The sequence below is a fragment of the Macaca fascicularis genome, chromosome 1 (assembly GCF_037993035.2).
Source record: "Macaca fascicularis isolate 582-1 chromosome 1, T2T-MFA8v1.1".
Lineage (NCBI taxonomy): Eukaryota > Metazoa > Chordata > Mammalia > Primates > Cercopithecidae > Macaca > Macaca fascicularis.
Window position 1 is genome coordinate 20,889,035 of NC_088375.1, and position 60,948 is coordinate 20,949,982.

At 38.7% G+C, this 60,948-nt stretch overlaps 1 protein-coding gene and 1 long non-coding RNA gene across 2 annotated transcripts; one reads left to right on the forward strand and one right to left on the reverse strand.

Moving 5' to 3' along the window:
• The first annotated feature begins 28,049 nt into the window (after positions 1-28,049).
• RGS4 (regulator of G protein signaling 4) lies at positions 28,050-35,989 on the forward strand. The gene is made up of 6 exons (XM_005539826.5): positions 28,050-28,171; positions 28,430-28,706; positions 31,558-31,662; positions 31,967-32,028; positions 32,622-32,788; positions 33,471-35,989. The coding sequence occupies exons 1-6, from the start codon at positions 28,114-28,116 to the stop codon at positions 33,708-33,710; spliced, it is 909 nt and encodes a 302-aa protein (XP_005539883.3). The 5' UTR covers positions 28,050-28,113; the 3' UTR covers positions 33,711-35,989.
• LOC141407561 (uncharacterized) lies at positions 34,747-39,870 on the reverse strand. The gene is made up of 2 exons (XR_012417092.1): positions 36,698-39,870; positions 34,747-36,647 (listed from the first exon to the last, which is right to left on the reverse strand). It is a non-coding gene; the product is annotated as an uncharacterized lncRNA (long non-coding RNA).
• Between the last annotated feature and the right edge of the window lie 21,078 nt (positions 39,871-60,948).

Here is a 60,948-nt window from a genome sequence, read left to right on the forward strand (position 1 = left end):
CAAATGGTCCAAATCCTGGCTCCAGGGCCTACATAGGTTTCTTCAAAGTGTCTCTCTTTCTGAGAGTGGATGTTGCTGTAGATATGCATACCCCTAGGCCCGAAAGGTGGCCAATAGGTAGCTGTTTGCAGCAGGTGGATATCTGCTTGGACTTGTGATCTGGGTATTCACCTGCATACCCTCAAGACCCCTTGTAGTCCATGGAGAAGAAAAGGAGGACAGGCTTCAGGCTGGGGGGTAATGGCTGGCTCACCCCGTATTCTCATATTCCAAGGTAGTTTTCTGAGGAGTCGAAGCATTTTAAATTTAATTCTGAATTGTCAAGATAGGATAATAGAACATATTCTATTTAATAGTGTGTTGGCTGGAGTTTTTGAAAGTTTTCGGGCTTAGGCCCCCTTTATACTCTTAAACATTATTGAAGACCTCCAAAGTGCTTGTTTATATGTGGGTAATATCTATTTATATTTATCACATTAAAAAGCAAAATTAAAAATTTTAAATATTTACAATGTATTTATGTAAAAAGCAATTCAGAACTTATAGTTGATATAAATAACATATTCTTAAGAAAGATACTGTATTTTTCAATACAAAAAGTTAGAAAGAAGAGTGGTATTGTTTTACATTTTTGCAACTTTATCACCTGCTTTAAAGAAGGACAGTGGATTTTCCTGTCCACTTCAGCAATCAGTCTGTTGTGGTAGGTAGTCTCAATTGACATATTTGAAGAAAATATGGCTTCACGCAGATACATAGTTAGAAAAAGAAGCAATATTTTTATAGCCTTTTTACATAATTGTGTATATTCTTTTTTGCTTCCATACCAAAACTGACAAAGAGTAATTTCTTAAAGATATTTCCCAGTGTAAATTCTGAAACCATGTCAAATAAATTTTAATACTTGTTACATTATGCATTAATTAGTCTTTTGGTAAATATTGGTTCACCGAGTTACACAGATCTCTCAAACATTGATATATTTCCTTATACGATATTTCTTCAGCCACTTTATTGAGGTATGATTGACATGTAAAAAGTGGTACATATTTAAAGTGTACAACTTGATAAGTATGCTCCCATGAAACTATCACCACAATCTACGACATAAACCTATCCATCACCTCTAAAGTTTCTCCCACCTTTTTATTTATTATTACTATTTGTATGTATGTGATAAGAACACAACATAAGATCCACCCTCAGCATCTTTTAAGTATAAAATATAATATTGTTAACTATAGGGAGTATATGGTACAGTAGATCTCTAGGACTTATTCAATTTGTACATCAGGAACTTTGTACCTTTTGACTAATACCTCCCTATTTTCCCCTTCCTCTGTCTCCTGGCCACCACCATTTCACTTTCTGCTTCTGTGAGTTTGATTATTTTAGATTCTTCGTGTAAGTGGCATCATGTAATATTTGTTCTTCTGTATCTGGCTTATTTCACTTAACATAATATCCTTCAGGTTCATCCAAGTTGCCACAGGTAGCAGAATTTTCTTCTTTTTTTTTTAAGGTTAAATATTGCATGTATACACTGTATTTTTTTTATCCATTATTCTGTCAATGAACAATCAGTTGATTCCATATCTTGGCTGTTGTGAATAATGCTGCAGTGAACACGGCAATGAGGATACATCTTTAAGCTTCTGATTTCAATTCCTTTTGATATATACCCAGAAGTGGGATTGCTGGATCATATAGTAGTTCTATGTTTAATCTTTTTAAGAAACCTCCATATTGCTTTCCATAATGGCTGTACTAATTTACATTCCCATCAACAGTTTACAAGGATTCCTTTTCTCCACATCCTCATAAACATTTGTTATCTTTTGTTTTTTGGTAATAGTCGTTCTACAAAGTGTGAGGGGGTACCTCATTGTGGTTTCCAATTGCATTTCCCTGATGACTAGTGCTGTTTGACACCTTTTCATGTACCTGTTAACCATTTGTATGTCCTCTGTGGAGAATGTCTATTCAGTTTGTTTTGTCCATTTTTAAAATTGGGTTATTATTAATATTATTTTGCTATTGAGTTGCATGAGTTTCTTGTATATTTTGGTATTAACCCTTTATCAGATATGTGCTTTGCAAATATTTTCTCTCATTCCATAACTTGCCTTTTTATATTGTTGATTTTTTTCCTTTGCTATGTAGGAGCTTTTTAGTTTGATGTAACTTGTCTATTTTTGCTTTTGTTGCTTGTGCTTTCAGTGTCATATCCAATAAATCATTGCCAAGACCAATGTCAGGAAGGTTTTCCCTGTGCTTTCTCTTAGGAATTTTATAGTTTCAGGTTTTATGTTTAAGTCTTTAATCCATTTTGAACTGATTTTTGTTTGTATTGTAAGGTTATAAAATAAGAGGTTAATTTAATTTTATTTTTCCATGTGGATACAATTTTCCCAACACCATTTATTGAAGAGACTACTCTTTTTCCATTATGTGTTCTTGGCACTCTTGTCACAATTCGTGACTGTATATGTGTAGGTTAGTTTATTTCTGGGCTTTTTATTCTGTTCCACTGGTATATTTGCCTGTTTTTATGTCTGTATCATACTGTTTTGATTACTGTTGCTTTGTAATCTATATTGAAATAAGGAAGTATGATGCCTTGAGCTTTGTTCTTCTTGCTCAAAATGGCTTTGGCTATATAGGGTCTTTGGTAGTTCCTTTGGTAGTTCCTAAAATCCTATGAATTTTGGGATTGTTTTTTCTATTTCTGTAAAAACTAGCATTGAGATTTTGATAGGGATTGCATTAAATCTGTAGATCTCTTTAGGTAGTATGGATATTTTAATAATATTAATTTATCCAATCCATGAACACAGGATATCTTTGCATGTATTTGTGTCTGCCTTAATGTCTTTCATCAGTGTTTTTTAGTTTTTAGTGTATAAGTCTTTCATGTGTGTATTAATTTTATTTGTAAGTATTTATTCTTGATGATGCTATTATAAATGAAGTTGTTTTCTTAATATCCTTTTTGGATTAATTCATTGTTAGGCTGTACAATATTTTAAAAATCCACTAGTTGTTAAGTACCAACCCTGAAAGAAAAGAAAACACTAATATAACCACTCATCTCATCAGAAAAGTCATTCACTATAGGGAAGCTGACAAGCTCATGGTAACGATACAAGTTTTCTATAATTTTATTTTTACTAAGGGTCCAATTTTATCTTAGGAAACAAATACTGCCAGTTATTTTCTTTGAAGTGACAGGTTCATTTAGTTCATATTTGAGATAATTTCCAACAAATACGCAAGTCTAAATTGCTATAGTTTGTCTATTGGTCATTTTTTCAGGTGAAAATATTTCTTAAATATGGGGGATGAGGAGTAAGTCACCCCACCACTCAAGCAATTGCACAAGTGCTTTTCCTGCAGGTAACATTTATTTTAGGCTGCAGCAAAGTGCTTTATGAGAAGTTTCCATTTCATCTTACAGTATGTTTAAAAGATCTTACAGAACATTTTAAAGACAAGCACTCAAAGATTAAGATTTAATAAAATTAATTTTACTATTTACTGTTTTTACCAAGGAAAATTTTTAGAGAAACCTGCTTTTTATTTCTTTTCTGTGAGTAAAGAATATGACTACAAGAACAATTTGGTGCCTCGATTCATGCAAAGATATCAGCACCTTTATACAATATTTCTTTGCAAGCAGCAGTTTAAATGTCAACAGAGTTAAAAAGGACTCAGGGGCCCCTAGGAGTCTGTGGACCAGAGGCTGATTTAGACACATAATATTTGTGCTGCCGTTTGTATTTTTGCCCTAAGCCATGAAAAGAAATGTTAGGGTTTGAGCCTGTTGCCAAAGGTGGCTTACAGAAAGTCAAAATCAACACATACAATATAATTAAATGTACATATTTTTACTAACGTATGTACTGTATGCATTAATAAATTATATGTGTACACATATATTGTATGAACATATACAATATAATTAAATAATAAGGATGTACTTTGCCATAGTGTTGGTTATAAGCAGAACCGAATTTAAAGAATAGCAAGATCAGCATGGACTGGAGTATTTGAGAGAAAGTTCAAGAATAAATGAAACTTTATCTGGATCTTCGTAAAGATAAATAGGATTTAGAAAAGTGAAAGAGCAAAGGAAATGAGAGGAGGGAAATAACTTTTATAGTACATATATTAAGATTTCCCATCCTGTTTTCTCTCCCAAATTCCAACACCCCATGAGTATTTCCACTCAATATTCAGACAACTCAATCTCAATTTGTCCAGAAGTAAAATCAGCATCCAGGACAGTTCCTAGAATGCTTCCCCTGTGTGCCTATCTAAGATCCCTCCCTTTCACTCAAAGCTTTTTGATTGGATCTTACTTCCCCTTCCCTCTATTTTCTCTCCTTACCCTCCTCACTAATAAGATGCTATTTCCAAATAAGGATCAGATGTATGTCATTTTCTTGTTTTCTGGCTTCGACTCTTATTCTCTTACTGCAGTTCTACCAGAGATATCATTCTAAAGCATAAAACCTGAAGGTGAACGAGGAACAAGTCTGTCCTTCCTTCCTTCCTTCCTTCCTTCCTTCCTTCCTTCCTTCCTTCCTTCCTTCCTTCTTTCCTTCCTTCCTTCCTTCCCTTTTTTCTTTTCTTTCTTTCTTTTTTTTCTTCTGATGGAGACTCACTCTGTTGCCCAGGCTGGAGAGAAATGGCGTGATCTTGACTCGCTGCAACCTCTGCAGCCCAGGTTCAAGCAATTCTCCTGACTCAGCCTCCCAGGTAGCTGGGATTACAGGTGCACACCACCACGCCCAGTTAATTTTTTATTTTTAGTAGAGACAGGGTTTTGCCATGTTGGCTAGGCTGGTCTCAAAGTCCTGATCTCAGGTGATCAGCCCATCTCAGTTTCCAAAAGTGTTAGGATTACAGGCGTGAGCCACCGTGCCCAGCCCATGTTTCTTAGCTTGCTGTGTCTGATAGACAAACCATGTAGACTAACCTGCTGCTCTACTCTTGCCTCATGATCTAAACAGTTCACCATTCTCTGAATACACATGCAGTTCAATGCCTTTTGCCTTTCCGTGGAATGCTTCCTGTCTGAAATTTTTTTTTTATTTAGGTTACATATTTGGAAACATCTGACTGTGTTTTAGAACTCAATGCGAGAGTCACATCCTTAGAGGCAAATTACTGACCATTATCTGAGCCCTCAACTGTCCCACTCCTGTGGCACCTTATTAATTTTCTTGACTTCTTGCCCCAACTAGACTGTGGTCTTCTTGATTTGAATATGATATCTGATTGGTCTTTGTAATCCCAGTACTAGGGTAAGTACTCAGCAACATTTTTAAAAATAAATAAATAGTATCAAGTTCTTTTCTGATTTTCATGGGGCTAAAGGGGCATCAGAATATCTAAAGGGCATGGAGGAGAGGATGGAAAACAAAGTTGGGAGACTTCCTAATGTTGCCAAGTTTCCCATGTGTGTGCCCTTTATTTTAAGTGGGAAGATAGAGGTTTCAGTCCCGGAGCCATATAAACATTGAGAAGCACTGCCTTGAGCCTTTTGACACATAACAGTAAACTGAATGGATTAAGAATGTATTATAACTTCATTTTTTAGAGCATAGTTCACTTTGCTTAGAGAACACTTGGTATTGAGGCATTCTTATACGGATGGGGTCAAATTTGAGGACTGGGCAGGGATAATAGATATTGAGATATATGGGGGGATATGCCTGATGATCCGGGTTGATTTTTTTAAAGCAAGATGTCAACTTCCCCTTAAGAAAGTTAATAAATTGTACAAAGAAGAATTAGTGATTAATTACATGGAATAAATGAGGTGAGATTATATTTAGGGCAATAATGAAAGATAAATACCACGTTGCTAACTATAATCAAGTTCTGGGTTAGAGCCGAAGTTGAACATTAGAGAAATCAGTTTTGCATAATGCTGTTAAGTGATAGTCCTAATTTTTAGATAGATAAACAGGCTTAGAAGAGGAAGGAGACTTGTTAAAGGTCATGGCAGTTCATGACAGTTCCAACACAGTCCAAATTCTTAGACTGGAGTCCATTCCAATGTGCTTTACTATTCCCTTAGTCACTGCACTGTGCTTTCTGACAAGCTAGAGTCCCACGAGGCATGAAACAAACTACAGGATGTTCCTGAGGGCAATGTTTGTGTTTGGATGACAGCTTTGGAAACCAAACAGAAAACCAACAGAACAAAACTACAATGACATTCTAAAGGCAGTACCTAGTGACAATTGTGGCTGCATTGTTTCAGATAATGCTGATCATAACTTCTGCTTTTAATCTCCCCTGTGGGACCACTTCTTTAGGAATAAAAACACTTTGTAGCACATCTTACATGGCTAAAAAAGCCGGGATGATAGTCCTGCAAATATAGGACCACAATTTATTCTATCAGATTCAACTTTGTAAAGTATCACTGTAGTTGGTCTGTCTCTAACATGATTTCCTTTGATTTCTCCGAACTTGCACAGGTTCTGTTTGTCTCATTTCACAGACTGTAACACAAGTATAAAATTGGACGTAGAGTGTCCTTTGATCAGTGGTCCCAGCAAAAAGCTGTTAATCCCAGGTCAGAGAGGCTTGACCTCTATAAGCAGGAAATTATGATGACCTAGTCAGTTGTTGTGGGTGGTATTCTGCCTTCAAAAAAGATACGTTTAAGTCCTAAATCCCAGCATCTTGAATGTGACCTTATTTGGAAATAGCATCTTTGCAGGTGTAATCAAGTTAGATGAGGTCATATCAGGTTAGGGTGGTCCCTTAGTTAATATGACTGGTGTCCTCATAAGAAGAGAGAAATGTGGACACAGACGCAGAAGGAGAATGCCATGTGACAATGGAGGCAGAGATTGGAGCAATGCATCTACAAGCCAAGGAATGTCAAGGATTGCGGGCAAAGATCAGAATCTAGAAAAATAAGGAAGGATCTTCCTTTACAGGCTTCGGAGACAGCCTGGTCCAGTTGACACTTTGATTTCAGATTTCTAGCATTTCTAACTTTGAGAGAGTCAATTTCTGTTATTGTAAGTCACCCCGTATTTTGTTATGGCAGCCTTAAGAAATGAATACATCAGTATATTCTTATGAGCAGTTATTGGGTGGTGATATATAGCTGATCCTTAGGCTGGGATAATCATGCCTTTACTAAAAGGAAACTGAGAGCCAGTAGAGCAAGCTCCCCGACACCTAGAAGACAACATTGAAGCTCCACACAAGGTCCTCTAAGATGAAATTCCTATCTACCTGCTCTGCTTCGTGTCTTACCACTCCCCCATGCTCTAGGCCCTTGGAGCATACTTCTTCCCATACGAGCTATGCCCTTTCACACCCCCAATATATAACACTCATTCTGCACTCTTCTTGGAACACCTGACCCTTCACTTGTGCACCTGAAGAGTGTCTGCCTACGTTTCATGTCTCAGGTTGAGCATCACAACTTTTATGAAGGCAACTTCCTTTGATTCCCTAGACAAATATTGTGTTTCCTATGTGTCCACTGGAAAGTTATTACATCATTTTATGATACTTCTTATTTTTCTGTCCACTATGTAGTGTTTCTTGTGTGTTGACACCCACAAAGGGCTCTAATGAAACAAAAATGTTCAGATCCCTCCCAGGCATAGCCTTGTGTTCTACCTGACTGAAGACCAGGAAGACTTCAGTGAACTGAATTCCATAAGTAGAGGGTACATGCAATACTATCCAGCGTCTGAGAATCCACAGGATTTGTCTAAATCTGCAGGTTTGTTCTCAACCTAAACCATGTTGATATTTTGGACAGGAGAATTCTGCGTTGTGGGGGCTGTGGTGTGCATTGCAAGATGACTAGCAGCATTCCTGGCCTTAACCCACTAGATGCCAGTAGCACTCCCCTGTTGTGACAACCAAAAATGGCTCCAGACATTGCCAAATGTCTCCAGGAAAGCAGCAGTGAGACTCACCGGTTGAAATGAATAGATACAATTGTTAAAGAGCTATAGAGTATACCAAAGCAAGGCAGGGGGAATGAGCTATTGGCCCTTTCATATCTTAAACATACAAGCCCTCCTTAAGTAAGGCGGCATGGTGTAACAGAAAGAATGGGCTTAGCCAGCCCAGAGTTTATACTCCAGCTCTGTGATTTAATAGCCATGTGATTCTGAGACTTTAACTTCTGTGAGTCTCAGTTTCTCATATTTGTTATCACGAGGATGGACTAACTGATAAAATACCTGAAGTGCCCGACTAAAGACCTGGCACAGGTCTTTAGCGAGTGTTCGATAAATACCAGTGGTTTTAAAATTGTGTTGGGAGGGAATGGAGGATAAAGCCCAGGGAATTAGATAGTCTCTTTGGCAGCATTCTCCTGGGATGAATAAGCAATTCAAGGAGAGAGTTCTAGATTTCCGGGGCCCAGAGGATGGGAAGGTTAGCAGTGGCGCCTGATTGGGTGGGTTGGAATGCCAGGCATTAGAAATAGAAGCAAAAAACCTTTCAGAAGCCTTGGGAAATGACAATCTGAGTCAGAGGGAATTGGAACAAGCAATATCGAGATGCATTTGAATTTAATTTAAAAAGAAAAAACAAGGCACAAGCAAATATTGTTCCCATACATGTACTCATAACCCCCGAGAAGCGTAGTTTGAGTTTGTGCGTGTATCTTACAGTCCCACATCTTCTTTTGTCATATCTGCACTTGAGTGGGAGTTTGCCATATGGTGCCACTTGCTAAAGGGTATTGGGGGGCAGGAACTAATTAAAAATGCTACCCCCATGATACCCACATATCACATACACATGCATACACACAGAGACACAGACACAAACACGCACACGCTCATTGCTCTAGGGAGATTTGCTATATTAGGCAGAACCTGAGAGTACAAGGCACAACAATAAAATGGTAATCATTGGAAAATGACTGCATGAAACAACGCAGACTCACTGCTCTACTTACCTAATTACTCTGCCCTTGAGATATTTTTGTTTAAAATCACTAAGATAAGAGTGGCATTGTCATAGCAACCTTACGTTGGATGTTGTTCAGTAGTCTCCGAGCAGATTAAATCACTCACAATTCTCATCAACAATGCTCTAGTGGCATAATTTCTAATAGCCTAGTGCATTTTCCCACTTGATCTTTCTGTAAAGTAGAGCGGAAACTGGATGGTCATTGTCAAAATGTCCCTGTCATTTCTGTTTGTCTCTAACAGGGCTTCCAAGAGGCCTCATTTCGGGTAGCAGCTATAATTTACTGGGAGGAGCACTGGAGCTGGAGTCAGATGATCTGGACCTCAGTTTTACTAGCTCAGCGATTTTCAGTAATCCCCAACTTAACCTCCTTGAATCTCAGATTCCTCAGCTGAAAAACAGTCTCAAGATGGTTTTACATCCTCTCACCGCACTCCTAGCCCACAGCTTGCTGTGAAAGCTTCATGAGAATATGTGTGCAGAAGCACGTGAGCACTGTGCTAGGGCCTGGGTCAGGGCAGAGGAGGTAGCTTTCCTGACATTTATGCCAGTTTTCTGAACCTATAAGACATGGCCCATGTATATTTTTTCTTTTTTTGGGATCTCTAAAGATACCTCACTCCATTTTGTTTATAAGTTTCTGTCGAAGCCATTCATTCTTTCTCTGACTATTAAAAGCAGATGAAAGACTTCATACAGAATAAGAAAAATCCCCAGTTTGCTTTTTTGGATGAAAAATCAAAGACTAATGCACTTCCTCTTCAAATATCTCCAACAGCAAACTCATCTCCATTTCCTCCAAAGGAGGAAAAATAGACACATTTCCTTAATCAAAGTGCGGAACCATCTTGGAAATGGAATAAACACTGAAAATGGCAAGGGGCTATTGTTACTGGTCTCTTGAGACAAGCAGTCTCTCTCTTCGGAAGTTGGAAGGACCTGGAACATACTAGATGCTCAATAAATGCCTATTCTTTGGAGAAATAGCAGTGATTAGGGTCAGAGAAAGAAAAATAGGTGTCTAGATTAGCCGAGGGGAATGGAGTGCTTGAATAAAAGTAGAGTTTGGAAAAAAAAAAAAAAAAAAGAGAGAGGCAACAAATTTCTCCCATTGGTAACACTTTCTCCTTTCATCGCACCTTTTACCCAGAATGACACAACAGAAAGAAAAGGAATAAATAAAATAATACTGGAATTAATAACTTCTCTACCTCTGGGTTTGAGTAAGATACTAACTTTGCTTCTGGAATCATGAAAGGATTTAAAATTGGAACTCATGATAGCATCGATGTCTAGATGAGACATTTGAGGTTATCTGTATCACATTCTGCTCACATTCTCAATGTTCCTTCTTTCCCTCCCTTTCTTTTCATGTCACTATTTATATAAATGTCTATTTTTGAGATTAGGAGCCCTATCTTCTTTGCCTTCAAAACAGCCATGAAACTTAGCACTGAACTTTTTAGATAGAATTAGACCAGGAAATATAGTTAATAATAATCATGGTCACATTTTTCAATTACCTGACATTTAAAATGAAAAACATCCTAGCTTCAAGACTTATTACCAAATATCTTTCTAAAATGCATTAGTCCATTTCTGCCTTAAGATGGAAAATGTGGAAAGCATAATTGAATCTCTGGTGACTCAGTGGCTTGAAGGAACATTAGCATGAATGTGAATTCTCATTTATCAGTGCAGTAGGGTCCTCAGAGGTAGGGTGAAGGGCCCAGAGATAGAGCTTGGGCCAACTATATGCTGATTTTAGATCCCTCTCTGGGTTTTAAAAAATAAGTCTCTGATGGAAATATTTTCCCCCATGACCTGCCTTTTTCTTCCAAAAGTTGAATACTGCTTCAACAGTACAACAACAAAAATAAGGTATATAGAATTCAGTAAATACAGGTTTTACCTGCCCCCTTTCTTATTCCAGCTCATGAAGTGCAGTCATTTCTGTTTCTCTCTTGTATCCAAATAGTGCAGTCCCTACACCACATACTGTAACACCTACTGAAACCTGGTAGGACAAACCTACACAGAGTATCCTTACACGTACTGTCAGTCTTTACTTATTCTTCTCAGCTTCCAATTAAACTTCCTAACACAGACCTCAGTGATGCCCCCTCTATTTTCTTAGGACAGAAAAGGTATTTCTTAACAGGTGAGTCCCCCCATCTGCCCCTACCCCAAACTTAGTCCTTTGAAAAGAATTCTGCCCCAGCCGTTGTACTTCTCAGGCTTTTGTGAAGCAAAACCAGATGACAAGTGCTTCAACTGGTCAAAGAAAAAGAAGGAGCATGGGAAAGAAAATATCAAGGTTTTTGAGACAGCTAGGTTTCTGGAGAGGATGTAAGTGGAATAGATGAAGAGTTCAAAGTTGCTGAGGATGTAAGATAAGTGGATAGCAGAGAAAGGAGGACTCTAATAAATGCAGCTGTTGGTTATAAACTGGATAATGTTCAAGATCGGAATTTTCAATAATTTTTTCCTTGATTTTCTGTGGATATTTAAAAGTGGCACCAAGAGGGGCCCTGGGATTAAAGTTTTATGTATATATAGTTATCATTATATACATATAGTTATTTAGGTAGGTATCTATCTATATGTGTGAATATATATATGGTTAGAGATCTATCTTTATGTGTGTGTGTGTATATATATATGTGTGTGTGTGTGTGTGTGTGTATATATATGTATATATGCTCTATTTCTTGAAATCCTAGTCATACTTCAAGGACTACTTAAAATGACACATCGATGAAGTCCTTTCTGTTGTTTTCTAAATGGGTATTATCTCAATCTCTCTCTTTCTCTTGCTCCATTGAACTCCCTTAGCATTTTGTACCTATCTTATGACACTCACCTGATACTGTTCTGTATTGTGTTATTTTATTTATTTATTTATTTATTTGAGATGGACTCTCATTCTGTCACCCAGGCTGGAGTGTGGTAGTGCGATCTCGGCTGACTGCAACCTTCACCACCCAGGTTCAAGCACTTCTCCTGCCTCAGTCTCCCGAGTAGCTGGGATTACAGGCATGCATCATTATGCCTGGCTAATTTTTGTATTGTTTTAGTAGAAATCGGGTTTCATCAGGTTGGCCAGGATGCTCTCGGACTCCTGACTTCAGGTGATCCATCTGCCTTGGCCTCCCAAAGTGCTGGGATTACAGGCGTGAGCCACCGCGCCCAGCCTGTATTGTGTTATGTTTAACTTTACTTGCTACTTCTTCCTGTCATAAGACTGTAAAGTGCTTTGGAGGACAGATTGCAACTGCTCATCTGTGTAGTCTGCACTATAAAACTATTGAATTGAATTTAGTTAAAATGGGCAAAGGTAAATTCTGATACAGTGTGGGTGTGTTGCAGGCTCTCTCAAACTAGCTTCTCATCTCGTATTCCCTCAGTAAATAGTACTTCTATCCATTCAACTGCCCAAGTTTGCAATGTAGGATAATTTTTTGATGCCTCATTTTCTCTCAGTTCCCAAACACAATAGATTAAAAATACAGATTGATTTTACCTCCAAACTATTTCTTTGATCTAACCAGTTTTCCCCATTCCCATTGTCATTATTCTAGTCCATGATCCACACATATTTTCCTTCAAAGGATCAGACAGGGAATATTTTAGGGGTTCAGAACCACCTATGGGCTCTGTTACATATTCTTCTTCATTTTTGCTGTTATTGTTTTCCCAATTGTCTTAGTCAATTTGGGCTGCTACAACAAAGTACCAGAGAGTGGGTGGCTTATAAACAACCACAATTTATTTTTTACAGTTCTGGAAGCTGATAGTTCAAGATCAGGGTGCCAGCATGGGCAGTTCTGATGAGGACCTTCTTCTGGGTTGCAGGTTTCCAACTTCTCTTTGTGTCCTTATATGGTGGAAAGAGGGTGAAAATCCCTTCTGGAGTTTCTTCTGTAAGGGCACTAATCCCATTAATGAGGGTCCCATCATCATGACCCATTACCTCCAAAAGACCCCTCCTCCTAATAGCATCACACTGGGGGCTAGGGCTTCAACATATGAATTTAGAAGAGGCAGGTCACAATTATTCAGTACATTGCAACAGCCCTTTAAAAATGAAAAATTTTTCTTTGTCCTTGGGCCATACAGAAACAGGCTGTAGGCTATGGTTTGCTGACCCCTGCTTTAGTCTGAGCCACCCTAGTCCCACACTAGACCAATGCATTACTTTCTATCTGCTCTCCCCTCTTCTATGCTACCCTGCAATTCATGTTCCAGAATGATGTTTTAAACATGCAAATCTGATCCTTTTGTCTCTCTGTTTAAAGTCTTACAATGGCTCTTTACTCTTAAGGAAAGCTGAAACTCCTTAGCACAGTCAACCAGGCTCTTCATAGTTGGCTTCTTTCTTCATCTATCACTACATTCATTATTAATTGCTCCTTTCTTTGACTCTGACATTCTCACTCTTGCCTCCTAACTTTTTAATATGATATTTCTTCTACCTGGAACATCCTGCCTCTTCCATCCTTTTGCCTATTAATGTTTACTATTCTTTCAAACTTCAACACAACTGTTAACGGTAATTGATTAGATTCATTTATTATGTATTCCCGTGGAGCCCTTGTCATTACATTGGATTCCAGAGAAGCAGACCCTGAGATGAGGATTCATGTGCAAGTGCCCGCAGGAGAAACCATAAAGAAGTGCGTGTGAAGAGTAAGGGTAGGGAAGCCCAATGTGTTCGTCTGGATCCTCTGAGGAGCAGATGCCAAGATGGAATTAAGCATCTGAGGATTTTATCAGAGAAATGCTTATAAGAGTAAATTGGCAGGGGGTCATCAGAATGGGCTGGAAAAAGCCATAAGGCTGTGATACAGGTCTGAGTCCATGTGAAGGAAGAAGGCAATGAAGGGTGGTGGGAGCATCCTAGACTCCTCTTCAGTGTAAGAAAAATTGACTGAGGCTCTCAAGTAATTCTTGAGCCAAAGTTACCTGTCATAGGAATCCTGGGCCTCCTGGGAATGGACCTGTCTTAGTGTCCCTGCCACACTCAGTCGTTGGCTGGGAACAGCCTGGGGGAAGTGCAGCCCTGGGACAAACTCAATGATGGAGTTCAGAAGCAGCAGCTGGGGCCATCAGTCAATTATGCTCTTTATAGCTGGAGGTCGGTGAGGTGCATTCTTAATGGCCACAACATCCAGCAAGGGTTCAGTCATCAAAGGCTCATGCTCAGCCTGATCAAGAGAACTCTGTAGTGTAATTGTTGCCCCTAACTTTGTTTTCCCAGAAGGCAAGAAGGCTGGGATTTTAGACTCTCCTACCAATCACTGGATAAGGGCACTTAAACTCCTAGGCAACTCCCACTTTCTATGCCTGCAGGCAATCCGCTCCAGTGTTCTGAAGGCAGCTGTCCAGAAAACGATCAGGTGCAGGCAATTAGAAGCAAAGGCCTTCAGAAGCTGGGAGAGAAGTTCACAGAAACAATTCCAGGGTTTCAGAAGAATCTTGTCAGAGCACCAATAGTGTCCAGTACAACTCTGGTCCTCCTCTTTTGTTTTCAACACCCTTGAAATGATGTGTTACCTAATGTCTGTATTTTGTGCTACATTATAATCTCCATGAGATTAGGGATTATATCTATCTTGTTCTCTGGGCCTAATGTAATACCTGAAACAGTAGAAACTCAATAGCTGTTGAATTCTTCATAGAACTAGCCAGAAACCTGCTCTGATTATACTGACTAAATTGAAGTAATTTGCCATTGATTGGAAAATTAATAAATTTAAAAAGATATATGAGCAAAGGCACCCTCAGCCTTATTATGTCTGTCTAATCCTTGTGCTATCAGGCATCCCCAGGCCTTTTCACTCTTGAATGCTGGTAATAATATTTGGAGTCCAGTTAATGCAGTTGGAGCTTTATTCCATTTACTGCATTCTCACTGCTTCTAGCATCCCCTTAAGGCAATCAACAGTCAAAGAAGCTGTCACTTCATGTATTTCCATCTATGGCCACAACAGTTGACTCTCCAATACTGATATACTAAAAGAACTGACCTTAAGAAATCACTTATCTCGTTTGTTCTCCACCTCTTCAGATGTTCTTGGCTGCTGGGTCAGTTAAGGGCATCAGAGTTCGGTTGCTTCATAGTCACTCCATTATTCCCTCTGATAGTCTGCTTTATGATGAAATGAAGAGAAACTGGATTTATAAGTCAAATAATCTCCTTTCAAGTTTTCATCCTGTCACTTGCTAGTTGTGTGATTTGGGACAAATCATTTAACTCCTTGTAGAGGGAGAGGAGGAAGGCTGTAAAAAAAATTAAATAATAGGCCGGGCGCGGTGGCTCAAGCCTATAATCCCAGCACTTTGGGAGGCCGAGACAGGCGGATCATGAGGTCGGAGATCGAGACCATCCTGGCTAACACGGTGAAACCCCGTCTCTACTAAAAAATATAAAAAACTAGCCGAGCAAGGTGGCGGGCGCCTGTAGTCCCAGCTACTCGGGAGGCTGAGGCAGGAGAATGGCGTGAACCCGGGAGGCGGAGCTTGCAGTGAGCTGAGATCCAGCCACTGCACTCCAGCCTGGGTGACAGAGCGAGACTCCGTCTCAAAAAAATAAATAAATCAATCGATAAATAAAAAGATAAACTCCTTGTGGTATATTTTCTTGTTGTTCAAAAATATTTGTTGCCCCTCTTAGGATATATTAGGTCATTCTTGCATTGCTGTATAGAAATACCCAAGTCTGGGTAATTTATATAGAGTAGAGGTTGAATTGGCTCATAGTTCTGCAGGTTGCACAGGAAGCATCGCACCAGCATCTACTCACTTCTGGTGAGGCCTCAGAAAGCTTTTACTTATGACAGCAGGCTAAGTGAGAGCAGGTGTCTCACATGGCAGAGGGGGAGCAAGAGAGAGACAGAGAGTGGGGGGTTCCACATGTTTTTAAACAATCAGATCTCATGTGAACTCACTCATCAACAAAGGGATGGTGCTAAGTCATTCATGAGAGATCCACCCACTTGATCCAAACACCTCCCACCAGGCCCACCTTCAACACTGGGGATTACATTTCAACATGGGATTCGGTGGGGACACAGATCCAAACCATATCATAGGGGAAAGATTCTGTTTACCTGCCTTTTTGACATCAAGTTTGTCCAGTGAAATATATAATGAAATATAAGCAGAACTAATGTCTGTTCCTTCTAAACAGAAGCTTTCAGAGACAATGCATATTGCGCTATGCCTTCTCTTTGTGTCTGCTATGAGTATCAGTCCTGTTTCAGACAGAGGCTGTTCCGGTAGCCTGGACTCTGCAGCAAAGACGACAATGAACAACACAGTCATATTTGATATAAAAGGACATGCAGTGAACAAGAAATGAGCCTTTGTTCTTTTAAGTGTACTGTGATTTGGGGGTTGTTTGTTACTGCAGTTTAAGCCAGTTTGTCCTGATTGATACACATCTCATTTCTTAGTTTTCTCCTCTGTAAAACATGTTAAAATAATTATTAATCTTCAAATTTGTTCATTCAGCAACTCTTTAGCTTGATCTTACTAAATGCAAGACACACGCTAGAAACCAGTAGGTTCCACAAGATTGAAATGGTGTCAGCCTCTTGTTATCAATAAGTTTATAAAATAACAAAAAGAACAGTAGTATATACATAATTAAATATATGTCAGAAATTGCTCAATCCCACCAGATAGGAATTGATAAAAATGCTTTGGGAAATTAAAAGAAAGAGGTCCCTTTTTAACTGATAGCTTCAAAAACTCTTCCTATAGGGGTATTGAGTTTGAAGGTTGGATAGCACCAAACTTGGGAAGATAAAGTGGAGGAGGTTTTTCCTTCTAGTAGAAATGACTTGGGTATCAGGAAGCACAGATAATTTAAAGAGAAAAATATTTTAGAGTGTTTGTGAAGGGAGTAGAAATTAATGTAGAATAGTACTTGGATGTCATGTTTTGGATAGTCTTAGCTAAGAAATTTGAACTTTATTTTGGAGAAACTTAGTAGTATTAGCTTTTTGAGGCAGAGTATGACAATAGTTTGTTTAATTAGAAAGAGGGAAGTCAACATGGAAGTCCATTTAGAATATTATTGCTGTTTTGTAGACTAGCAGTCATCATTTTTTGTTTGTAAAAGGCCAGAAAGTAAATATTTTAGACTTTGTGAGTCATATGGCCTGTGTTGCAACTTCTCTACTCTGCCATCATAACATGAAAGCAGACATAGACAAAAAATTAAATAAATTGGCATAACTATGTTCCAATAAAACTTTAGCACTTTCAGAGAATGTCCTGAGGGAATGGAAAACTCCCCTTGACTTCCTTCCCTCCAGTGGCTTCATGTCACTCTGTACTATGCACTAACGTTCTGCATGAAGACTTCCTTTAAAACACGGTCATTTCTGCTTAAAAGAGAAATGATGACATCTGTTCCAGGGGAGAAAGTCTAAAAAGTAAAGAGAGTCTAAACTAGGGCAGTGAAGGATGGAGAGGAGGAACAGAGTGAGAAACACTGATAGAGGGTGGATTTACGGGAATAAAGAACACTAAAGGCAGAGTAGCTTTGAGAGGGGGAAATCATTTCAATTTTGAACATATTGAGTTTGATGTGAAAGGCAAATGAGATAATGTAGTAAAAGGTGCTTCACAAACTGAGAAGTGAAATGGAAGGGTTGTTTTAAAAGGAAATGACTGAAACAATTTTATGACTCAACCCAAACCCAATCAACACTCCTGCAAAAACAATCAAAGCGCATCAGCTATACAGATTGTGGGACAGTCCTATTAAATTTCTAGGTCAGCATCATGGCATTATGATATTATTTTTATCACTACTATTTCCTTTGAAATGAAGGGCAGCTGTTCCTATAGACTGATGTAGGTGAATACATTTACCTGTTTACACATGAGCCTAGATAGAACTGCTAAAAGAGTTGCAAAGCTATTTGTCTGCAAATCTTTAGTGGGTGAGATTTTTAGTTCAGGAGTGAGGGATAAAATTTGATAAACCCTCCTCAGCTTGGTTCTCCTTATTAGGTTTTTTTTTAGTGTTTCTTTAAAACTTGACCTTTATAGAAACAGATAAGATTATTTCTTCATACCTTAATTATCAAGTCAAACGATAAGTTAAAAAATGCAGCTTTTAAAGATTTGTACTCATAGGAATTCATTTACTGGGAAGAACTACTGTATGAATTTGTCAAACTTAAAGAATTGTCTTTTCCTTTTTATCTTGCCTTACGTTTACTTTTTAGTTATATTAATGCCAGTTGAAGACTGAAGATTAAAGTCATTAGATAATTCACTGACACCAGAGACGTTGACTCCATCATCTTGCTTCCCTGAAAGGAAGGAAGCAATGTACACATGCTAACTATTTTTAGAACGAGCAAGCTCATGAGATAGGAAACTTCTAATAACTTATTATGGCTAGGCAGAGAAGCAAAACCAGCAACAGGTAGAATTACATGGTGGTTAAGAGCCTGGCTTCTGGAGCCAAGCAGGTTGAGCTTGCCCTGTTATTTCTTAGCTATGTAACTGTTGAGCAAATCACTTAACTTCTTTGTGCCTCAGGTTCATCATTTGTTAAATAAGAAAATAATACCTGGTCAGGTGCAGTAGCTCACGCCTGTAATCCCAGCACTTTGGGAGGTCGGGGCGGGTGAACCACTTGAGGTCAGGAGTTCAAGATCAGCCTGAGCAACATGGTGAAACCCCATCTCTACTAAAAATACAAAATTAGCCAGACATGGTGGTGCACGCCTGTAATCCCAGCTACTTAGGAGGCTGAAGCAGGAGAATCACTTGAACCCGGGGGTGCAGAGGTTGCAGTGAGCAAGATCATGCCATTACACTCCAGCCCAGGCAACAAGAGCAAAACTCCATCTCAAAAAAAAAAAAAAAAAAAAAGGGAAAGAAAAGCATATATATATGTGTGTGTATATATATATGTATATACGTGTGTGTGTGTATATATATGTGTGTATATATATATGCTCCAGAGTGCATAAGAGGTAGCAGTTCATTACCACTGGGGACAGAGGAAAAGAGAGCTTGACAGCAGGGTATTGTGAGAAGAATATTTCAGGTTGATGGCAAATAGTAGGGGAAATACATAAATGTGTAATAATACCTATCCTGTAAATAATATAGAGGAGATTTATTATTGTGCCCTATAAGGACTAACTATTATTATGAGTTGCTGAGAGCAACAGAACAGTGTAAACCTAAAGGATGGGCCAAGGGTTTAAATGTTACAGAAGAGTGGCTAAGATTTCAAAGCTCAGTGCATGTGGCAGAGGCATGGTGGAGGGTGTGCCCAGGTTCATATATTGCATTAAATGTGAGAAACCCTGGACTATGAACCAAGAAAATGCAAAAGCCGGAAGTGATGGAGGAAACGAGACACAATAATGAAGATATGGAGAGGAGAGTGTGGGCCTAGAGTGAAGCTTTTCACTCCAGTACGTCTTTTGAAGGCCCAGCTCTCTTCTCTCTCAGGGGCTCCTTCATCTGTCATAGAGTCCACAGCTTTTAAGGGCCAACATTTGAAGTCAGCCTGGTTCTCTTGTTTGAGCTGGATAGAACATTTTAGAGCACCGTCTATTCTTAAAGAGGAAGTTTAAAAATAAAAGAACCTTGAAGAGGAAAAAATGTAGACACTCAATCTAACCTTTTCATTTTACCAGCCAAAGCTAAATAGAAGGCAGGTTACCTGTTTTTCAGTCAGGCACCATCATTTCCTAATTGCTATAAAATTTATTATTGTTGTTGTTATTATTATTATTATTTGCCATAAGAAGCTTCCTGTATTCTTTTAATATAACAAAAACACAATTCACAAGCATTATAAAACCCATGGTGTCTGACTATTATAAAACTTAAGTGGCGCACACTTGTCCCAGCTACCGGGGAGTCTGAGGAGGGAGGATCACGTGAGCCCAGGGGATCAAGGTTGTGAAGAGCTATGATTGTGCCACTGCACTCCAGCCTGGGTGACAGGGCAAAACCCTGTCTCTAAATTTTTTTTTTTTTAACTAACCTGGTTTTATTACAGAGATTCCAGAGACAGCTACACGTAAAAGGGTGATATGCCCCAGATTAGCTACCCAGGGAGGCGGCATGCCAACTTAGGTGGTGTCACCACTACTAAAAATTCTCCAAGGCAATCAAAACTGAGAACCTCCTAGGAGCTTAGCATTTTGCAAAAGCAGCATAAAACACTTAAACAAGTCGCAGTTGTGTTGGAATGGGAAGGCCTGGAAATATAAACCAAACAGTGTATTGTCTAAATTGATAGAGATTACAATTGTCTGAAAGAAAAAGTTGACTTTTAACTAGAGTTCAGAGTAGGTTTACAGAAGAAACTCTTAAATTGGGTTCCAGTGGATTTGTCAATGCTTTGGAAGCTGGTGGGGTGGGAGGGTTGGAGCGGGCATAAAAAGTCATGTTGGTGTGCTCTGCTCAAGTCTCCATTTTGTTTCCTCTCCCTCTTTTCAATGCCATGTCCCATTATTTCACTATGGGCTTCCCTTTATCCAGGATCAATATGCCACCTCCTGGTTGTCTTTTACCTACTTCTCCACCTCACTATGGAATCTTCTCTGGCTAGCTCCTGTGCTTGGGATCTTTCACTGGCACTTTTCTGATGCCTTGATTCCAGCTTTACTCCTAAAACTTAAAGGCTGAGGGGCCACACCAGGACAGTGGTAGGGATGGGAATGGGGGTCTTGTAACATACTACACAAACTACACGAAACTCAACATATTTGCAAGACTCAGTTCACATCCATGAGGATCTCATGCTTCTGCCTCCTGCTCCCCTAGCACACGTGATTATCTCTATTTGGAAATGTCTGGCATTTTTGGTGAAGTGAATGGTTCAATAACTTTCTCCATCAGAACAAAAGCTCTTTAAGGTTAGGGATGGGATCATATTCACCTGTCTTGTCCTAGTCCCCACCATCCCTTATCTAGACAATTGCTACAGTTTCCTACACACTCTCCTAACCTCTTGCAGTCTATTTTTCATAAAACAGCTAGAGAACTTTGAGATGTAAGTCACAAAATAGAACATGTCGCTCCTTCCCATTGTTTTTGAAATAAAGTTCAACCCCCTTACCAGGGTTGACAAGGCCCTGCAATGATCTGGTCCCGTCAAAAATTCTTCAGCCTTAACACATGCTATTCTTCTGTATACTCACTGCATTCCAGCCATTGTGGTTTCTATGCATCAAATTTTTTTTGGTCCCAGGACTGTGCACATCCTTTCTTCTGGGTAGAATGCCCCTTGATTTGTATAATTAGCACCTTCTTCATCATTTAGGTCTTAGTATAATGACTACCTTCTTAGAGAAGCTCTGCTTCTTCATCCTATAAAAAAGTAAAATTCCTTACCCTGTTATTTTTTGAGTAATCCGTGTTTTATTCTGTTAAAGTACTTATCACAATTTATCATTATTTTATTTACAGTCATGTGTCACATCACAATGTTTCAGTCACGGATAGAGCACAAATGTATCTGGCCCCATAATATTATAAAAGAGCTGAAACATTTCTATTAACTAGTGATATCACAGCCATCATAACTTGTAATGCAGGACATTACCTTTTCTATGTTTAGATATGTTAGATACACAAATATATTTCATTGTGTTGTAATTTCCTACAGTATTCAGTAGAGTAACATGCTGTACAGGTTTGTGTCCTAGGAGCAACAGGCTATACCATATAGCCTGGGTGTGTAGTAGGCTATAACCATCTAGGTTTGTGTAAGTACATTCTATAATATTCCCACAATGATGAAATCACCTAACTACACATTTCTCAGAATGTTTCACTGTTGTGAAGTGACCCATGACTGTATTTTCCTATATACTTGATATTTTTGTGCATCTGCCCATGAGAATGTAGTGTAAGATCAAAGGATGCAGGAATGGGTTCTATCCAGTGTAGTACCCACTACACTAGTGGATGTCAATATGTATTTGTTAGATTAATATCTCAAGAACAAGCACCTTTCTCAGACACATAGAAGACGCTCAATATAAATGTTGAACTGAACGTTACTGGCAAATGTAACATGATCAGATGTAAAGAGGAGCAAAACAGAGGTCTGGCTCAAACACCATACTTCCAGAGTGCATAACAGGTAGCAGTTGATTACCATTGGGGACAGAAGAAAAGAGAGCTTGACAGCAGGGTATGGTGAGAAGGACATTTCAGGTTGACAGCACAGAGTAGGGGAAATACATAAATGTGCGGGAATATTCAGTGGTCTGGGATGACTACAGAGTAGAATATAATGAAGAAAAGAGTGGAAGGGAAAGATGGAAAGTTGGACTGGGATTGAATTATGAAAGTGCCAGAATGTTATGCTAAGGAATCTAGATTTTAAAATGTGAGGGCAAATTGAAGTCCAGGGCATGTTAGAAAACTAGAGGTCATAAAGTTTACCTAATTTACCAAGATTTCCTAGAGGATCTAGAATTGGAATCCAGATCTGCCTCTCTGTAAAGTTCAAGCACTTTCCATGACACCATACTGTTTCTTTCCACCCGCACAATGCAAATGAATTCTTATGAAACTGCTATTTCTATTCAGGGCTAAATGCTTCAGAAAAAAGATTTAATCTTTGGGATAATGCTATTTTGGGTTTTCTCCTACTTCTTGGGAAAAAAGGGTTTTTTTTCCCCTAGCTAATTAAGTGTGGTATTGTTCTTCCAGGGAAATCAGTGATGCATCGCCTGCTGCTATCAAATGTCAGGGTTAGAGTTCCTGATTTATTGCATGTGCCCGCAAAGCTTGGTGCAGAGAATCAGACACATTTCCCAAAAGTGAGACATATTGGGAAGTCCCCATTTACCTTCCTGGTATACAGCCCCATATGTTTGCTTTTTAGTCCTGAAAATCAATAACTGAACTCTCATTGATGTCTAGGCCATTGTAGTAAATAAAGAAGGAGGGAGGCTTCTGAGAGCTGAGAGGAAATTGTCATTTGAAGTGGTGCAAGCACAGCCTGGGGCTGAGCCTTGGCCTACATCCTGCCCAAGTGGAGGAGCAGTGCCCCATTTAACATCTGGTAGAAGTAAAGGACACAACTCCTGCCACAATGACTTATTTCCTTGTATTTGATACTGTCAATCCTTGAGAAATGTTTTCTTTTGTTCTCCCTGAGCAAAGGCTGGAAAAATTCCAAATTTACCTGGAGACCACACATAGTTCACATCCTGCTGTGTGGTTGAATATCTGTCCCCCAGTAGGAAACAGTTCTTCTAAAGCCTGTTGTCAACAATACCTTCCAGATGTTAGCATTTTACAGTTTAAGGAACTTAAAATAGCCTTCAAACTTTTTGCAAGTTTCTCTCATATCCAATCTATTCTTTTACTCTGCCTCCCAAGCTTTCTTTCTAGAATAGCAACCTGATCGGCTTAAGTACCTGAACTACCTCTTCTCCCCCATCAACTACAGAGTAAATTCTGGTCTTCAGAGTAACAAGAAACACACTTTAGTTCTCAGCGTATCCATGCACTTTCATTTATCTCTCCTTCTCTCTCAAAGCTGCAGTAGGGGTGAAGATGTGTGATACATTTTCTCTTCCATCATAAGGGTCACAACCAACACTCCTATAATAAAAGGTTAATAAGAGAAAAACATAACAAATTTATTTAATCCAAGTTTTACATGAAATGGGAGTCTTCAGAAATGAAGACCCAAAGACCCAGGGGAAACTGTCTGTTTTTATGCCGAAGTTCGATGAAGAATGGATAGCCTGTAGCCATGTAGATTAGACAAAAAGATATGAGTTAGTGGTAATGGACTCAGGGGGAAACACAGCAAGGCCTGTCCAGATTCTTCTTGATCTCTCTCTCTGTGTAGCATTCCTTCCTCCTGAGTATGGGGCAGGACTCTTTCACAATGAGGGTCTTCAAGGGAGAAGGGAGAGAGTGGCCTTTCTAGGTTTTATGGCTTACTTCGGGGAAGAGGAGTTCTAGTTTCTATGACCCATCTTGGAGAAGAGGAATTCTGGTTTCTGTGACTTGTTTTCGTGAAGAAAGAGTAGTAAGAGGCAGAGGGCAGGAGATGGTCAGGAAGAGACTTGGCTGCTTCTGAGGGCTTCCATTCTCCTTTAGTTCCAAGTACTTAGCATGCCAAAGCACCATACTTTGGCATACAGTTTCCTGAGCTCTAACACTGCAATCATGCTAAACTCCTCTATGGCCTTCAAACATTGCACTTGCTTTTATTCTTTATGGTTCTGATGACCTAGAGGTCAATAGCAAAGACCCTGGAGTCAAACTGAGCTGGCATCACATTACCACCATTTAATCAATGTGTAAGCTCAGGTAAGTACTAAAGTCCTCTATGCTTCATCTGCAAAATGAGAATCATTGAAGAACGTTCTCTCAGGATGGATCATGAGGAATAAGTGAATTAATTGGCATAAAGTGCTTAAACCAGTGCCTTGCTCAGTTAGTGACCAATAAAATAATCTGCTATTACTCTACCCACTATTGTGATGCTCTTCTCTTCTTTGTACAACGACTGCATCTCTAGTTTCCATTTTAGGGTCTCCTTGTGAAAAACCACTCCAGATTCAAAAGGTTGAGTTTAATCTCTATCTTCTGTGCTTTCCTGGAGTTTTGTAAAGTAAATCTTCACTTGACATCATGGATAGGTTCTTGGAAACTACAACTTCAAATGAAACGACATAACTAAACCAATTTTTTTCCCATCAACGTTATAATGAAATGACATTGATGATAATGAAATGACATGATGGCATTCAAGGACCTGCTGTACATTGTTTCACTTAAAGTCACAGTTTTCAATAACCTACTGAGGACATTGAGGACTTACTATATAATAATAAATATATATATAATTGACGAAACAGGATTCAAACTGCTAACTCTGCTAACTGGTCTCCCTGCTTCCACACTCTGCCCACTCATCTCAGTCTTTCTTTCACAAGAGTCAGAATGATCAGATGATGCCCCTTCTCTGCTTCTGTTTCTTCCGTGGATTTCCACTGCACTCTGATAAAGTCCAGCCTCTTGACCACAGCCTACAAATCCTTGCAGGATCTATCGTCTACCTTTCCATCTCCTTTTATGCTACTTTCATCTTGTTCTCAATTCTCCCGCTGGCCCCCTCTTGTTCTTTCCCAATTTTTTTTAATTTTTAGATTTGTGTATATTTATGGGTTATAAGTGAAATTTTTTTACATGCATAGATTGTATAGTGGCAAAATCAGGGTTTTTAGGGTATTCATCACCTGAATGATGTACATTGTACCCCTTAAGTAGTTTCTCACCATCTGCTGACTTCTTGCCCCTCATCCTTCTGGGGCTCCATTGTTTATCATTCCACACTCTATGTCTATGTGTACACATTATTTAGCTCCTACTTATAAGTGATAACATGCAATATTTGTCTTTCTGTGTCTGATTTGTTTTACTTACGATAATGGCCCCCAGTTCTATCTAAGTTGCTGCAAAAGGTATGATTTCATTCTTTTTTATGGCTATGTTCTTTCCCAATTTAGATAAAGAACACTGGCACTTGCTCTTACTTCTATTTGGAATACTAATTCCTAGGCTTCTTGCGTTGCTTTCTCCTTCTCACCCATCAAATCTCATTTGAGATACCACCTCTTCAAAGAGGCCTTTCCTGACCACCTTAGCTAAATTAGCCCTTCACCATCTGATTACTCTCTAGCACATCACCTGCCCATTTTATTCATGGTACAGGTCAAAATCTGGAATCACCTGATTTGTTTGTTTTCTGACTCCTTCTACTGGGATGAAACTCTACTACAGTGGAGATTTTGTCTGCTTGTTCACCATGCTAAATACAGTTCTTCAAAGAGTACCTGACACAAACTAGGTAGTCAAAAGATATTTCTTAAACAAATGCATAAATAAAAAGTAGATCTTTTGAGAGTAAATCTCTTCCACACTACCAGAGTCATTCAGGAATGACAAATCACAGAATAACAGAATTCGATGCTTTGTGCATATCAGAGAAAGAAAGTGGAAGGTTGTCAAGGTATCATGATGTACCAGTCCTCGCCTCCTCAAACACAATCTGCAAGTCCCACAGTGAAAAAATAAGTTAACTCATGTGAAGCATTTTACAAACACTTTTAAAAAAGTTTTAAAACTCCTAGGAAAGCAAGATTTAATAGTCAAAGAAGTGAGTAAATATGAAATGCCTGAACAGAGTAATGAGCTAAGCACAAAGTTAGAGACCTGGTTTTAATAGGGAACCACCACATTGAGGTCTGCAGCAACTCCTGCTTTCACGGAGCAAGAAATTGGGCAAGTGAACACTCCTTGAATAAAATATGTAAAATTAATTTTGGCTTATGTTCTATACTGTGTATAATAGAATGATAAAAATTATTTGATTAGCACTTCACTTTGTAGTTTAGAAATATCTCTATTTACACAGTTTATCTCATTTGAAAAGACGGTTGAGTGATAGGGTAGCATGGTGGACAATCCACATAACTGAGTATCGAGACACCTGTATGTGGACCCAGCTCTGTTAGTGAGAAGCTGTAACCTCAGCAAGCCACTTTCTCTTTCTGGGTCTCTATTTCCTTTTTGATGAAATAAGGGCGTTAGGCTACATTGCCTTTAAAGTCCCATTTTGTCTTTAAAGTCCCATCTATTGCAGTGATTTATATTTAACTCATGACAAATCAGGCTTCTCTTATTCTAAGTCCAAGAGATAAAGCTCTTATTGTGGAATTTCAGGCATCAGTAAACCTTTTCGGGTCCTCACTTATGTTCCTAAAATCAATCTGTTTGAGTGATCACTCTTTTAGGTGTCCATGTAAACAAAGAAGGCTGTGGTCTTTCTTTGAGTGACCTTCTTTCCCTTTTAATTAGTCTGTCCTCTTTAATGTCAGTTCCAACTGATTCCTCTCCCTGGTCCATCTTCCTTGGTCTAAGGGCCTCCCTAATTTCACATTGCACTGCAGTTCCTTCCACACCACCATCAAGAATGGCTGTCAACATTCACTTGTTCTATGTTATAATTCAAGGAAGAGTTGCCCAGTATCTACTCTAATAAATGTCTTTCTATCTTTATGGGCGGCTAGAGGCTTTTTCCTATAATTTAAATGCATCTTCTGTAGATTATGGTCCCTCCACCACCTTACATTTGTCTGCTGTCTCCTTGCTCTGCTAGTCATGGAAGGTGTTGGTAGTGGGAGCAGTGTGGGATGTTCAAGGGCACGTATTGGGTCGGGCCATGTATGGGCATTGCTTTGTGACATTCTTTCTATATTTTTGGTATTTTGCATTTCACTGGAACCTAACTATTTTTCATCTCTTCCACCTAAACCATTTGATGCCTCTGTTTCTTAAATATAAAGTACAGCTCACTGTAGCCTATGATCAGGAACCTATCTGCTCTCAAAATGAAAGCTGTTTTGGTCAGATCTAGCAATTAATTCTCTTCTTCCACTTATAGCTTTCCTCTGTAACTCTGGTGTAGGTATTTGATATATGGCTATAAGATGTGAAACACCTGAATGATTCTCTCCATGCAGGCGTTTCAGTTTATGATATTGTATGTAAAAGATACTAATTGTTCAGGTGTTCAGAAACACCTATAGGGCTTAATATTCTTAATGATTCGTTTTAAGGCTGGTGATACGCAAAGCAAACTACGTATTTTTCTGCCTGCTCTGTCTCTTTCTCTCTACATCCCTCTTTCTTTATCTTTTGAAATATCAGTTTGGAGACTTAGAATTACATAAGACATAAACCCATTGGATATAAGAATTGCTGTGTATATTTGCTCACCTACTCCCTCCTTTGGTCCTCAAGCTGCTGGTTTAGACTTTTTACAGGACACAGGCATGTAAAGGAGAAACTGTCAGTGCTAGGCTGAATTCTGTTGTTACCAAGATTTCTAGAAAAGTATTCCTCAGTCAGGTTGATTACGGATATAGCAAATCTATTTTTCCTAGGGTAGTTTCTCTATGCAGCCGGGCTTATAACTGTCTGTCATCCAGCTATTTCTCTCCACCTTCTTGTTTGCATAACAACCAAGGCAACTTCTGCAAATCACTGCGTGGAGACGATGATCCTGCCAGCTCCCTTTTGGAAATCGTGAGGATCAGATCTTGGACCATGTATCATATGATGCTTCTAATCCAAAAGAGGAAGGGCACTGGGAGTCAGCTCCTAAGTAAGCTTCAGAATTCCTGCTGGTACTTTTCCTTCCAGGAAGCAACTTTCCTTGATATTGTTTTTTACAGAAATATGAATGAATACTATATTTTGCAGCATTGTACACTTTTTTCCTTTTCTAGAAATTCTAAACCTCTGACACTGGTAGAGACATTGAGTACATTTTTTTCCATATCCCTACTTTGCTGAAGGATTTTCTCTGCTCGTTCACTTAGCATTGCTGATGCGTCAGTCTTTTCCTCCTCATCTCTTTCAGGGGCTGGAGAGGCAGAGGGAGACAGAGGAGCTGGTACTGCAGAGCTGTCGTCTGATTGGCTGGACCGTCGTAGCTGGGCTATAAAAGAGACCCCTACAGGCTTAGGAGGAAGACGCTCAGAGGATTCTGAAAATATCTTTACCGGAGAAGAGGCAAAGTACGCTCAAAGCCGAAGCCACAGCTCCTCCTGCCGCATTTCTTTCCTGCTTGCGAATCCCAAGCTGTTAAATAAGATGTGCAAAGGGCTTGCAGGTCTGCCGGCTTCTTGCTTAAGGAGGTAAGATTGCTTTCAGTCATTAACCGTATTAAACTTTTGGATAGACTTTCTCAGTTATTTACATGTTGTACTTACTAACCTAGTTCTGTGCAATTAGAAACAGTGTGGTCAGGAGAGCACGACTTTCTAACTTTCCTCCAAGACTAGCTAGATACTGTGACTTAAGACATGTGCTCCCCAAATTTCAGTCCTTATGTATTGTTTCATGTGACCTCAGTTTTGAGAACTGTTCTTTAAGCCAGGTCTAAGCAAGCTAGTTTTAATTAAGAAGTGAGATGAGGCTTGAGGCTATGTATAGTGGTCTGCAATATCTCCATCTGTGATTACTGCTGTTATTTAAGCATCCCTGGAGTACATAGAAGCCTGGGTCTGGGTTTTCTGATTGTATGCTACATCTTGTTTCAGGAAAGGTACCCCAGAATGAGGTTTGGCTCCATCATCAGAAAGGCACTATGCTTTCTGTGTAGTGCTGCAGTATCTTTCACTCTCTATGTTCTTATAAGCAAATGTTACAATGAGATATGAGTTCCAAAGCCAGATCTTCCTTATCTCTCTGCCCCATCTCTAGTTCTTAAAGTGTCTTATATGAGTGTGGTTGAGAAGTATTGATCATTACAAATCAGTTAACAGTTTTGTAGATCTCACCTTAAAGATATTGTTTTGTTAATATACTCTCTTGATTTTTTAAAAAGACTTTACAGACATACAGCTATTCATTTGTTTTTCGTTTGTTCAAAAAAGGTATAAACAAATGCATTCAGAGAATGATCGTATAGTAGTCAGTTGAAAATTAAACACAAAATGAGTGCATATTACATTACTTAATCTTGCAGTTAAAGGTAAAAAGTCAATCTAAAGGTGTACTACCTGCTTTCTTATCGCGCTGCAAATAGAAATTACCCCAAATTTTATTTTGGAAATAGTCTCAGAAAACATAATTTTTAATGTACTATTAAAACATTTACTTTTCAAATATTCTGTCATTCAGGAGTATGGAAGTATCTATGGCTTCTTTAAAATGAAGCAGGAGGGTCTGGCAGAGAGTATCTATGAAATAAGTTCCTCTGACCTTCACGCTTAATTTTCTGAATGGAGTGGAGCAAATTACTTCAAGCTTCAGTTAACTTACATATGAAATGAACTATACAAAAATACAAGAGTGTCAGGAGAAAGTTATGCCCTGGTAAATATTTTGCAAAACAGATAAAAGTTAATACTAGAGCTCTGTCCTCAAAGAGTTAAGCAGCTAATCTAAGGAGGTAAACTCTATGTCAGCAGAATGAACTGCTCTTCCCTTTCCTCACCAGTAAATTGCAAATCGTCTAGTCCAACATCTTTGCCACCAGTGCCTGAGGCTCCACAGGAGCCATCGCCTGCTCAAGGTCACATAGGTTGGTGGGTGAATTAGGACCAAATCTAGATATCCTGACTCCAATAACTTCTGAAGTCATTTTGGTTTTTATTTTTATGTTTTTTTTTTTTTAAATAAGAATACTTGCTAAGCACACTTAGCCCCTGCATTGATCAACAACTCTCAGATCTCAGGTGGATCCAGCACATAGAAATATGAATTCATTTCTATTTGGACTTCATGATATACTTATATTATCACCTTGGAATCACCCTAACATTCAGGATTATATCCTGTTATCATCAAAAAGGATGTTGCATCCCCTGAGCAGTCATCAGTCAGGGAAGCAGAGGAAGGAAAGTAATCTTGCAAGGAAGAGAAAATACTATTTAAGGGGCAGTCAGAGAACATAATGGAATTCAAACTTTCTGGGAAAACCTACATACATAAATTTATTAGGGGCTATGTTAAATGTCTTTCTATCTTTGAGGCTTTATTTTCCCCACTCCAAATAGACACATTTAGTTATTCATTTCTCTTAAAATGGTATTTCTATTTTTAAATTATTTGTTGGCCTTTTTAATAAAAGAGATGCAAGCAAGAGGATATTTAATAAAAAGTAAGAGAGTTGAGCTTAAGGCTTATTAAAAGACCCCCTTTTTCTAGTTAGTCAGGAGCCCTATTGTGCCAGGCTACCTATTAAATGGTGGCAATAAATGGTGGCAATAAATGGTGGAAGCTCAGTGATGACTCTAGCCTGCTTCTCCTAATAGCTTTTAAGCCTCAAATGCCCTTTAGAGTGTGTATGTCCTTTAAAGTAGCATTAAAAAGGAAAGCAGCAGCAGCAGATACTGTCTGGAAAGAAGCCCCAAGGGGCTGAGGTTTCAGCTTGGGCATTTGCTTTCACCGTCCCATGTTGCATTTCCCTCTGCTGGGGCTGCGCACCTCAGTGTATTCTTCCTCTATACCTCATAGCAGGAACTGCGTGGCCCCCACATACATGACTGGAACTGAATAGACTTTTACAGTTCCCTCTGCCTGCAGGGGAACAGATGGAAATAGCAATCACCTGCCAGAAGGTGGCGTGCAGCAAGGATGTGCATCTTTTGCCGCTACTGCTTTCCAACTCCTAAAAATTACTCAGAGATCACTCATGTTTTCAGTGATTCAGGTTCTACTGAAGATACCAAAGGTATTCTGTTGGTCAAAATGACAGGCATATAAAGGCTTCTGAGGTTTCTGAGGTAAACTGAAGGGTCAGAATTCCAGTTGTGAATAAAGGAACTAGTGTTACGACTCTGCCTCAAGGTTTTGTAGCAAGTCGTAGGGAACCAAAAGAGGAATCTTGTTTTCCTGAGAGTTCATGCCAACTCCAACTCCCATTCCCTAAACTGTCTCTGAGCCATAGACTAGTAATGGACTCTTCAAGCTCTATCATTAGGTATCTTTTAAAGAAAGCTGGTTATCACTATTTATTCATTATTTTTCTCTTCTGTGCAGTGCAAAAGATATGAAACATCGGCTAGGTTTCCTGCTGCAAAAATCTGATTCCTGTGAACATAATTCTTCCCACAACAAGAAGGACAAAGTGGTTATTTGCCAGAGGTAAGAGAAAAGGCCTTGGTGAAGATCTACTGAGTATTAACTATCTGATGATAGAGATGTTCTGTAAGAGGGAAGTTGTGCTCCTAGTTAAGCCAGATTTGGATCAAGATAGCCTCCATTTTCATGGAGATCTTAACTACATTTGAAATGTCTATACATTTAGTGAAAAACTGCCCTCATCAATAACATATTTTGTCATAATGATGGAAAATAAAATCTCTGCCTTTATTCGGGATCTTAGATTTCTTACCCCAATTTTTTATCATGACATTCCAATTATTCTGTTTCTCTCTATTTTTTCTAGGGTAAGCCAAGAGGAAGTCAAGAAATGGGCTGAATCACTGGAAAACCTGATTAGTCATGAATGTAAGTCTGACAGCAACCTGGGATGAGGTACTCTGGATAAGACAAGTTACATTATGCCGGTCTAATAGAAACTGCAGCAAGGCCTGGCTTCTTTCTGATGTTCAGACTCAGGAGACTCTTTAGGTCTTAAATTCAGTCTGTTTATAATTTTAATATGCCCTAGAGCCTTGTGATATACAATGAAAAGTTTAAGCAGGAACCATGTGGAAAACCATCTCTCTCATCACAAGGAAAAAGGGAAGAGAGAGAAAAAAAAATGATAAATATCGATGCCTTCTTGCAAAGTCAATCTCAGTTTCTCTTTCCCAAATCAACCTTGGTAATTGATAGCTGCATAGGTATTTCAGAAACAAAATACTTTCTTGAAAGAGGCTTCCAACTTGGGTAAGAATCATTAGGTAGAACTGGGATCCACTAGATATCAAACACAGATTAGGTTTACCTGACTCCTAAGTGACTTGAAAAAAGTGGGGGAAAAAGGAATTGCTTGAACCTACGCTTTATCCCCCAAGTACCTCAGCTTTATGTGAAATATCATATCCAAGAGGCTAGCCAGTGTGATGACAACTGTGGTCCTTTCTCCTGTATCATAGGTGGGCTGGCAGCTTTCAAAGCTTTCTTGAAGTCTGAATATAGTGAGGAGAATATTGACTTCTGGATCAGCTGTGAAGAGTATAAGAAAATCAAATCACCATCTAAACTAAGTCCCAAGGCCAAAAAGATCTATAATGAATTCATCTCAGTCCAGGCAACCAAAGAGGTAGGTTTTTTATGGATACATAAAAATTGTACATATTTGTGGAGTATGTGTGATATTTTGATACATGCATACAATGTGTAATGATCAAATCAGGGCAATTGGTATACACATATCTCAAACATTTATTATTTCTATGTGTTGAGAACATTCCATATCTCCTCTTCTAGCTATTTTAAACTATACAATAAACTATTGATAACTATAATCACCCTAATGTGCTATCAAACACTAGAACCTATTTCTTCTACCCAACTTTCTATCTATTCCTTCTACCCATTAGCCAACCTGACCAAAAAGGTAAGCTTTTATGGCAGAGAAATCTCTGGATCTTAGTGAAGGTTCCTAGAATATTGGAGTTGACTATCATAACCTTGACAACTCCAAATAAATCAGTTTTTAAAAAAATCTCTTCTATCCAGGTGACTTACCATAACCTCCCTTCATGAAATTTTCTGATGAATCTCCCCAATTTGTTAGACAGAACGGATCTTGCCCTGCCCACTCTAGAGCAGAATGAACCTTTTATACTCTCGCACATGTGCCGAGGAGGAGCCTAATGTCACTTTTTTTTGCTTCTGAAATATGGAGGGTGCACAGTCACTTACAGGTCACTACAAAGCATAGAGCCTTGCATCCTCAACAGGGATATAGGTCTAATGAAGCCTTGGCCTTTGCCCCTCAGGTGAACCTGGATTCTTGCACCAGGGAAGAGACAAGCCGGAACATGCTAGAGCCTACAATAACCTGCTTTGATGAGGCTCAGAAGAAGATTTTCAACCTGATGGAGAAGGATTCCTACCGCCGCTTCCTCAAGTCTCGATTCTATCTTGATTTGGTCAACCCTTCCAGCTGTGGGGCAGAGAAGCAGAAAGGAGCCAAGAGTTCTGCAGACTGTGCTTCCCTGGTCCCTCAGTGTGCCTAATTCTCACCTGAAGGCAGAGGGATCAAATGCCAAGACTCTATGCTCTGGAAAACCTGAGGCCAAATATTGATCTGTATTAAGCTCCAGTGCTTTATCCACATTGTAGCCTAATATTCATGCTGCCTGCCATGTGTGAGTCACTTCCACGCATAAACTAGATATAGCTGTTGGTGTTTGAGTGTTCATCAGGGTGGGACCCCATTCCAGTCCAATTTTCCTAAGTTTCTTTGAGGGTTCCATGGGAACAAATCTCTAAATAAAGGCCTGGTAGGTCTGGATTTTCAAAGATTGTTGGCAGTTTCCTCCTCCCAACAGTTTTACCTTGGGATGGTTGGTTAGTGCATGTCACGTGACATCCACATGCACATGTATTCTGTTGGTCAGCACGTTCTCCAGACCCTAGATATTTAGATGAGGTTGATCTATGGTATGCGCTTGTGTGTATGTCTATGTCTATATATATTATATTATATATATTACTCAAGTTGGAATATAATATATATTATGTATATATTATATATAGACATAGACATACACACATATACATTATTTCTGTACATAGATGTCTGTGTATACATATGTATGTGTGAGTGTATGTATACACACACACACACTTTTGCAAGAGTGATGGGAAAGACCCTAGGTGCTCATAACTAGAGTATGTGTATGTACTTACATGCATGTTTTCATCTCTGTTCTTTCATACTACATTTGAACAGGGCAAAATGAATTAACTGCCATGTAGGCTAAGAAAGAAATGCTAACCTGTGGAAAACTGGTTTTGTAAAATTCCATGGATCTTGCTGGAGAAGCATCCAAGGAACTTCATGCTTGGTTTGACCACTGACAGCCTCCACCTTGAGCACTATTCTAAGGAGTGAATAGCTTAGCTCCTTTGAGCTGGTTTTCACTGATGGCACATTTGAGCTCCTAAGCTGCCAGCCTTCCCTTCTTTTCCTGGGTGCCCAGGGCATGCTTATTAGCAGCTGGGTTGGTATGGAGTTGGCAGACAGGATGTTCAACTGAATGAAGAAATGCAGTTAAGGCCTTGCCAGCAACACCTGCCATAAGTTACTGGCTGAGCGAGGGCACAGAAGTTAAAGGTTACTGTTTTTATCCTCTATCCTCTTTTCCTCTCCTGATCAAGGTGCTCTTCTCATTTTTTCCTGAGAACCTTAACCATCAGATAAGGCTCCTTAGTTTATTGTGGTTGGTTGTTTTTCTTTATAATGGCTCTGGGCTATATGCCTGTATTTATAAACCAGCAGCAGGGGAAAGATCACAGTTTATAAGAGGGAAACAAGTTTTCACAATTTGAAAAGCCCACATAAGTGTTCTCTTTTAAGGTAGAATCTTGTTAATTTCATTCCAAACATCAGGTCTAACAGAGACTGGAGGCATTTCTTTTTAGGCTCTGAGACTAAATGAGAGGAAAAGGAAAGAAAAAAATGATTGTCTAACCAATTGTTAGAATTACTGTTTGAAACTTTTCAAGGCACATTGAAATACTTGAAAACTTCTCATTTGTGTTATTTATGATGTTATTTTGTACGTGTTATTATTATTATATTGTTTTATAAATGGAGGTGCAGGATATCACCTGAATTATTTAATGAATGCCCAGGAAGTAATTTTCTTCTCATTCTTCTAAAACGACTGCCTTTGAAAGTGCACACACACATCCACATATACTGCATTCATTGCTCCAGTATAAATTACATGCATGAGCACCTTTCTGACTTTTAAGCCAATATAATGGGCTGCAAAATGAAGACACCAGAGTGTGTGCATACAAATCTCACTGTATTAAAGATGTAGGTTTTCTAATTGTACCCTTCTTGTCTCTTCGACAATCTTGCCCTTAATATCCCTGGAGTTCCTCATCAGTGTCATTTTCTGTTATACACAGTTCCACAGTTTTGTCTCTAGTTGACTTCAAATGTTTAACTTTATTGGTCTTGCCCTACTATAATTGTCATGACTTTCAGATTGTATCTGAACTCACAGACTGCTGTCTAACTAATAGGTCTGGAAGGTCATTCTGAATGAGAAGTAAATTATTTTATGTAATACATTTTTGAGTGTGTTTTTCAGTTGTATTTCCCGGTTATTTCATCACCATTTCTGATGGTGAGCTTGCCTGCTCATGCTCCCTGGACAGAATACTCCTTCCTTTTGCATGCCTGTTTCTATCATGTGCTTGACAGGCCTCAAAGCTGATGCTTCCAGTGAAACACATGCATCTTAATAATAAGGGTAAATAAACGCTCCATACAAAACGATTTGCTTGGAAACACATTAATGATCCACAGAGACACGCTATGAGAAACATCAGGGTGTAGGGTGACTTTAGAAAAATACTCATACTGAGTCTTTAATCTCTCCTATGCCAGTGAACTCTGGGAAAGAAAGGACAAACTGAATATTGTTTATTCTTTAGTTCATGCCACTGCTCTGCTTGACTCAACTCATGGAACCAAGGCAATCTTAGCTTCAGAGACTGCTAAACAGACTAAGTGATTTGCTTGCAGATTCTCTATCGATTTTCAATGGATAGAGTTCACCTTCTAGAGCCATTCTTTTATTTCCACTTAACTGTCTGTTTGAGAGATGGTTAGCAGTGGGAAATCGAGAGAGTTGAAAGGAGCTGTAGATTCTTACCCAAACTTCAAAATCCTTCCCTCCCTTTTGTTAATTCTCTTTCCTGGAAAAGAGGTCATAGAACGTTCACATCCTCAGTAATAGGCCTTGCGCTGTGTCTGTTATGTCATGAGACTCCCATTTCCTGAACTTTCTTTCCCATTGGAAGAGTAGTAGTTACAAAGTGTTAAGGTTAGATGATCTTCAACACTTTTGAGTAATAGATCCTTTTAAGGATCTGGTAAAAACTATGGACCGAACTGTCTTTTAAGAAAAAATTGAGAGAGGAATCTAAATCTAAATTTTGTGTGTTTTGAGGGGAAACTCTCAGAATCTCCCCTCAAAACACACAAAACTATCATTCTTCTCTTATACTATAGGTGTGTCAGACTCTCACTGAGTCTGTATAGTTGCTGCTCCCTGTATTTGATAATATCTATCAAGAACTGCAGGGTAATTCAAAGTCACTGCTATTAGCAGCAAGTGTGAGCAGTGTTGGTGTGAGCACCTCCCTCATTCTTTCTTTCTTCTTTACAGTTGTCTGTTAAAGAAATAAAAAAAAAATTGGCTGACCCTTTTTCTGAAGATAATGTATATCAAGGACCACCTTTTGAAAAACACTTGTTATTGCTTGTTCTGTGAATGGTCTTTATATGAATAACACACTTAATTCTAACAACAAACTTAAGATATCTATGCCAATCACGAGCATTTCCCCTGAAAATTTTTATAGATGGGGAAACTGAGGCACAGAGACATAACTTGCCAAGGTGCCTCAGGCTATATTCTGGCACTCCACGTTAATAATGCATAGATTTTTAAAGTTGGAAATGTGATTACAGAAGTATGAAAGAGGAAAGGGGAAGGAAAATAAATAAAAAAGAAGTATCTTGATGATAAAATCAACTACTTATCAGCCCATGCCAAACATGTGGACAAAAAGAAAAGCATCAGAGCAAAGCCAGTCAGATAAAGCGGCTCATGTAATGAGCCAGACTCAAAAACACATCATAAAACTAAACTGCACCATTTATTTAATTCAGAGGCTGAGTTCAAAACATGAATCTGCTTAGGCCATTAAACCACAAGATGACCAACTAAATTATCTGATGTTTTAATATGCATTGTTTTGCTAATCCAGATGTCACATGGAAATATGACATGAGGAAGGAAAATACTGGGTTTTCTTCTGTTTATTATATAAATTGCAAAAAAACTGATGAGATGACTTAGAATCCATTTAGAATTAGAATACAGTTTTCAAAAATTTTGCTGCCCAGCTAACTCAGTCAGTAGAGCATGAGACTCTTAAAATCTTGCATGCAAAGAGATTATTGGGAGATTTGAGATCAGGAATTATTCTATTTCTAAGGCACCCAAATGGAGGCAAACAATGCCTAGAGAGCGAGCTAGGTTTCCAAAGGAGACTTAAAATTTAACAGTAGGGCTTGGTGCAGTGGCTCACACCTGTAATCCCATCCTACTTGGGAGGCCTAGGCAGGTGGATCACTTGAGGTCAGGAGTTTGAGACCAGCTGGCCAACATGGTGAAACCCCGTCTCTACTAAAAATACAAAAATCAGCTGGGTGGTGGTGGGGCACGCCTGTAATCCCAGCAACTCGGGTGGCTGAGCCAGAATCTCTTGAGCCTGGGAGGCAGAGATTGCAGTGAGCCAAGATCACACCACTGCACTCCAGCCTAGGGGACAGAGTGAGACTCCCTCTCAAATATATATATATATATATTTAACAGTAGTATCTTATACTATGTCCTGCCTATGCTGAGTGCTTTGCAGCTTTACATTATCTTATTAAATCCTTATAACAAAACTCTAAAGCATATGGTATTAATATAGTTTCATTGTAGATGGGGAAATTTTGATATAGGAGAATTTAAAAATTTACCCAAGATCATATACAAAAGAAGTGGTAGAGCCAAGGTTAAACCCAGAAATTCACCTCCACACGGCACACATTTGAGTACTCTAGTCAAAGAAGCCAGAAAAATAGGGACAAATAGAAAGAAGGAACAAAAGAAAGTAAAGGAAGAATAACAGGAAGAAATGGAAATGGAGAGAAGAGGTAAACAGATGAAAAGACTGGAGAAAAGAAGGGAAGGAAAGAAGGAAAAGACAGCAAAGAAAATGTGGAAGAAAAGGACATGAAAGAGAAGAAGGAAAGGAAATGAAGATACAAGTGGTAGGGAAGGACAAATGCCAAATATGCCCAGGTCCTCATGTCATAAGTCAGCTGTGCCTACCCTAGAGCACCATGCTACTCCTGGCTGGTCTCCATGTCCTACCTGAGCTGGGGCAGGTAAGAAGGTTCCCAAGGACTAGTGAAAAGTAAGTTTTGGAAGCAAGAAATAGACACCAAGGCCAGATTCCTCTCAGAATCACTTTTCTGTATCCTTTTCTTTCTCTAAGTTTGCTAGATATTGAACAATACACAGAGTGACTCTTTTGCTGTTGCTGTTGTTTAACACCTGAAGGAAAAAGAAAAAAGGATAAAGGAATACCTCAACTCTCCTTGATTTTATTTTACCACTGTTTGGGGAGGTATTTTACAGGGAATCTGAGTCAGTCAGTCACTCCAGGAATTACACTCAGACAGCATCCTGGCAGGAAATAGGCACTCGGCACATGGTCCTGGTCACATTGTTCCTGTTCCCCTTCTTGGAGGGGAGCCAATGGTGACCAGAGGGTTTGAGTCAAAGGGAATTGACCCCAAACACACACACACACACACACACACACACACACACACACACACGAGTCCCATAAAGGCAACAGCATGTGCAAATCAGTGGTAAGTTAGACCGTGATAATTCGTGAGTAGTGACCTCTTGAGAGTGACTTTGTAGGGTTAACTTTGAAGTCGTTGCTTCTGAAAAAAAGTAAAAGAAATTTTTTGTTGATTTTTTCAAGTATTATTTGTAAAACTCCTAGATTATTCCACGAATCTATTTGGTCTTTGTGTAGCTATCTTCTTCCAGGACAGGATATCCCTGAGACATCTCCTCAATATCAACAAATTATGGGGAACACATTCTAGTGAAGTCACATAAGACAAGATTTGCTTATCTTTTTCTCTCACCACCATACGTTTGAGATCTGCCTGCCTTCTGTTCTTCTTGTTTCTCCCCTATCAGGCCATAGTATTTTTACTACCCATTGCCTTCTAGGAGAAGGTATAACAAATAGGAAATATTCATATTTTTAATGCCTTTGGGGGTGTTAAAAAGCACAACTGTAAGGACTGTTTGTAAATTCCAGGTCAGATGTTGTTTCTCCTTCTCTCTTTCCTACCTTGATGATGGCATGATGTTACATGGAGTCACTCCAATTACAAACCACAGAATCATCCCTAGTTCCTACTTCTGATTCACTTCATGCACTCAAAAGTCACCAGACTCTGCAGAATTTCTCTAGAAAAACCCTATGAAAACCTATTCCCTCCTCTCCAACTGCATAGATGTAGTTTCATCCAGCCTCTTATGGTGCATGGCCTGGGTTACTGCCTTATCCTTTCTCCTGGCCTCTCAATCTCCCATCTGATACCCACTAATGTACTCCAAATAACTACCAGTCTGCTCTGAGATGCACATTTGGTCTATTACCTGCTTAAAATTTGCAAAACTCTCAACTCTAGGCTAATATTCAATACTCTTTATGATTTTGAATCTCTCTTTTTGGCCTCATCTTCTACAACTCCTCCTTTGATTTAGTCATGAAGATTTGCTGCTCCTGAAATAGCATGTTCTTCATTGCTGCTGTCATTGTCCAGCTCGGTCTTCTGATCTTTTCCTTTATCTAGCTAACCCCTGCTCTTTATTTTAAACTCAAATCAAGACTACTCACATTGAGAAGCCTTCCCCCACTTTCTGGCATGATTTAAATGTTCCCTTGTGGGATTCCTTTAATACTCTGGCATGCTTTTATTATTACTAGCACATTGTCCTGTGACCATTAACGTATAATTGTATCTCAAGAGACACCGCCAGTTCCTCAAAGTTATGAAACATGTCTCATTTGATTTGCATCAAGACGTGAGCCTAGTACACAGAAAATGACTATTTGTTGACAGAGTAACTGACACCAGTTTACGTACTCCTAGATGCAAACAGGAAGTTTGCATCCTCCCACTTCCTGAGTGCTTACTGTGTACTGAAGTTTACGTGACACAGTCCTGTTACAGTCTACTATATTCCTGCCATTTCCCTCTTGAAGAATACAAGGATATTTTTCCTAGCCTTGTGCTGGGGGATGGGGTAGAATAATCAGAATAAGGAAGATCCGGTTGAAGCCACTTTACAGAGAAAAGATTTTAAAGACTTTACCAGAGAACAGTGTCTTCATGTAGTTATTTTATACATATTATAAAAGTTTACATATATTTTATACAATTATTTATATATATTTTACAATAATATGATTCTTTATATGTGCAACCTTCTCATTTATACCCACAGCATAAAATCACTACAATTTATTATTTAGTCTCTACTAATACCACTTGAACCAATTTAATACACAGGACAACTCTTTGATGATGAGCCACTAAAATGTATTATCTTCCTTTTACAAATGAGAAACTGAGGCACAGAGGGGCAAGTTTACTCCAAGACCTCATGGCTCATAAGCAAAGGAGCTAGGACTTGGCCCCAAGGCCATGTGGCCCCAGAATTCATACTCCTTGCTAGACTGCATCTCACACAAGCCTGGAATTTTGTCCACATGGTGATTACTCAAAGAGTGTGGATTAATTGACCACTCTTTCCTAAAAAATTATTTCTCTGAAAGTTTCTTCTGTTAATCTTGTACCACACTCATTTCTGGGTATACTCCTATTTCTGTTTTTATCCTCTATTTCTCGTAAATTTTTAAATAGCTGGCTTAAGATTATCATCGAATACTCCACTCCATGCTGCCTTCTAACCCTCCTATTGTGATCTCCACAGTATATTCTTATCATTGGAGTGATAGTTAGGACTTCTAAAACCAAACTAAATCTGCAGCGGTGATATACTGGCATCCCCAAGACAGCTGGCTCTTTAAGCTGTCTCCTTAATTTCTACATCCCATTGACATCTGAATTCGGCCCATGGAATAATTATAGATTGCAGGTGGGGCAGCCTCCATACCTGCCTCCAATTCTGTTCACTGATTTATGACTCTTTAGCAAATGGATAATTGAGAAAATAAGTTGGGTATTCTGTGACCTCAGCACTAAAAATGAGTCCTGAAAATAGGCTCCTGGCACTGTTTACTTTTCAGGATGAAATATTTTGGGAAGTTTGAGTCAGATGAATAACTTAATGTATAAATAGAAAGCTCCATGCAAAGCAAAAGGAAATGAGGGAATAATTACAGGTAAATGTTTAAGTCTATATTTTAAGGTAATAATAGTAGTTTTTGTTTACTGGGGACTGCCATTAAATCTATCTCTGGAATTGTGCTTTACATATGTTATTCCACTCAATTCCCCCAATATTTTTACCTTGCATATTAATAAAACTATTCAGAGTTGAGTGAGGTTGAGTCATTAGCTCAACATCTCACAATCAGTGAGCAACAGATTGGAGATTAAAGGTCAGTTTGAATTCACAGCTTGTTGGATAAATTATACTTTTTTCAATAATCAATACCAAATGGCTCTCTCAAATAAGAGGTACCAGCATTTGAGGGTAACTCATCTAGTTACTCATCTAGTTCTAGAAAACTAATCTGGGGCCAGAGAAAATGTTTGTCTGAAGTAGAAACTGGGGAAGCTTTATATAAATGATAGGTTCCTAGGCCCCAACTCCAGAGATTTGGAGTTTTAGGGACAGGTACCTAAAACAAAACAAAACAATGTAACAATATCTCTGTTGAGTTTGGAAACCATTGATCTAGAGGACAAAGCCAAGAACCAGGGGACAGAGGTTCTATATTCATTCATATTAGGTAAGTTTCTACCACTCTTTGTGTGTTAGTTTCCCCACTGGCAAAATAAGCTTAAAAATAACCCACCACATCACCTACACACAGGAACTCTGCAGAGGAGAGCAGTTTGCATGAAGTACTTGAGGGATCATGGTAAAGGGCATCTGTCCAGTAATTTACATTGATAATTACTCTCAAGCATAGCATATTAGAATTCACAAAGCACATTGGCTCATTCAACATTCACAACAACCTGTGTAGTCAATATTATTTTATGATGTCCATTTTTCAGATGAAAAAACAAATTTACTTAGCTAATAAGTGGTAAAGTCTTCAGTCACCTAATTGTATGTTTTTCTTATGACACCACACCACTTTCTAAATTATAATTGTTGTTTCCTGGATAAATTAATAATAATAACATAAAGGAAAACTTGATAGGGCAATTACGTGACAGTAAATTGAGATGATAAGGTTGTTGAAGAACTTCAAAAGTCATTAATCTTTAGGAGTAAACAAATCCAAAAATTACTGGCTTATGTCATGCACCTTTGAGAGACAAGTTTTGAAAATCAAGGATATAATGTGGGAAAGCTACTCAGAATGCCTATTCTTTCCAGTAAGGTCACTCTAGAACCATTCATGAATAATAATAAAGTCCCTTACTGAATGTTGAACAAAAGTGAAAGGAAGTTAGTTGAAGACAGTATTTCCTTGAGTTGGCTAACCATGCTCATAGAAATGTATCTGCTTGGAGGTCATTATGAGACTTTAGGATAATACCTGTTATATATAATAATTGTTTAATAAATGTTGTCAATTATTATTATTGTTATTGTTATTTTACCTGGAGACCACTTCCTTTGTGAAGTTTAAACTTTAGAGATCAAATGACAAATTATTACCCTGCAGATCTTTTTGCTATTCCATAATGGCTATTCTTTATGTCTCCTAATTAATGCATTTTCTCTCACCTATTTCCATAGCATAATCCACCCTGTCATTAAAGCTGCTTTTGTGTGTGTTTTCCAAAATTTGGGGAAAAAAATTATTAGCGATGAGAATGTGTGGCCAGGATCCACCTGTTCTTCAGAAGTGCTAGGAAAATGGCCCAGAGGATGGCAACAAGCAAATGCATGCTCTAAGAGGCTAGAGTTTGGCTTTGAGTCGTATTCCCGACAGCAGTGTGCAAGAATTTCCTTTGATTCACATTTTTGACAACATTTAATATGATTAGACATTTCAGTGTTTGCCAATCTGCAAAACAGGGATTGATGGGTCATGATTTCAAGTTGCACTTCCCTGATAACAAACATTGCACATCTTTTTGTTTCCTTGCTTTGTGATTTTTCTTCTGCAAAGTAGCTGTTTCAGTTTTTGTCCATTTTTTTCTATTTTGTTTTATTAAATAATGATTTTTAAAAATTTCTATATATCGTAGATGCTAATTCATTGTCAGTTGTACATATAACACACATTTTCTTCCAGTTTTTGTTTCTTGTTTTTTCCCCAATATTTATGATGTCTTTTAAAGAGCAGAAATTTTTATTTTAAGGTAGCTGAATATATCAGTTTTCCCTTTATGGTTTATCTATAATGCTAAGAGCATATATATTTTTTCCTATATGTTTTCAAAATTATGTAGCTATTCATTTCATGTATAACACCTCTAATCCATAGGAAATTGATTTTTTTATTAAGTAGTTGATTAATATTTTGTTTTGCATGTATCCAGGTAAACATTTACTGAAAAATCAATTCACTCGACACTAGGTGTGAGTGCTAGGTGTGTCATAAATTAAATTGCCATATGAATAAGGATTTATGTCTGGAATATTCTATTCCATTGGATCGTTTATTTATCCACCTTTCCTAACCTCATTCCCTCAAGCTTTTTTTTTTTTTGTTTTAAGGAGTGTCTTGGCTATTTTTGAGTCCTTATTCTTCCATCACCCTTGGAATTAGCTTGGCAGATTCCCCAAGAAATTTTGATGAAACAATTCTTAATGCCTTGACCAAAATTTTAACTAGAATTGAGTTATACTTACAAATTCATTTGAAGCTAATTGACATATTTAATATTCAATATTCCTCTTTATGAACATGGCATTCCTTCTCTTTGCATCTTCTTTTTTTTTTTTTTTTGAGACGGAGTCTGGCTCTGTCGCCCAGGCTGGAGTTCAGTGGCGGGATCTCAGCTCACTGCAAGCTCCGCCTCCCGGGTTTACACGATTCTCCTGTCTCAGCCTCCCGAGTTGCTGGGACTATAGGCGCTCGCCACCTCGCCTGGCTAGTTTTTTGTATTTTTTTTTAGTAGAGACGGGGTTTCACCATGTTAGCCAGGATGGTCTCGATCTGCTGACCTCGTGATCCGCCCGTCTCGGCCTCCCAAAGTGCTGGGACTGCAGGCTAGAGCTGCCGCGCCGGGCCATGCATCTTCTTAAAACCTTTCAAAAAGTTTATAATTTGTCTGTAAAACAAATCCATACTTTCTAAAGGTGTATTTCTTGATGTTTTATACCTTTACTGCTAGTTTGAAAGCACTTTTAAATTACATTTTGTTATTGATAAGAAGTGCATTTGAATTGTAAATACTAATTTTATATTCAGTGTTCTTTCTAAATTGCCTCATTAATTCTAATAATTTATTTGGAGATTCATTTGGATTTTCTCCAAAGATAATCACGTAATTTGCAAATACTTATAATTAAATTTCATCTTTAACGATTTTAATGTACTGTATTTATTTTTCTCCCTTTACTCCAGGTTTAATGAAGGTAGTAATAGTGGTCATCCTCACCATGTTCCTAATCTTAAAGGGAATGCAACTTAATGCCTGCTTTAGGCTTTTTGGGGGTACTCTTTATCAAGTTGATGCAGTTCCCTTCTATTTCAAGATTTCCAATACAACCATAAATGAATGTTGAATTTCAGTGAATAATTTTCTGAATTTATTGAGATTATTTAGTTCCACCTATTTTTGCTTTATATATTTGAGCCTATATTATTTGGTACTATCAACTTTAGAATAATTTATATCTTCTTGAGATCTAAATATATTATCTATTAATAACTCTTGGATATTTGTTTTTTTTCCTGTAAAGTCTTTTTATCTGATATTAATATAGTTACATGAGCTCTGTATTGGTTATTACTTATCTAGTCTCTCTCTCTATGTGTATATATACACGTATATACATATATATGTCTCTATATAGACATATATACACATATATATACATGTATATTTATATTATTTTAATTTTATCTATTTTATATCCATATATTGTCAATGTGTTTTTAAATATAATTTAAACAGGGTATTACATGTAATTTGATAATATTTTCTCCTTTCAAGTATTTTAGTAGAATATACATTAACTCCTGTTGCTGATATATTTCAATTCATTTTTACCACTGTTTTGGGGGTGGGGTGGGGTCTGTTTATTCCTTGCTTGTTTATTCTCGTTTTAATTGTTTTTCTCTTTATTATTTTGCAAGTTAAAATTTCTACTCCAATTATTTTCACATTTACTCGGTATACTTTAACACATACATTTAACCAAGCAATATATTAACTAGTATTTGCCCTTTCACTGGATACAGTCATGTGTCACTTAACAGGGATTCATTCTGAAAAATGCATCCTTAGGTGATTTCATTATTGTGTGAACATCAGAGTGTATTTACACAAACCTAGATAGTATAAGCCTACAAGACACCTAGGCTATACACTATAGCCTGTTGTGGCTAAGCTAAAAATCTGTGCAGTATGTTACTATACCGATACTGTAGGCTGTTGTAACACAATGGAAATTATTTGTGTATCTAAACATAGAAAAGGTACGGTAAAAATGCAGTATAAAACATTAAAAACAGTACAACTTTATAGGGCACTTACTGTGAGGGGAGCTTGGAGGACTGAAAGTTGCTCTGGATGAGTCAGTCAGTGAGTAGTGAGTGAATGTGAAAGCCTAGGATATTACCATACACTACTCTAGAGTTTGGAAACACTGTACACTTAAGCTACACTACATTTATGAAGAAAACAATTTTCTTTCTTTAATTATAAATTAACCATAGCTTACTATAACATTTTTATTTTATAAGCTTTTAAAATTTTTTAACTCTTTGACTTGTAATAACACTCAGCTTAAAACAAACACATTGTACAGCTGTACAAAAATATTTTCTTTATGTCCTTATTCTATAAGCTGTTTTCTATTTTTAATTCTTTATTTTACTTTTTAAACTTTTTTTGTTAAAAACTAAGACACAAACATGCACTTTAGCCTAGGCCACAGGATCAGAATCATCAGCATCACTGTCTTCTACCTCCACATCTTGCCCCATTGGAAGGTCTTCAGTGGCAATAACATGCTTGAAGCTGTCATCCCTTGTGATTAAAATGCCTTCTTCTGAAATACCTCCTGAAGAACCTGCCTGAGGCTTCTTTATGTTTGCCTTTTTTTTTTTCCCTCTAGATCACGGTTTCACAGTGCTGAGGGGGCTACATTTTTCACATATGTAAGTAGATGGAGTACACTTTAAAATAATGTTTAAAAGTATAATACAGTAGATATATAAGCCAGTAACAGTCATTTATTATCCTTATCAAGTATTATGTACTGCAAGTAATTGTTTGTGCTATACTTTTATATGATTAGCAGCACGGTAGGTTTGTTTATACCAGTATCACCACAAACACATGAATAATGGTGCTGCACTGCGACATTATGACAGCTACAATGTCACTAGGCAATAGGAATTTTTCAGCTCCATTATAATATTATGGAGCCACTATCATATATGTAGTCCTGTTGACCAAAATGTTGTTATGCAGCAAATAACTGTATTTCAAAGACCTTGGAATATTTTCAAGTCTGATTATCTTTACCCCAACTTATATGGCATGGCTGTCCATTGCTTTAATTTTATTTTTTTCAAATACTCCAACCTGAATATTGTTGTATACTTATACCAACCAATATTGTGTACTGAGTTTTTTGTTCAACATTCCTTCCTGCTGAAATAATTTTCCTTGTACTCAATATAAAGCCCTTAGGTTTTCCTTAGGGGAAATCTGTGAGTGGTAAATTCTCAACAAAATTTGTGATCTAAAAGTCTTTTAAATTTATTCTCATTCTTTAAAGAGAATTTCACTGGATATAAAATTTTAGTTTGAAGTTTCTTTCTCCTTAACACATGAAATATAATCTTCCATGATCTTCTGATGTCCCCCATTGCTGCTAATGGAAAGTCAGCTATAAGCGTAATAGTTTTTCTTTGTTTGATAATCTGCCTTTTTGCTATCAGCTTTTACAATTCTCTTGTCTCCAAATTTTTTTTTACTTGTAGATTTATTCATTCTATAAGAAGTTAGTAGGACTTGTTAAACTGTCTTTAATTAATTCTGGAAAATAATCATTATGTGCTTGATAATTAATTCTCCTCCCACTATCTCCCTTATTTTATTCTGGAACTCCTTGCACTTGTTGATCTTTACATCCTATATTTTATGCCTTAACTCTCTGGCATTCTGAATGATTTCTTCAGATCTGCTTTCCAGTGTACTAGTTTTTCCTTCTACAAGTGTCTAATGATTTGTTTAAGCCAATCTCTTGAGTTTTTTCTTGTAAAATTATTTTATTATTTTACTACTTTTGCATTTACATTTAACATACATAATTTATTTTTATATACAGTGTACTGAGAAAAAAGTCAGAAAATAAGATTAAAAAATCTTTGTATGTAATGATCAATCTGGATACCCAGAATCCCAAAGTTGCAGTAAAATCTATTAGAATGAATAAGATTTGGTCAAGTACCTTCTTAATATATCTGGTATGAATAACTTTTCCTTTCTATACCAAAACGTGTCGGTAGATGGAAATGAAAGTATTTTACTTAGTATGTTACCTTTAAGAACAAATTTAATAATAAGTTATCTAATAAAAACGTTATCAGAAACATATAAAAACTGTAAAATATTATCAAACGTATAAAGTAAGAACTAACTAGAAAGATTCATAGTAGTGGAGAAGAACTCTTAACAACATCCAAAAATCAATTTTCCCCAAATTAATTAATAAATGTAATGCAACTGCAATTACATTCCCAATAAGATAATTTTGAAATTGCATAAAATGTTCCTGTCAAATGGGAAAAATGCTCAAAAAATAGCAAGGAAAAAAGTCTGAAAAACGAGAACAGTGAGGACAGAACTTGTCCTACCAATATCAAATATGATGTGCTATATTCATATCAGTAACAACTAATATAATGTATATTTTGTTTCAATAGGAAAATATTACATCCTCTTTCATCTTCCTTTTTCACATTTCTATCTGTATTTTCTAATCCAAGTGATGTTTCACTCTTCTAGGAAAATATTAATGACCCCTATTGGTTTTAATGACTCACTTCTGTATTTCCAAAACACATAGCTTTAATCAAACTCAGTTCTACCTACTTTATGTCATTCTGATACAGAAGGGAAGCACTGGGAAAGGAAGGACATGGTCCCTTTAAGTGATATGGAAAGTGGGAAGGGAAGTGCTGGGTAGAGGAGGGCGTGATCCCTGGCTAGGGTTCCACCCCAGGGCCTATGCCCATAGACCTAAGTGAAGACAGCATTTTTGTTTTCCTGCCCAAATGTTGGATTTCTCAAGGCCACCCTGGACTGCCGTGTCCCCATCCTATGCCTATAAACCCCGCACCCCGCGCCCCTAGCAGGCAGACACACAGGCAGCTGGACATCGAGAAGAGCACATCAGTGAAGGAACATACAAAAGTCTGGAAGTTGAAAGGAACGCACCGACATGACTTCACACCGGCAGGCCACTGACCAGCAGCAACAGAACCATGTGGAGTTTGATCGCGGCAGTTGGAGGAGAGCCCGGGCCACCGAGCAGCCCAACTCCAGGAGAAAACTATCTCCCTTCGGACTCCCCCATCTGCTGAGAGCTACTTCCGCTGAATAAAGCCTTGCATTCATTGTGCAAGCCCACATGTGATCTGAGTCTTCCGGTACACCAGGGCAAGAACCCCCGGGTTACAGACAGCCTTCTGTCCTTGTGATAAGGCAGGGGTCTAATTGAGCAGATGGCTAAACTAAAAAAGCACCCTGTAACACATGCTCACTGGGGTTTCAACTGTAAACATTCACCCTTAGACACTGCCATGGGGTCAGAGCTACACAACCTGCCCATCTATATGCTCCCCTAGAGGTCTGAGGAGTGGGCACTGAAGAAGTGAGCCATTCGCCCTGTTGCATGCCCTGTGAGGGGGGCAAGGGAACTTTTCCCCTTTCAATTCTGTGATGCTTTCCTAAATTCCTGTTTATTTTTTCAAAAACAAAAATAGGTCTTTGAAGGCAAACCCCATGTGGAAGATTTCTTCTGTATATGCTATAGCTCTAGAACGTTGGTAGGCAGAGAGACTAGTGTTCAGCAAGTGTTTACAGGTGTAGTGACATTGATGTGCAAACAGTTAAACTTAAGATGTGATGTTATTTAAGGTGATTCCCATGCAAGCACCAGAACTCATCGGAGACATATCTCCCTCTTCACATCACCGCAGGACTCTAAGCTCTTGGAGCTGAGTCATATTATTTTCTGGAAAACCCAACGGGGGATAGGAGTAGGTATTCAACAAATGTTTGCTTATTGAATAAAAGAAAACTGAATACAAAAAAATTTTTTTAATGAGTCAGACAAAGAGAAATATAGGAAGGAAGAAAGGGATGGGAGGAAGGGAGAGAGAGAGAAAGGAAAGAAAAGTTGATTGATGTAGTCCCTGATTGATTTGTAACAATAGAGTTTCAGGGAAAAGAAAGGTGAAATTTTTAAAAGCCAATATAGGAAAACAAAAATACATCAGAAAGCATATTTAAGTCAGAAACATATTGTGCTTGGCAACCATTTGGTGCACAAATGAAAGCACTGTTGCCCAGTCAGCTAAATGCACATTAGACACAGTTCAATTAAGAGGTGTTGTCGGATAGCCAGTTTTACTGGAAAAGGTGTTTTGGTCAGCTGAATTTTCCCTTCACAGATCACTGGGAGAAAAGAAGTCCCAATGGATCCAGTCAAGCAGATGTACTTGGATTAGCTTCTTCCAGGAAATGGACTATTCCAAATAATTTTTAGGCACATTGGACAGTTACATTGTTTCTTGCATGTGACACGTTGTCCTTTAATTAGTTCTTTCTCTCAACAAGAGACTGCTGACTCCAAACTGGGAAGAAACCCATTCACCAGCAAAATGCTGCTGAATTCACTCTGATAGTTTTTAAATCTCTCATCATATGGCAATGATGAAGCCAGTATTGTTACCACAAGACTCAGATATATCTATCTCCCAAGATGATTTCTCTTTAAGATGCAATAAAAGGGACCCTTTCTCCCCGTTTATTAGCATCTGAGATGAAATGAAAGCCAGAGAAACAAAGGGAGGAAGGAAAGAGAATTTACTACCTTTATAAGCTGAAATTGGAACTATATTTCAATAAATCTCTTTTATTGCTTATACTTCACCAGTTTTAATTCAGAATGGGATGAGGTCAGTGATGGATTAAAGATAAGTAGACCTTGTTTAATCTTCAATGAGTCATGCTTATACAAAAATACCTGCTATCTGGGTCATTTAGCCATGACCAAATTATCATCCTTTCTTGTTAGCAATATTTCTCAATTTTATCTTCAGTTCTTTAAATAGGATCAGAAACTTCTTGCAATTTATGTCTACAGAGTAATAATTAAAGTGAAAGTAATGTTGCAAAGGCTCAAGGGTGATGTTTTTATCTGTGCCTGCCCCACCTCCCCAGAAATATGAAGAACCCTTTATCTGCAGCCTGAAAAAACCAGAAAAAAAAATAGACAACAGAATCTATATTTTCCAGAGACTGGTAACAATGTATTAAGAAAAATATTCAGAAATTAGCAGGAAACCAGTTTTAAGGATTTTTTTAAAATATTTTTTTTCTAGAGTAGAATCAAAGAAGACAAGCTGACACTTAACAGGCTATCCTGAGAACTAAATTATCTATTGGCTGTGAAGCCCTTAAAAAGCATTGTGTGATTTACTTATGTAAGGTGCTATAGTTAAGCCTGTGAGGAAAGGGAGAGTGTTGGATGGCCCCAAGTAAAGGTACTCCAAAGTCTGATTACAAAATTCAAACATTTTATTTATAGAGTAGGTGTTCACAATATTCAATAATCAATGAATTAATGTAGTTAAGGTCATTATGGTTTAGAAATAGTTTCTTAAAAAGAAAATCAGGCACCTTCTGATTTAATAAAACTTTGATGCAAATTGGAACATGATGTAATATTTTAATATTGGGATCCTTGGGTAACTTGCTAATAGAAAATATTGAGAGTAAGAGGATAAAAAATTATCTAGGCCATTCAAGAGGTGAGAAAACTGAGAACTGTTTTTTTTTCTTTTGTTTTCGTGCCTCCCGAGTGACTGGTACTACAGGCGCATGCCAACATATCCAGCTAATTTTTGTATTTTCTTTTGGTAGAGATGGGGTTTCACTGTGTTGGCCAGGTTGGTCTCGAACTTTTGACCTTAAGCAATCTACCCACCTCAGCCTCCCAAAGGGCTGGGATTACGGGTGTGAGCCTGCGCCTGGCCCAGAGAATGGTTAATGATCAATTGTCTTTCCTTCACTTCATGTGTTCCTGGTGATGCCATCAGTCTTAATAGCCTGACCCCTCCTTCTCTCCATGAGATTGATCTCATGAAATCAGCAAGGCTGTCAGACTCTGGTGATCTAAATGTTAAGAATAAAACTGTCTCTGAGTTTATGCTGCTAAATCAGTTCCCTAGTTTTGAACTTCTCAGAGTCTGATAACTCAGTTATTCCTTTAATTTTGTCAACTATATAATACAGTACATACTATACAACTACAGTACATTCTTTTTGAGTCTTCTTGAGTTTGCCAAAGTTGATTTCTGATGTTTAAAATCAGAGGTCACTATTGCTAATAACACTGTCACCTGCAGAAATGTGTTCTGGCAGGTGGGTATTTCATAAGAGTCTTAAACTCTCTTTATTTAGATTTCTTGTATTTACTCTAAGCAACTTCTGATTACTACTTTAGTTTCCTTATTTCTTGACCATTGGAGGCAGCTCTTCAGAATGCTATCATTTTTTATTAAATTTTTATATCAGTTCTTGCTGCACAACAAACTGCTCCAAAACTTGAAACTTAATGGCTTAAAACAATTAATCTCACTTTCATGCTTAGGGAACTGCTGAGGGTCCTCTGATCCAAGCCAGGCAAAGCTGGCCTCGTCCTCAGGCTACAATGTTGTGCCTAGTTCTTCTCCACAAACCTTCTATCCTTGGCCAGCAGGCTATCCATGCTATGTTCTTCTCAGGGAGAAGTGCAAGATAGCAACACTCACTGTGCAAACACCCTTCGAGTCTTTCCTATAATAATACCCCTTCTACTGACATCACATTAGCCAAAAGGTCACATGATCAAAGCCATGCTGGGAAGCTATATTAGGAAGTTCTTTTTACCTATGGTAGAAGGAAGAAGAGAGTGAATATTTGCTGTAAGGCATTCTAAATTATCACATTCCACCTTGCATGCATATTTTAATATCTTTCCACACACAAATGTGGGTCCCCCACGAGCATTCCCAAGAGTCTCATTCAATCCCAGCCTCAAGATCAAAGTCCAGAATCACGTTCTGGTCTACATCACGTTCGGATGAGGCTCATATTCTACAGACCTAAAAACTTTCAAGACAATCTGCCCTCCACACACTGATTATACAATGGGATGGAAACAGAATAACCGCAATATATGCTCCTATTTTGAAAGGGAAAGCATGGAAGGCACCTCATAGTCACTAGTCCAGAGCAATTCTGAAATCATGCATTCCTACTTAAATTATACAAACAGAAAAGTTCTAGGTCGAATGGACAAAAGACAAATTTTATTTATAAAAACAGAGAATCATGGCCCCCCAATCAGCTTCCAGACTTAAGCCAGTTTGCAGACCCAGAATCCCTTGAATGAGGGGGAGGCTGGGTCCCACTGAGGAAGGATTTCACTTCATCACTGACAATTTGTGCAGTGAATCACTCTCACACCCTTCCCCAAGGAGACGTCCGGGTTTTTACCAGGGTAACTGTGCAGTGGGGAAAGGGAAATGATCAGACATTTCAGGGACTACTGGACACTGGCTCTGAGCTGATGTTGATTCCAGGGGACCTAAAATGTCATTGTGGTCCTCCAGTTAAAGTAGGGACTTATGGAGGTCAGGTAATTAATGGAGTTTTAGCTCGGATCTGACGTACAGTGGATCCAGTGGATCCCCGGACTCATCCTGTCCTCATTTTCCCAGTGCTGGAATGCATAATTGGCATAGACACACTTAGCAGCTAGTAGAACCCCCACATTGGCTCCCTGACTGGTAGGGTGAAGGCTTCTATGGTGGGAAAGGACAAATGGAAGCCATTAGAGCTGCCTCTACCCAAATTTACTATTACTAGAAAATTTTCTAGAAAAATTTTCTACAGTTTTCTAGAAAAATAGTAAGTCAGAAACAATATTTCATCCCTGCAGAGATTGTGGATATCAGTGTCACCAACAAGGACTTGAAAGATGCAGGGGCGGTGATTCCCACCACATCCCCATTCAACTCTCTCATTTGGCCTGTGCAGAAGATGGATCTTGCAGAATGACAGTGGATTATCATGAGCTTAACTAAGTGGAGACTCCAATTGCAGCTGCTATACAAGGTGTGGTTTCATTGCTTGAGCAAATTAACACAACTCCTGGTACCTGGTATGCAGTCATTGACTTGGCAAATGCCTTTTTCTCCATTCCTGTCCGTAAGGCCCACTAGAAGCAATTTGCCTTCAGCTGGCAAGGCCAGCAACATACCTTTGCTGTCCTACCTCAGGGTGTATCATCTCTGGCTTTGTGTCATAATCTTATTCGGAGAGACCTTGATCACTTTTTGCTTCCAAAAGATATCACACTGGTCCATTACATTGATGATATTATGCTAATTGGATCCAGTGAACAAGAAGTAGCAAACACACTGGATTTATCGGTGAGACATTTGCATGCCAGAGGATGGGAAATTCAGGGACCTTCTACCTCAGTAAAATTTCTTGGGGTCCAGTGGTGTAGGGCTTGTCCTTCTAAGGTGAAGGAAAAGTTGCTGCATTTGGCCACCCCTACAACCAGGAAAGTGGTACAATGCCTAGTGGGCCTATTTGGATTTTGGAGACAACACAATCCTCATTTGGGTGTGTTACTCTGGCCCATTTATCAAATGACCCAAAAGGGGGGTCCAGAACAAGAGAAGGCTCTGCAATGGGTCCAGGCTGCTGTGCAAGCTGCTCTGACACCTGGGCCATATGACCCAGCAGATCCAATGGTGTTTGAGGTGTCAGTGGCAGATAGGGATGCTGTTTGGAGCTTTTGGCAGGCCTCCATAGGTGAATCACAGCAGAGGGCTCTAGGATTTTGGAGCAAGGCCCTCCAATCTTCTGCAAATAACTATTCTCCTTTTGAAAGTCAGCTCTTGGCCAGTTACTGGGCTTTGGTGGAAACTGAACATTTGACTATGGGTCATCAAGTCACCATGTGACCTGAACTGCCTATCATGAACTGGGTGCTTTCTGGGCCATCTAGCCATAAAGTGGGTTGTGCACATCAGTATTCCATCACCAAATGGAAGTAGTATACATGATCAGACTCGAGCAGGTCCTGAAGGAACAAGTAACTTACATGAGGAAGTGGCTCAAATGCCCATGGTCTCCACTCCTGCCTTCTCTCCCCCAGCCTGCACCGATGGCCTCATGGAGAGTTCCCCATGATCAGTTGACAGAGGAAGAGAAGACTAGGGGCTGGTTCACAGATGATTCTGCATGATATGCAGGCACCACCCAAAAGTAGACAGCTGTAGCACTGCAGCCCCTTTCTAGGACCTCCCTGAAGGACAGGGGTGAAGGGAAATCTCCCCAGTGGGCAGAACTTCGAGTAGTGCACCTGGTTGTGCCCTTTGCATGGAAGGAGAAATGGCCAGATGTGTGATTATATACGAATTCATGGGCTCTGGCCAATGGTTTGGCTGGATGGTCAAGGACTTGGAAGAAGCATGATTGGAAAATTGGTGACACAGAAATATGGAGAAGAGGCATGTGGATGGACCTCTCTGAGTGGTCAAAAACTGTAAAGATATTTGTATCCCATGTGAGTGCTCACCAATGGGTTACCTCAGCAAAGGAGGATTTTAATAATCAAGTGTATAGGATGACCTGTTCTGTGGACACCACTCAGCCTCCTTCCCCAGCCACCCTTGTCATCTCCCAATGGGCTCATGAACAAAGTGGCCACGGTAGCAGGAATGGAGGTTATGCATGGGCTTAGCACATGGACCTCCACTCACAAAGGCTGACCTGGCTACAGCCACTGCTGAGTGCCCAATTTGCCAGCAGCAAAGACCAACACTGAGCCCTTGATATGACACCATTCTTTGGGGTGATCAGCCAGCTACCTGGTGGCAGGTTGATTATATTGGACCTCTTCCATCATTGGAAAGGGCAGAGGTTTGTCCTCACTGGAATAGACACTTACTCCAGATATGGATTTGCCTATCCTGCATGCAATGCTTCTGCCAAGACTACCATCTGCAGACTCATAAAATGCTTTATCCAACGTCATGGTATTCCATACAGCATTGCCTCTGACCAAGGCCCTCACTTTACGGCTAAATGAGTGGGACAGTGGGCTCATGCTTATGGAATTCACCGGTCTTACCATGTTCTCCATTATCCTGAAGCAGCTGAATTGATGGAATGATGGAATGATCTTTTGAAGTCATAATTACAATGCCAACTAGGTGACAATACTTTGCAGGGCTGGAGCAAAGTTCTCCACAAGGCTGTGTATTCTCTGAATCAGCATCCAATATATGGTATTGTTTCTCTCATAGCCAGGATTCATGGATTCAGGAATCAAGGGGCAGAAGTGAAAGTGGCACCACTCACCATCACCTCTAGTGATCCACTAGCGAAATGTTTGCTTCCTGTTCCTGTGACATTATGTTCTGCTGGCCTAGAGGTCTTAGTTCCAGAGCAAGGAACACTACTATCAGGAGACACAAGAATGATTCCATTAAACTGGAAGTTAAGATTGCCACCTGGACACAGGACTCCTCCTACCTTTAAATCAGCAGGCTTAGAAGGGAGTTACAGTGTTGGCTGGGGCAATTGATCCGGACTATCAAGATGAAATCAGTCTACTACTCCACAATGGAGGTAAGGAAGAGTATGCATGGAATACAGGAGATCCATTAGGACATTTCTTAGTATTACCATGCCCTGTGATTAGGATCAATAATGGGAAACTACAACAGCCCAATCCAGGCAGGACTACAAATGGTCCAGACCCTTCAGGAATGAAAGTTTGGGTTCCTCTGCCAAGACAAAAACCACAACCTGCTGAGGTGCTTGCTGAAGACAAAGGGAATACAGAATGGGTAGTAGAAGAAGGTAGTCATCAATACCAGCTATGACTACGTGACCAGCTGCAGAAATAAGAACCGTAACTGTCATGAGTATTTCCTCCTTCTTTTGTTAAAAGCATGTTTGTGCATGTTTACATTTGTACTAAGAAAATATCTTCATTTTATTTCCCTTTCCTTTATCATGTGACACGAGATTTATTGACTTCATGTCAGCATTTAAGTATGTTAACTTCATGTAATAATATTTGGGTTGGGGATCGGTGCATTTCCAGTTGTACGAAGGATAGTTGTATTATGTTAGGCATAATTATGACCTCATTGTTGTCTTTATTTGAAGATTATGTATGATCTCAGGAGATGTGTATGGGTTCGGGTTGACAAGGGGTTGACTCGTGATGGTTAACACTGAGTGTCAACTTGATTGGATTGAAGGATATGAAGTATTAATTCTGGGTGTGCCTGTGAGGGTGTTGCCAAAAGAGATTAACATTTGAGTCAGTGGGCTGGGGAAGGCAGATCTACCCTTAATTTGGTGGGCACAATCTAATCAGCTTATGGATACAAAGCAGGCAGAAAAAATGAAAAGAAGAGATTGACCTAGGCTCCTAGCCTACATCTTTCTCCTGTGCTGGATGCTTCCTGCCCTGAAACACCAGAATCTAAGTTCTTCAGCTTTGGGACTTGGACTGGCTCTCCTTGCTTCTCAGCTTGCAGACAGCCTATTGTGAGACCTTTGTGATCATGTAAGTTAATACTTAATATACTCCCATATAGAATATATATATGTTATATATATAATATATACATCCTATTAGTTCTGTACCTGTAAGAGAACCCTGACTAATACAGAGTTCTCCATCTCTTCTTCAATTCAGTAAGCAAAATGGTACCTACTTTACAGTGTTTCTGTGAAGATTGAATAAAATTGTGCACTAACAATTGCCTAACATAGGACAGTGGATTTGCTCTGCCAACAAGGTTCTGAACCCCTTATAAGCTGCCTTCCAGTCCTGCTTAGCCTGGGAAACCAAAGAATTATATCCCTCATAATCCACTGCAGCAAAATTTCTGAATGTGAGTTGAACTTCACCAATTGGATACGATTGTATGAATCTTTAGTGTAGAAGGGAGATAAATAGAAAGAGAGCCGGAATATGACGTGGTTATTTTGCTGGCGAGGATCATGGCAACGGTGGTAAAATTCTGGATCTGGCACCTCTAGTGGTGACTTCCCTGATTCAGCAGCTTTGTGTTCATGGCCGAGGTGTTGACAGGAGCCATGTCAACTACTTTCCTGATTCTGCAGTTCCTTGAAAGTGGAGAGAGCAGCAGCTCCTTGGCAGGCCAGTTCTTTGGTGTGGTGTTAAAGTCATTTCTGGAAGCTCAATCCGAGTCTGTTTCTTCAGCCCTGCCAATAATTCTGTGAATGGTCTGTAACTGTTAATAAATCCATTTTTGCTTAAACTAGCTATAGAGGATTTGGTTTTTACAATTAGGAACCGTGATTAATATTGTAAGCAATAAGCTTATGAGTTACGTCTAAAGATATGTCTCATGGAAGGCATCCTTTTAGGGAATAAGTTTTGGTTTAGTGGGAAACTCATGGCTTTGGGGGACATCGTATATTCAGATCCAGATGCCTTGTGAGTCATGGAACCCCAGGCAAATTATTACCCTTGTCTGAAGTTCGGGCTTCTCATCCGTAAAATGTTGTTAATAGTATCAATATAAATGATTTATTATTAAAATATCTATTAACTGTTTACTAAATGTCAACTCTTTTTTTAACTTTTAGGTTCAGGGGTACATATGCAGGTTTGTTATATAGGTAAATTGCATGTCCTGGTGGCTTGGTGTATGGATTATTTCATTACCCAGGTAATAAGCATAGCACATGATAGGTAGTTTTGCAATCCTCACCCTTCTCCCACACTCTACCCTCAAGTAGGTCCTCATGTCTGTTGTTCCCTTCTTTGTTTCCTTATGTACTCAATGTTCAACTTCTACTTATAAGTGAGAATATGCAGTTTTTGGTTTTCTGTTTCTACGTTAGTTTGCTTAGGATAATGACCTCCAGCTCCTTCCAGGTCGCTGCAAAGGACATGATCTCACTATCTTTTCTAGCTGCAAAATATTCCATGGTATATATGCACCACATTTTTTAATCCAGTCTACCATTGATTGGAACTACATGTCAACTCTTTAAAAAAATTTTTTTGAACCAAATAGACTAATGCCTGTTTTCATAGAGCTCAAACTCCAGTGGGAAGATAAAGACAATGAAATATAGAAATAACGATACATACTCTGTCAATAAGTACTTTGAGAAGAAAAATAAGCTAGAGGAAGAGACTGGAGTACAATGTGGGGCAGGTGGATCCTGTTTCATGTAGTGTGGTCAGGGAAGGCTACTTTGAGTTGAGACCTGAAGGATGTCAGAGCAAAAGAGACGTGGATATCTGAAGTAAAAGAGTGCTAGGCAGATGGAAAGCATGCTTTTCACATTTAAGGACCAGCTGGAAGGCCAGTAAGTGATGGAAAGAATGGTTGGCAATGAGGCTAGAGTGTTAGCAGGTTAGAACCATGAACCAGATCGGGGTTCTCAAAACACTGAAAGGCCTTCGTATTTCATGGGGATTGACAATAAGATATAGGGTTGGTCACAATGGCTCATGCCTGTAATCCCAGCTTTTTGGGAGGCCAAAGTGAGAAGATCACTTGAGGCCAGGAATTCAAAAGTAAGATATAAAATGTCCACCTCCTAGCCTGGCACAACCGAGTTCCCTTTTCCTTCCTCCACAAAGGTAGTTTAATACTATGATATAAGTGGGACTCTTAGGCACCACTGCAGTCTTATTTTTCCTGTGCATTCTTCTCCTCTCTCCAGAAAATTGTAAAAATCTTACTCATCTTCACAGGCTACCAATTTATTTTTCTTAGAACAGACCAGTCTTTAATAACCCAGTGAATATGAGGTGTGTAAAGGGAAAGAAAAGTATAGAAAGTAAAAAGTAAGAAACTAAAGAAAAATGTTGATGTCGTCCTCTGGACTGACATCCTGACACTTCACAAGAGAACAGCTTTGACAAATATTTGTAGCATGTGAGAAAAGTAATTTATCAGCTGTTCTGCTAAAGTCAACAGACTTCTCTGCATTGCATCTTTGACACAGAACAGAACCAGCTGTCTCCTGGCCTTGTCTCTCTTGTCAGACCTTTATGTGAAGCCCTTCTTCTGCTTGTGATGTTTCTTCTCTCTGGATTGACCTTGCTTCTTTTTGCCTGACAAAATCTTTTTGATTTTTTTTTTAACAATAATTAAGACCTAGCTTCAGTGCCTTCTTCTCTGTAAAGCCTTCTTTGATTCCCCAGGGTAGTGTTGGTCAACTCTGCTCTCTGTTCTCAGAGCATTTTCTTATCTTTATTGTTATACTTAGTCTTTCCTGTCTCTCCCACTAGGCTGTGAGCTCCTCGAGACATGATTATGTCTCATTTATATTGGTTTCCTCATCATCTTTTCATTATTATCATTCGTATTTATTTTGAGTGCTGGCAAAAATGTTTGTTGACAGATGATTGAAAAGAAGAAAAGGAAGGGAGGAAGGAATGAAGGAAGGAAGGAAGGAAGGAAGGAAGGAAGGAAGGAAGGAAGTTTGGTTATTTATATTCTTTGTTGCATGCCTTTCAAACACTTTTTGAAAGAGACAGAATATTTTAAACATTCAAGGAAGCATAAAACCCTTAGAAAACTATAAACATATGTGGGCATTTGGTGATGATGACAACCAAGGATTCTTGCTGGAGATAGACAATTTTAGAGAGATCACATTTTCTATAAGAAATACTTCTTTTGAAAAACCTTAACATTCCTAATTCACTCTGCCTGAAATTATGCTAAATTTCTTCCTGTTCCCTAAAAAGAAAAAAAATAGATTTGCATATTTTCTTTAAGATGAGCAAAAATTTCCTAATTATCTTTATTCAAACAAAACATTGATCTGAGAAATCTGACTTGCCTAATAAAACGCTAAGTCCTGATTTATCTCATCACTTGGTATTCTGGCAGATGCAATAAAGACAATTTCCACTGAAGGACAGTTTTCTTTTTTTCAAGTTGTTTTGTCTGTTCTGAGCTTTATTTCAACAAACCTGAATCAAAGATCTGAAA

Bases quoted from the DNA above. Each gene is read 5' to 3' on its own strand.
- RGS4 (XM_005539826.5), top strand. From the start codon at position 28,114: ATGTATCATATGATGCTTCTAATCCAAAAGAGGAAGGGCACTGGGAGT. The intron at 28,172-28,429 runs GTAAGCTTCAGA...CATCTCTTTCAG, and splicing joins CACTGGGAGTCAGCTCCTAA to GGGCTGGAGAGGCAGAGGGA. The intron at 28,707-31,557 runs GTAAGATTGCTT...TCTTCTGTGCAG, and splicing joins CCGGCTTCTTGCTTAAGGAG to TGCAAAAGATATGAAACATC.